The 52374-nt window shown below is 45.8% G+C and overlaps 2 protein-coding genes across 3 annotated transcripts; one reads left to right on the forward strand and one right to left on the reverse strand.

The window, feature by feature from the left end:
* Positions 1-5702: 5702 nt before the first annotated feature.
* COTL1 (coactosin like F-actin binding protein 1) lies at positions 5703-27456 on the reverse strand. Its single transcript, XM_059824968.1, has 4 exons — positions 27338-27456; positions 26982-27064; positions 16784-16941; positions 5703-7069 (listed from the first exon to the last, which is right to left on the reverse strand). Exons 1-4 carry the CDS (start codon positions 27412-27414, stop codon positions 6959-6961), a joined length of 429 nt encoding a protein of 142 aa, XP_059680951.1. The 5' UTR covers positions 27415-27456; the 3' UTR covers positions 5703-6958.
* A 4643-nt stretch (positions 27457-32099) lies between these two features.
* Positions 32100-45708, forward strand: KLHL36 (kelch like family member 36). 2 transcript variants are annotated; one of them, XM_009821349.2, is made up of 4 exons: positions 32100-32174; positions 36079-37152; positions 37989-38146; positions 44615-45708. In XM_009821349.2, the coding sequence occupies exons 1-4, from the start codon at positions 32115-32117 to the stop codon at positions 45168-45170; spliced, it is 1848 nt and encodes a 615-aa protein (XP_009819651.1). In that variant the 5' UTR covers positions 32100-32114; the 3' UTR covers positions 45171-45708. The 2 variants fall into 2 exon arrangements, with proteins under 2 accessions (XP_009819651.1, XP_059680767.1); XM_059824784.1 differs by lacking the exon at positions 37989-38146 and having other exon boundaries at positions 32105-32174; positions 36079-37121.
* Positions 45709-52374: the final 6666 nt, after the last annotated feature.

The raw sequence follows: 52374 nt of genomic DNA on the forward strand, positions 1-52374 counted from the left end.
TAAGTGTGTTAGAAGGAAGATATAGGTAGATGGAGGATGCTTCCTGGAAAACAGCTTGAAAGAGAAAGGAAGTTCTTACTTCTGACTTTAAGAGGTTTTTGTGATTCTGAAACATTTTTCATTAACCCTGTAATTCCACCTGAACTGAAGGTGTTTGGGGAAAAAAGAAGTCAAAACATTTTCAGACAGAATATGGTATCTGATGACAGCCAACACAAGCTGCTTGTCTAGGTAGTACAGTGAATACTGATATATTGATACGAATACTGAAACGCTTTCATTGCAAAATAGACGAGAGTCATTTTTCATCTAGAAATGAGTATAGTGCTTCTCTCTATTCTTACTAGTTATTTTCAAGTGCTTTTAATAGCCTACAGATAACAGAATACTTTGTCATTTCATAACATGAATATTATTTTACAATAAAGAGTTATGATTATTGTCCTGAAAAAACACTAGTAATTTTTGCATAAAACTTTTGGGGGGGTTGCAGGATTTCTGCTCTCAAGAATTGTGACAGCTTTTATTTTTATTTTGGTTCGGAACTCGGCAAAATTGAAACATTGAAATTTTAAGTTAAATACACCTTTTGTACCCTTTGGTATGATAACACACCCTTCATTGTTACATTCTAGATGGAAGAGAGCTGAGAATTCAGGCTTTGTCACAGCACATTTTAAGTCTTTTGTGAGCCCTGTATTCTGTAGTGAGATTTTATATACGTTTCCTCACATGAAACTTTTCCTGGTGCGTAGTAACCTAGAAAACAACGTGAGAAGGCAGCATTCACACCTTCGCATAGGGGTGATCTCACCACAGCTCCTTTGCTCTCAGAGTCTCTGACTCTGCTGAGCACACCTGAGACCTGTTTGATTTCTGATTTTGGTAAAAGACTTCCTCCCATGAAAACCGATGTCAGAATTAACTTCAGTGGGACAAGACTCAACTCTCATTATTTTTAAATCATGTCACTAATATACTTACTGGAGTCTTGCCCTGGGTGTAATAAAACCTAGTTTAAATTGCCGAAGGTTTCAGCTGCCGCCTTGGACAGCTGCATTGCTGTAATTTGCCAATAGGATGTATTACATCCTGATTACAGTTTCTGTTGAGCGATAGGCCAAAATTACAAGGCAGAAATGTGGCTAATCATGATAAAGGAGATAAGTCTATTCATCTACTGCCCGCATTTAATATTTGCAGAACAGATGCTGTTTGTGCCCCTTCAGCAGCATTTACACGGAAATGCGCTTTCATTCTGAAGATGTCTTAAGGTTAATGAAAAACCTAATTGGACATTTTGATGGGGGGGGGAGAAAGGTGAAATATCTTGGAAGGTTTCTCATTGTTTCCCAGCCCTGATAAACTTACACAAATCAATCAGTCATTGTAAGATGAGCAAAGTGAGCTAGTCCAGGCCAGAAACAGATGTCTGCGAAAGCTGAAGAGACCATGTTTTTAGCGTATGGATTGCCAGCATAGGTGCAAATCACACTAGGAAAGGCTGTACCACTCCAGCGATTAAGGCCTGAGTGGGCTGTGAAAGGTCTTTTATTGCACTCGTTCCCACCAAGCAACACGCAGTTCATCATGCTGCAGTTAAACCATCTCTTTCAGTGTTTTGCCTCATCGGGCCATAAAGCCAAGCCTTAAATGAGGACTGCATTAACACATTGTCCCCATAATACACAAGAAGGGTCCCAAAAGTGTGACATTTGGAGGAGGAGGAGGTCTCACTTCATAGCTCATATTCCACTTCCACAAGCCCATAGTTCCCGTCTGGGGAAATCTGTGAGAGATCCCCCAGTTCCCTGCTTTCAGCCCCCACCCAAGCACCACCACGGCTGTAAGAGATGCAGTGCCAGGAGTAAGCGGAAGCGCGTCTGCCGGGGACGAGGCAAGAAAATGAGCTGCTGTTGTCACGCCTGGAACAGAGCTTATAGCTCGTGTATTGACGGCATTTAAACAATGGCCCTTTTTGTGCTGTGTCGTGGAGCACTGAACTGAGCTAGACTCCTACTGTAATGGACAAAATATCTTGCATCTCCCCTTCACCCCTCTCTGCACCTACTCTGGTGCCTTGCTGCTAAATAACTGCAACAATTCAAGCTGGAGAGATTAGATCACCCCAGGGGTCCGTACAGCAGAGCCTACTTAACACCAGCCAGTAATCTGGCATTATGCACTCTTTGGGACAGCAGTCTATAAAAACACACGCAGAGCACGCCGGCAGTTTCCATGGGCTGGTCCGTGCGGCCAGGGTTGCCTGGTTCAGCTATTTTCTGTTCTGCAAAGGCCCACCTCCTCCTTGGAGTGAGAATTTGCCGTTCACGTGTTGCAGCCTGCTATGACTCAGAGCAGCCTTGCCTATCTCCCATGCTCAAACCACGACTTCGCCTCTGGGTACCGAGCCTTTTTTTTCCCTGATGGCTACCGTGGCCTCCTAAATATCTCTTGGGGCGTCACGCACTCACCCCATCCCTTACCACCATCTGACTGCACTGCATAAAAGCCCCCCAACCTGGGCTGCTAAAATGAAGTCATCTGCTGTGTCTGACTCTCTGTATTAATCAAGAAGATTTTGGAGAGTATTTCGCTCAGCTCTGTTGCTCCCTCCCTGCTAAAAGCGGATGCTGCCTCTTATCTGCTCTACTCATAATGTGGAGGAATAGAAAATCCTCCAGTGATGCCAAATATAAAGCAGCCGTTGAACCGTTGCAGTCTGTTCCTTGCCAGACACAGCCCCCAGCGTGTTGTCACTGCCGCTCATGCTCTCCCTCGCTTTGTCGGAGGCAGAGCAGAGCCTCCCCGGCTCCAAGCCGCGACATACGGCAAAGCCCCCACTGAGCTGCAGCGCGAGGGACACCGCAGGCTCCTGTAACGCAGCCCACAAGCCTTTGTGCAGCAGCAGGTCTTTAAAACCTGATGAAAGGGCTGATAAGGAAAAAATGAGCTTTGAATACGAAGTGGACACAAAACAGGGCACATGACTTTATAAAAAAATACAGTAAAAATGAAAAAGAAAATCCGTATCTCATATGGTCATTAGCATAAATCCCAGGATGGCGCATTATCAGCATTGCTCTGATAAGGTGAGGAATGCATATATTAAGAGGCTGACTCCCCAGGCTGGGCTGTGGGGCCCTCTAACACATGGGCTGCTCTTTCTGCTTCAATTCCATGGTAGAAGGCCCTTTCCTAAACAAGCGTATTGTGCTCCAGGAACAACAGTACAGTCTGGTTTATATTAATCTTTCTGAAACACTCTGAGACCTCCTGATGAGAAGTATTACAGAAAAAAACAGGTATTCTTGATTCCTTCTTTGTCTCCACCACTCCGAGTGCAAAACACAGTCCATAATAGAGTCCCTAATATATCTGATCTGAGCATCAGCCACTTGCAGACATTCAGCTACACTAATGTGCTGCGAAGGATGATGCTGAGGAGGCCTGGAGTTTTAAAATAGAGACAATTTCCAATTTATGTTATTATTGTGATATGCCAAGCGTGAGATCCCAAATGCACCACAAATAATTGGTCTGATGCTTTTACTCTTCATGTCCCAGTCTTTCTTCTGCTCAATTTTTGTCAATTGTTTCTTGCATTCTTAATTATTAGCAAGGAAGGATAATGCATGCAAACACTGTGGGGCAAATACTTTTCCAACCAGGCAACAGGAGACCCCAGAGATAAGTTTTAGCCTGCAGAGCAGATGATGAGTTATACCAGGCGTGTATAGCCCCTGTGACTAGCTGAGCTGCTCCTATTACAAACATAAGGGTTTGACATAATACCAATAAAGTCACTCTCTTGAGGAAAACAAAGACCATTCAGTAATGCTGAAGTATAATCAACATTTTAAAAACAAAGCCATTTAATGTCTAATTCAGATTACTCTTACAGGAGTGATGAGTAGAGAGGGAGGGAAGCATTCTTGAAACACATTTTGCCCCAAACACTCTGAGGCAGCCACCTGGGATGTACATTCATCAGCTTGGGCTGGGGCTGGGGTCGGGGCTGGGTGTGTTTCCGAGACATTCTTTGTGACAAAGATAATCTTATATTTGACTGAGGGTTCAACAAGCATGGACTTGATTAACTTGGCTGTTGCAGTATTGTTAGAGGAACAGGACTGTACAAACAAGAACTCCCCGGTTTTTCAGAACTGACCCAACTGCGCTCCAGTGAGGCCAGAGACAGACCAGCAGCAAAGCTTTTGTGCATTTCATCCTGGTTTTTCCCCACAAAGTTCTTCAGAGCAGTAGCAAGATGGTATCTCTAGGTAGCCTGCCTGAGAAGATGAAATTGAGGCTGGAAACAAAACAAAACCCCACTAATTCTCTGTTATGAGTATCATTCCTTAGGCTAGTTTTTTTCCATAAGGATTTATCCTGATGTCTTACCACAAATGAGTAATTCCTTCTCTTCCTCATTTTTCTCATGTGTATCTAATGTTGCTTATGCAACTGCTGTACTAGTGACTGCAAGCTTGATATTCCTGTGGTCAAAATGGGACCTCATGTGCCAGTACACCATAGAGACGATTCAAAGAGGGAATATGGGATCCTGTATGTTCTGCGAATTGGACCGACTAAGGGCAAATGGGATGGTTATCTTGTATGAGTACTTTGGAGTCCCACTTCAAACCAATGCAGAAGTCAGGAGAAAACCCAAGGGAGGGACAAGCCCTGTGTCTCCCCTCCCAGCCCATCCAGCCGCCACTGGTGAGTCAGCCCCGAATGCAGGGCCCCGAGATGGCCCCAACGGCGGCTGTCAAAGAGGGCACAGAACAGACATGCCTGGAGAAGTTACCTGGAGGAGACAAATATTTAGAAAAGATTTATAAAGTCTTTAGAAAAATACACTGTGGGAAGCATATGCTGACTGAGGATAGCAAAGCAACCGCAGAGGCCAGGGTAATGCCTTCGCTTCCTCCATCCCTGGAGCCAGCTCGCCAAAGGCAGCACAAGTTCTCCGCTTTGTCTTGCTGAGATGCCTTTGAGCGGCTGAGAAAGCTGTTTTGCCTCTGTGCTGGGCTCCTTCTTGAGCAGTGCATCAAACCCCACGCCACAGCTGGTGCTGACGAATTTCTTGCGATACTGCTGGCAGGCTTCAAGACCAGTCAAAGAAAAGTTTATCGTGGTCACTGAACCAGTAAGGCAAAGCCTCGGAGCATCACAAGCTCTCTTTCCCATTAGTTATGCCTGTCCCTACTGTCACTCCTGTAAAAAAATAGCAATTTCCCTTCTTTCAGGGCAAGTTTTAGTAAGTTCAGTCCAGAATTGTAACACCCCATGTAACCCCGTGCAGGAAGCTGCAAAACTTCACTCTGAAAAGTGTCGTTCTTGCTCCCAAATCTGTTCCTGACCTCTCTACATTTATTTTACGTGGGTGTGAAATTCTCTTTGACCTAATTACAATTCCCACTTGGTATTTTGGCGCTGGAAATTTAGATGTAGAGCTGCTGAACAAAAAGTGTGTCAGACGCACTGTGGTCACCTCTGCCTTTCAGAGCGGAGATGAGCAGACAAGGGCTGCAGGCACCGAGATCATTTTACATTTAAGCCAGTGTTTAATTCTCCTAATAGCCCCAAGATTGCAAAAGCTCAAAGCCTTACACCCAGGATTAAGAGACCTCCTAAATATAGGCTTGTTGTTGCAGGGAAGGTAAAAGAACAACAGAGTCGCTGAGAACTGTTCTTGAAAAACATTTATTTCTGTAATGGGTTCATAGCGCTGACTCCCAAGCCCCAGTACAACACAGTTCCCCCCTACACATAATTCCGGGGACAATTACCTTTGATGAAAAAAAAAAGCCATACAAAGAAGCCCCCCAAACAAACAGTTTGGTACCAAACAAACTGCCCAGGTTATCTCTGGGCTTCTGCTGTTGACTGTTTCATCCCGACTGGGACAGAGCTGCCCTGCTCCATCCCTCGGTCACAGCTGCAGGATGGTTCACTGCCCGAAGGCCCCAAATAACTGAAGATGTTGCATTTAACTGCAAAAAAAACCCAGGGGGGACATGGGCAGAGAAGGCTGCTAGGATTCAGCGGCTGCTATTTTTGCAGACATCATTTAAAAAGGAAATCTATGCATTTCAGTTTCACCTCCTGAGCCCCAGCATTAGGAAAGTCAAATACAAACCCAGAGACCAATGTACACAAAATCATGAACAAGTGTCCAGACATTTTTAAGCCCCTCAGTTTACTGTGCCATGATACCTCCAAGAAACAACAAAACCCCCACATTCAGATCATGTTGGATCTTATTTTTAAGAGGAAGGGATAGAGATGCAGCACTAGCATAGCAACTGTCAAGCAATGTTTAAGGCAAATTTATTCCCATTTATTAAGAGTGAAAGAATTTTTTTGTTTGTTCACTTTGTTGTTTAAGCTGTTAGACAACATCTCAGGTGGACATTTAAGCTTAGACAATTTAATCAAAGTTTGAGTGAAGTCAAGTCAAGTTGATCTGAGCCTAGAACAGCAAAAAATATTATTCCCAAGGACATCAGTCAGAACAAATTTTTAAAAAGTTAAAATAATCGATGTTCAGAATTCCCACAAAACTTTCTCCCTTCAGAGACCAGGTTGAGCCCAACTAAAACACACAGACATGCAGGCATACAAAGAAGGACACAATGGCAAGCCTCTACAAACACAATGCTGAATAGGACCAAAGCAGAGCCAAACCTAAATTCCACAGATACGAGAACATGGACAGAGTTATGAGTAAAAAAATGGGGAAAAAAGAAAAACAGAACCCCAGAGAGGGATGTTTCATGAGATGGAATGGAAAATAAAAGTCTGCTGTACGCAAAGAAAGGGAGTTCTTAGGTGCACACACAGAAAGCTGGGGATTTCAGTTGCCTCATCTCTCAGTTGTGTCTGTTAGTTTGTTGTGCCTTTCCCCTCCCTTTGAGATCCAGGTGATGGTGCCAGGAGGTTCATGCGTTTACTCAGTCTGTGCATCATAATTAGCCCCCCCTGCTTTCTTCAGCTCATTCTTGATGTAATCCTCATCCAGCTCTTTGTGGTCACTGATCACAAATTCTTTGGCAAAGTTCTGCAAGAGATAAAGAAAAAGCCTGTTAAAAAAGGGGATACTTGTCTAAGTACCTGAATAAAGATGGGTTATCCAGCTTCCATGGCTGTATGAGCTGCATACCCTTATCTACTGTGGTAGGGATGATAAACAGAAAGCTGTGAATGAGACAGAAGACTAGTGATGGCAAAACCCAAGACTTGACCTGGAAAAATTTTATGTGTCTACTTCTACAGTCATCAGCTGCAAGACCCAGTCCTGCCCTATGCAACGACTCTTCCTAGCGATAAATGCACAGGCTAGGTTAGGTCAAGTTTCCTAAGTAGTATGCAAACTAAAAAGCTCAAAACTGTTGACCACCTAACTGCCACTGACCTTCAGTGTAATCTTGGGCAAGTCACTAATTGTATCTGTGCCCTTTTTAGGACCCCTTCTCCTAAAAAAAGGAGAACAGTGCTACACCACAGTACACTACAGTATCATACCCCACCAGCTGATAGGAGGATGCTTTGATTAAAGATTGAGCAATATGCAGATGGTACCAGGAGCAAATAAGTCTACTTCAGTAGATTTACTGACTCCTCCTCTCAACTATCTAATACACATCATGGCCAAAACCAAGATACTGTACCAGGCAGGCTGCTGGTGGTATTAATAGGCTCCACTATGCTCTGTGGTCTAATGATCCAAAGTGACCTTTAAGGACACGCTTTATTAATACATTTGCATACTGCAGGGCAGCTAGCTAGCTGTTTGAATGATCTTTGCAACTTATGGGAGCTGGGCAAGCCCTAGGCAGCATCCTGTGACGTGAGGTTGGGGACAGAGAAAACCTTTCTCAGAACAGATCGCTGTGAATGGGATCCCATGGTGCCTTTAGGGCACTGGTCACGGCAGTGTCACTACAGTCAGGGAGTTGTTCCTTTGTGGGGGCTGTCCCTCCTGCCTCATAGCAAGGGTGGCATGCATGTGTGTGCACAGACATTTCAGCAAACATGCACGTTTGCTTCTTGCTTTAGCATTTTCCTTCCCTTCCTAACCATAACTGAAAACACTGCATGTGTCTTTCCCTTCCCTCCAGCCCACAGAGGCTTTAGACAGCATGAAAAACACAAGCATCCATTGCACTCTGCAGGGCCAGGGACAAACTGACCACAAAAAAAATGAATTAAAATCCCAACAGCCCTGTTGCAATGTCTCAGGAAAGCGGCAATGCCTGGCTCCTTGGGCAGCGAGCGCCCTGAAAGGTGATGGAGGCTGCCTGGGAGAGTGAGGCAATGCTTTGAGAGAGAAGTCGTCATCTTGTCCGGGTCTCCCTGGCGCTGGAACAGCCCCGGCACAACTGTGCAGGGGGGGTTTCTAATTGGTTTCAGACTCTAAGCCATGGGAGAGCTCTTTATTTGGCAGCATCTCAAGGGTCTCAGTTTGGGATCAGAGTCGGGTAAAGGAGGGGGTGGAGAAGGATTCAGCTGGAAAGAGCCTCAGCACCTCTTTCATGCGGTGGAAGAAATGGAAGGAAGAGCAAAACAGTTCCCTCCCCCACGCCAGTCTCCCAGGCTGCGGCTGATCCTGTTTCCCGCTGTAGGAAATCCTCACTACCGAAGAGTTGCTTGGGGCGGGGGGGGGGGAGCTTATAGCAGCTACGAGAAGCCTTCTCTGCTCTGCTTTACTTTATCAGCAGCTAGGCAAAGTCCTAAGAAATAACAACTGCTTCACAGCACCATTTTGCTCCACGCTTCAATGGTTGGCTTTTCTGGTGCGAGGACAGACATTACAGGCACTCATCCACGTCTTAGCAGAGTTCAGGGAAAATGGGAAAGAAATTGTTTATTTAGAGAAAAAAATCCTTTTTTTGAGATGGGAAATGAAGAGGCAAACTGCCCAAAACATCAGATTTGGTCACGCTCGCAAGTGTCCTACTTCCAGATCACCTGTGTGAGACCTCTGCAAAGCTCAGCTCTTGGTAAGACCAAACAAATGATTTTCAACTATTTGATGCTCACTGAGGTGTGCTACCTACATGATTTTTGAGCTGAGCCTTTTCAATTTCTTTTCTATGTGCTAACAAACAGATTTAACAAATTTTCCTCAACTCAGGAAGTAGATTATCCAGGATGACCCGACTTCAGTGCTAGTCTTTGCTCTGACTTTAGTGAAAACTGAGGCAGGCCCATAAAATAATTTTTGAGAGGGATTCCATGAAAAGTGTGTGTGTTTTATAAATGCGGGGAGGGTTTCTTTCAATGCCCACTCTGCAGAATCCAGCTGATTCTGAAATTAAAACTGCCAGTGCACTCATGCATGAACAGAGGGGAACTAAATTACATGTATCACAAAGTAATTACAATTACTCAAATGTCTTCTCAACTAGACAGTTACCCAGACGATTCCTGGGTGATGATCTGTGGGCACCAGCCACTATTTCACGTCAATGCCACCAAGACACCTTGCATGGTTTGAACAATCTCCCCCAGCAGTGGCCAGATGGGTTATGTTCCCAGCCATTCTTAAATATCCTCTTAGCTGACTGGGCCACCTCTTGTGCCAGATTTGTACCCTCAGAGTGCAATCTGGGTCACTGCTCTTAATAACTCTTTGCTTTATTCCTTTCTGCTGGCAGGTGCTGTAGGGGCTTCTTTGGTTCTTCGTAGTGGCTCTTACCCACCACGACGTCTCATCAAGCCTGGCCCCAAGGAGGGAAGGTGCTTCTGGTGAGTTTGCTGCCTGGAACTCCTGATTTCAATATCCTGCTTGAGCTTTCTTCAGCCATAGCCTCCCTCATCACTTTGAATTCACCGTTTGAGCTCTCTGGGGTTGAGCTTTTGCTCAGGGTGTAAACCATAAGGTGAAGGGAGGCATATAAGTATTTTAGAGACAGTTGAAACTGCCTCCTGTGTCATCAGGGCAGGAAGACAGAAGGGACTCCGGCTTTCAGAGCAGGAGACTGGGCACCCATGATCAACAGCAGCACTTTTCAGCCAAGGGCCATCTTATCCAGAGTTCACTCTTTTTTCCTCCCCACTGAAACTGCCAGAATGTAAAACTACCTCCAACTGATTTAATTGGGTCTGATGTTGGCTAGACCAGGCAATGGTCCTTATTTGGCATGACTGTCATCTGCAATTACAAATAACCGATCACAGCAAACGGGCTCCTGCAAAGCACCAGGAAAAATCCTAGCTTCAAGAGGCTAACAGCAATGCCAACAGGCATCTGACTTCAGCCAGATTTCTGCTCTGCCACCAGATTTTCTTTCTGCCTTTAAGAGACTGGGGTGGGGAAAGTCCCTGCTTTCTCTTCTCTCACACATACCGATATCTAGTGCCTTTCAAGAGAATTGCAGAAGTTACAGCCACTTAAGGCGCAGTCCGTCACTCCAATGCTTGGGTGCTCGCTTTGCTGACGTGCATCTTCATTTTACGTCCTCCACTTCCTTTTCTCTTCTCCTCCCCCTATCCCCAAGCTTTTTACAACCGCAGCAAGCCCTGCGAGTGAATTCTAGCCTTTGTATTCACCCTAGTCACCAGCAGCCTACTGATAACAAAAACAATGATGCCATTTATCTTTATCACTCTCACGACACAACAGTGACCACAGTCTCTTTGCCTCTCAAATCATTGAACAGCAAGGTAAAAAGAAAGGTTTACTCATGGTTCTTCAATACACTTATCTAGCACGTGCTTCACTTTGTGCCTGAGTAGCAGAGGGTCACAATCGTGCAGTCCAATCCCCTGTGTCGACCTTCATGCGACACTACAGACAGGGCTCCAACCATGCAGGTCAGGTTGCAAAAAGTGAGCCTGCATCTCTCCCTGGGAAGCATGACATTTGTATAGCAAGCACAGTCCAGCCTTTCTCTTCCAGACAACTTTATGGGGAAAAAAAAAAAAGGTGGAGTAGATTTTCTTCTTATTCCAGGCCCTGAATGTTTAGCATATGGGGCCATAAAATTTCCCTAAGCTGGCCAAGGGAAAAGCTGTCTGGTGCAGATACTGTACCAAAAAGGTCTGCAGAGGCCCTTAGAAAACCCAGCATGGGAAGGCCTGAAGCCAGAAGGAAAATCCTTGTATCGTCTACAGACACTTGGGTTCTTAGCAGCTAGGGATGGTGCCAGGTAGTTGAGCAGCTTTTTGCTGTTTTTATTTACACTGGGGCTTGCAGCAGCCTCCACTGATGTTCAGAATCCTCAGTTCTACTGTGCTTAATGTGACCACTCCCATCCACTGGTCATCTTATTTTCAGGGCAGGCGCAGTACAGAGGAGATGATATCTCCCATGTTTCTTCTCCAGCACGGTATGAGTCCTAGACTTGGGGCCATGGGGAAGAAAAGACAAGTCCTACGGCTGCAGCAGAGGTATATTCTAACAGGGCTTCTCTGAGTACAAGGAGAGCTATAAAGTGAGAAGTGCCTATAGCAATACGGTACCACTGCCCTCCACTCTACTCTGGCTGCACTAAACCCGGTTCTGCAATCAGCTGTCAGAATCCAAGCTATCAGCAAAAACCCGCTCTTCAAATTTACTCCTTGCCAATTTTCACATGGACCAGTTCCAGCCCCTGGGAGAAGCCAGCCCAAACCTCTGGCAAACACAACCCTCAGCAATGGGAACGACATTTCAGCTGATCTGCAAATTCTTCCTATCTGTGCTGCATCCCACTGGAAAAGTCACAGGGCTATGTGTCAGATGTGGGGTGGTGAGAAGCTGCTTATTCTGGCCTGAAGAAGTTACTTATAAAGTTACCACCTTCTCTAGACTAGGACTAGGAGTTCTTGTAAATCCGTATCCATTTGGTATGGTCATTACAGTAAACCAGAATAGGAAAAACAGTCAAAAAGAACAATTCTGTTTGCCTTCCCAGCAGGATCTCACTCGCCCCCCTGAGAAAGACTGTCTCAAAGCTACCGTGACACAGCCATTACCATATGAGTTTGATTTTCTGACTGCCTCTAACAAAGCTATTAAACCATCTTCTGTTTAGGTCACTGTGCTAACACGAGAAACTTAATACACATACATGGAGTTACATGTCTTGTATCTGTCCCGAGACCAGGGACAGTAGCCCCGTAAGTGGGTCATCCTTCATGAGGTACCAGAATCAGTTCAGTGAGGAACCCAGAGGAAAAGAGAAAGGTGAACAAAAAAAGATCTGGCCATGAGCTCCAAAGCGGGAACTGACTAAACTTGTTGACATCACTAATGCCAGGCAAATTCCTCACCAAAAATAATAATGAATAAAATGCCACGAATATTTGCTCACAGAAACAGAGCTGTTTTACCCTGAATACGATTTAGGCAGATAATAGAGCACATGACTTTGTGGGGGCAGGAGTGCTGAAGAAAACAGAGAAGAGTTAAAATTCATGGAAAATAAGACAAACTGGCAAAGGCTGGGCAGTCCCTTTGCTGAGACAGCCCGGCAGGGGAATTCAGTCCCGTCAGGAAAAAGACCTCCACGCTGCTGAATGAGGGGTTAAAATCTCCCGGCAGGAAATGCAGTTATGAAGGAAAACAAGTTCACAGAGAGGAAGCAACACTCAGAGGGAAACCAAGTCCTGTTTCCAGTACTTTGGCATTTACAGCAAAACCGGACCACTTTAGCACCGGTTGCCACTCCCAGCCCCACAACCGACCGTTGTGCCTGGGCTTGTCTTTACTCGAAGAAAAGCACCATAATATCATCCCTCTGCCTCTCCTCAAAGTGAACGGGGCCATTCACTGGAAGGCCTGATGCTCCTGTACTTAAGACCCACAGCTGCCAGGTTTCACCTTGCAGGAATTTTTATGGCTGAACTGAACCTCATGCTGGCAGCCGTTCCTAGCCATGACAAGCAGCTTACAATAGCCTTGATTTCTGGGCTTAAGCTGACCGACCTGTGTCTCCTGGGCCTCTGGAATAAAGGAGGTCCAAACAACAGCCCTCAGAGCACAGAGAGTCTCCTGGATGGGTTTGTACTAAGGCTGAATGAGCCACAGCTTGTGCATATGAAGGAGGTAAAAAGCAGAACCATCCTTACTGCCAGGGACATAAAACATGAGTTTAAGACCAGCTTTGGATGTTCTCCTTTTTAGCCAAGTAGAAAATATGCCCAAAGCCTTTCCGTTCAGCTGGTATCTACTGGCAGCTGGGTACAACCTTGGCATCGCAACGAGTGGCGCGCGGTGATCAGACTGCAGCTGTGCAGGGGACACGAACGCCGCGGGGTCTGCTGCGTGTGTGGCTCACTGTGAGCATCTGCCAGCTCACCCACGTGCACAAGGTAAGACACACTACTGCTGATGACAAAATAGACGCAGCTTTGTCGTTTAAGTCATCCTGGCCTACTGTTTCATAAAGTTCCCCAGCTGTTAAGTTTAGATCATTCTAGATCTCAGTTTAGACTGTACCCCAGAAATGAACTCCCAAACATCTTCAGCAACAGTCTGCAAAGCACGGGACGTTGTGTGCTACTACCCCCCACCCCTAGGTCTGTCCTTGGCCTAGACAGAAGCTCAGTGGAGAAAAGATGGGATGCTGCATCACCTTAGTGCATGTCTCCATTCACACAGGGAAGTCTACACACATTAGTACTTAGCTATACCCTTAAGAAGGTATAAATAAACACTTGCTCCCCATCCTGGCCTTACTTCCAACCTGCTCTCAGCTGAACTACTTGGACCAGGTCACAGGCTTGATCCAAGGTTTCCAGCTGAGGTAAAAAGGAAAGGATGGCAAATAAATGGCTGTGGGAAAAAAAGGTACTGAATGTTCCTTAAATGCAAAATGCATTTTTCGGCAATCCAAAATAAATATAATAAATGCAAAACCCATTTTCCAACAACATTAAAGAGGTAATAAGGATAGCCCCAAATAAACAAGAAGACCTGATTCTCAGCTAATACAGATCAAGACAACTATGGCTATTTGCACCAGATGAGATCCATCCCTGTAATTTTACAGTTATTACAGCTAAAAATCAATCGTCCTTTCTTCCTGAGAGATTTTCTGGCAATCTCCTCCGCTGACTATCAGCATTGCTTCCCAATAGATAGCACCTCCCTATAGATTTCACAGCACCTGCTCCCTGTTCCAAGGGAGGAATACAAAAGCAAGAGCGACCCAGTTCCTCTCCTTGCTTTATAATATTTCATCCTTTTGTTCACAAGCCCATAATCTACTCTTCAACAGTTAATATCCCTTACGTTTTCCTTATGGCAGGTGCTTCTAGGAGACCGTTAATAATCACCATGTGTGAACACTCTATTCTACAGATGCAACATGGTGGGTTTTGCTTGCTAGGCGGTATTCAAGCTGACGGCCTTTCAGCTTGAGTGTCTCCGCGGAAGAACAATGTTTATTGGCGTTTGTTCAGCTTTGAGCAGAGCTCAACCGTAGCTCATCAATGCATTGACAACATAGCAGAGAATATAAAGCAGGCCTCCCCTCACACTGGAGCTTTGGTCTTAAATAAAGAGCCACAGTTAGCTTTTGCAAATATTACAAGACAGTGAGAGCGTTTCAAGTTTTACTGAGGGCTTCTCAGACCGAAGAGCTGTTGTTCTGGAATCCCAACCAATCACTTCTATAGATCACAAAATCAAAGCTGTTATTTGCTGTACAAAAAACCTCCTTGTGCCACACTTCCTTGGCAGGAGAGCCATGGCGCACAGGGTAAGTGCACCTATGGGCCACACACGCAACTAAAACTGCAGAGAGCCAAACTGCATGAATAGCCTAGATTCTCTCCAAGCTTTGTAAAGAAAAAAATTCCCACTTTAGGGTACTACTTATTCCAAGTGATGAACCAACACTGAGTCAGATATGTAGTTTATCATTACAGCAAACAAGCAACTGTCTTTTTCTATGTATAACTCACATCTCAAATAATCTCTGTAAAAATCAGAAGCAGTGGGGTGACTGGGAATGTATTTGACGGTCAAGAGAGCTCGTAAGAGTGAAATAGCTCTGGGATAAATTCTTTCTACTAAATTTCAGTTGGACTTTCTTGTCCTCTTTTGTTTTGACAGATTATCTGCAAGGTTACATGCATAAAAGGAAAACAGTTCTGCTTTTATCCCACTCCACTCAGAGGGATTCAGTTGCACATGTATAACTATTCAAAGTAGTTGTCGAGATAATTTCTTATGCAAAGGAGATCACCATTGACATTACATTCAGAAATGCTTTGGAGTGGGTTACAGACATGGTTGCTCGATAAAAGTGTGTTGAGCGCAAGTTGTATCGTTTTCCTATTTTAGTATTCCATTTTAGGAATATGAAAGTTTTTAAGTAACAGCCAAGAATGGTTAATGTTCTACCAGGTTATTAACTCATACAGACTACTAATCAAAGATGAAACAAGTGAAATTGCAAATTATATGTCACAGACCTGAGGGACAGATCTTAGAACAGCGTTCAGGAATGCTATTCAACTGAACAGGAATAAATTGTCTAAACATATTTTTTAAAAAATCTTGGGCTTAGTGACTCTTATATGAATCATTCATTAGTACTGTATAATTTCATCTTCAGCTACAATTACACAGTTTCAGCTGCTTCACATGAAGAGAGATTTGCTTCCCTATCTCTCAGGTGTCATTATGGATGCTTCTCTTCAGAACGGACCCCTCTGCGTAGTTGTCATTTTGAAAGATTTAGCACCAATGCTTATCTTCTGGAAGGATATGAATATATTATATTCTTCATGCTTCTTATCTAAATATAATCTTCTGTATCACACAAACTACCAATGAATTGAGGAGGACTTCATTCTCATCCTTCATATTGTCCTATTGGGAGATTTCCTTCCACAGGCAAGAACACAATTACTGAGGGAGATTATTTCAATGGTCAGCCTGTTCTCCAAGCGCATAAGAAAGACTATTTCTCAGGCACTGGAGAGCTGGCCCTAGATTTAGTTGAAAGAGCTAATCCTGCTTTAAATAATTCTTCAGAGGAAGCATGCTAAACGTTAGCATCTTCTCTGTTAAAGTCAGCTTTTCGACAGCAGTTCTTTGCAGGCTTCCACAATTCACTTCTCTCGCGGCTGTTGCTTGTTTTCACTCGCTTGGACTGAGCTCGGAGCCCAACAGACTGAGCCCGGCTCAGAGTGCCCTGGGAGGCCTTGACAGAGTCAGTTGATAAGCTCCGCTGGGGCAGGCAAATTCAAGTGAAGCCCTTCCAAGGTGTGTACTAAACACATTTCTCTTTTTCCCTGATACGCCCAAAGCCAAACAGAAGACTATTCAAATCTAGTTAGCTATTAAGAGCTGTTAGTTAATTGGTACTGATAGCGACTTCAGACTTTAGTTGATTAGGTCCACAAATTCATTGTGCTGAGACAAAAGGCCTCAAGAGAAAAGTTTAAACAAGGGCGTGGGTTTTTCTGGTTAATTTTACCTGCTTAACTTAATACTGCCTGTTCTCTACCATTCAGTATTATGTTATTTCCATATCAAGGGAGGAGATGGGAAACATCTTAATGGTGACAAGGAGGGGAGTGCATATATTCCCTCTTCACGAAATAGTTAAGACAGCCTTAAGCTCAAAGGTGCTTCTTTATGCCTGAGTGCTCAAAGGGCAGATGTTAAGTCCTCCTAGTAGGAAGACAGGCAATAGGAAACCATCTTCTTTTTAAAGGATTAACTACCAAGTTGAAGGATGATCCAATCCTTCCCCCTCTCTTACCTCCTGCTGGTGTTTGTAGAGCTAAAAGTGATGAGAACTGGTGGTTAGAAGTAGAAGGAAGAGATTACCTGTACTACTTCTTTGACCAGAGTCTTGTCGGTCCCAGTTTTGGCTCTCTGCAGGCCACTGACATCCTCTCCAATCCAAGTGATGAGGGCAAACTTGACTCGCTTGCTCATGGCATCGCCAGTGGTGAATCGGACAAAGCCAAACAATCGAACATCATCTGGAGAGACAAACCAACGGTAAAGTGATTGAAAACAGAAACATCCCTGCCTTGCCATTTTGTGGGGTGAGACTATTGCTCTCAACTTAAATACCAAGTCAAGGCACCGATCCTGTGTTACAATAGCATCGTTCTGGATTATCAGGCCAATAGAGGGGCTCTGCTCGTATGCCTAAGGTGTACTTTGCCAGCATTAGGTCTGCCTCTTCCTGGGGTGCTCTGAGTTACTGGGAAGAATCTGGCTGTGCCCCACGCCACGGTAGTGTGCTGCTACTGAGTTTGGAAATGGCTAAAATACAGTCAACAGGCAGCTCAAGAGCACAGAGCTAACCCCAGTCACATTCAGCCAAATCATTCATCTGCAGGTCACTGGTCAAGAAGGGAAGAAAGTGATCTCCCATTGTCTCTTTCTTACAGGATAGCAGGATTAGGGTCACATCTTATAACATATACCCAGAAACTGGCCACTGTGCAAATCTGATCCTTTCCTCTCCTTCCCTTCAGCAACATTTCTGGCTCACTTGTGGTATGAGTTTACAAGAAGGAGGGGAGAAGAAGCAGCAAACGAAAACTCTGCAATTACTTCCCCAGATGTGCTTTTCTACTCCTTCCAAAGGCCTTGGATTTTAAAACTGTTCTGATCTTTGTTTCACAGCTGGTTTCTGCTATATCATGCCAGACTAGAGTTATTTAGTCTGGCCATATGTGTAAAAACCTTGTAAACTCCTTGTCTCAAAGAGTTCATTCCTTCATTGCAGGGTGACTCATCAACCAAGGCAGCTGCACTCCTTCATGATCACAGGCACTTAGAAAGCTTGTGATACCATCCACTCATACCCCCAGCCTTGGTGGCATGCACGATACTGGAGCCTTCAACCAGAATTGTGCAGAAAAGCAGAGTAGATGGACAGTTGTGCAATCGTGGAAAATACCTTATCATAGCTACTTCATCTGTTATAGGCCACTCAAGACCTTTTAAATTAAATGAGATGACTCAAAATAGAAGAACAAACTTGCTGTTTGAAAAGAATCATGTTAATCCTGGTTACACTTGTTGTGACCAGTTCAACATGTTTTATAGTTATTTGCTGTCTTGACTACTGCCAGGTGAAAACGCAGGCTCCAGGTGTAGTAATGTTTGCCAACATCCCCATCCTTGGATCCGTTACAGCATGCTCCATGAATGGTCAGGACAGCTCCAGGAGCTCTAGGGTAGGGGAGAAGCAGCTCTAAGTTGCTAATCCCCAGAAAATAAGCTGCTAAAAATCAATGCAAAAAAAGTGGGATGTTCTCTGAAAGCTGACAGATCTCAGAGCTTCTTTTAACACTTTGTTTTGCCAAAGTGTGAGCAAAGACAACTTCCCCTTGATCAAAGTAAGACTTTTTAAGTCTGAAAAAACCCCACCTATGCTCTCCCTATTTTGTTCTCGATGTACTTTTTTACCGCTGACAGAGGACTACTGGGGACAACTGGAGAATGGATGTAGGGGGGGGTGTGAGCCAGTACAGTGTTTAAAACAAACTCCTCTGAAGATTTCAAAATCGAAACAAAGAGAAAGAGAGATCTTATTCAAAAGAAAAATCCAGATGGATCTTTGGAAGGAGAGTAAGAGTCATGTGTATCGACAGTGCAGGCAAACAAAACTTCTCTCTCAGATACCGTATTCCTGGCAAGTACAAGAAACGCACAGAGAGACTCCTGTTTCTGACAGTAAATCCTCTTCCTAAGATTGATTAGAACCATAAATGAACCGACAGCCAGGAAATACCCAAGGTGAAGAGAGACAGTAAATCCCCTAACGTTACTATTAACGGTTCTATGAAAAAACCTTGCTTTCCCAGATCTGACAGTAAAGGAGGCCACGCTCTGCTAAGAATTGTACTGTGGTTCCTATGGGAACACAGCGCTGAAGGCACTTTAATGTCATCAAGTCCTGGCCCCTACTATACTGTAACCGTGTCACAGCCCTTCCCATGGACCCACCTTGAGTATGTAGGTTTTTCATCCCTGCCCCTTCTACCAAAGGCTGTTACAGACCTCAAAGACTGCTTTGGAATATGCCCCTTTATAATAAAGATAATGCAAAAATATAATGAATGTGAAGAATTCCAAGTTTTTCTGCAATGCTTTTTCATAGCAACGTAGAAAGGAGGTTGAAGGAATTTATCTGTCAGCATGAACTTTAATTTGACATGAACCCACAGATCACTGCCAACAGCAGGATTTGCTTCTCAGCAGAAGAGTTGGAGTGCTTTCTCGTCCTGTCCGAAAGCAGCCTGGTCGGTGGCACTGAAGAGAGCCAAACCCAGCCGTTCCACGTGGGCTTTTATCCGTTAGCTCACCTACTCCTCGGTAACTATGAGCAACTCTTACTTCATCATACTAAGTCCCAGTAAGTTTAATGAGCAATTGAGGTTAGATGTGGGGCTCTGAGTCACTATCTTGGGCAGAATTTACCTGGGGCAGGTTTACCTGTGGGGGCTTGAAAGGTTACACCCGAGCTGCGTGCTTTCCCCCCCTGCCTCCCCAGGGAGGTTGTATCCCCACGGTAGGCAGAACAGGCTCTTCAGCTGCCTGGTTTCAGTCCAGTGTATTTAATACAAACTACCAATACGTGATGCTTTAACTTGATGTGCCAGTCTGTGAATTGCAGAAGCTGAGGAGCATTTCAGCAGCTGCAGATACAGCCAAGAGGGAATGCGAATTGGAGCCCTTAGCAATTAACATGTCTCTTTTCCTAAAAGGGCAACAGGGACAGACGTGGAGATTTTTCGCACTAGTTCAGCCTGGGTATGTGCCCCTCCAACTGCAGGTCAAAATCCCTGAGCAGAAGTGGTTGAGTTTCACAATTAGTCTGAAGCATGTTCAGAGCGATAAAGGGATCAAAACATGAGTTCTTTTATACTGCCAGATTTCCTTTTTCACAGTTAATCGGTTCTACCCTACCAGATCACCTCACTGCGCTGGAAGTCACCAATGCTGTCAGTGCCAACTCCCCTAGAAATCTCAAGGCATTAATATCCCCTCCCCCCTTCACGCAAAACCATTTAGAGTGGTTTTAGGAATTGCTGGGTGTGGGGGGGAGTCTAACAAATCATAGAGAGACAGTAGATTTCCTCTGAAAGAGGAAATCCTGCCTAGCTCTATGCAACCACCTTCCTAGTCACTAAGCCATGAATTTCAGGGCAGAGAGAAGCAAATAATAGATCTGGGTAGAACGGAAATAGCAGCTTTATTTGAGAAGATCTCACAAGTTACAAACAGCAGAAATTAACAACATTAATTCCTACTAATATCACTACTCCTTTAACTACGGTTGTACAGCAAGACAATAGGGCTATACAAACAATGAAAAGTACAATGAATGCCTTAATGAGCATCACTTAGTATTTTTCTCCAAACCCCTTACTTATCAGTAGGCAGGATTTTCCAAATATACTGATTAAGCTGCCCTTGGTTGTCAACAAAGCTCGATGCCAAGCTGCAGAGATCTCCTTGATGGTATTCTCCTCTTTTACATCCACTCAAACCCTTTGGTTCAGCTGTACTGAAAAATTCCCCATTAGATTAAAATGCACTGACTCATCAGGAAAAGATAATAGCTGCAGGAAAGAAATACACTGTCAAGAGCTTCATGGGTCTTAGTCTTACGGCTCTGCGTGGCCAAGCCAGAGACATGCCAAGATAAGGCCACCGCTCCCAGCGTCACCTGCCCGCTACAGCAAGGCCGCGTACAGCAAGGCAGCTGACGGAATGATCTGCTTTTGTGTTCTGTCCAGCAATGAAATACTGATAGTGCATGGCAGGTTTCATGAAGGATTTATTTTGTTTGTTTCAACTGGATTCATTTTAGATTAATTTGTCAATTTTCCACCTCTTCAGTCACCCCTGTAGTCACACGCTAGAAGTGCAGACAGAAAGCCCTCCCTGCCTCTTACTACACTGTTTTTTCCCTCTTTACCCCTGTACTGAAGCCCATATAGCTCCGATGCAATGCTGCCATGCACCATGCAGACATGTTCGTTAAGTCATCGAAGACAAATACCAAATGTTTGACCTTGGGACCATAACCACAGGACATGCTGTAGCTGGGGCACCAAACCTTCTCCATGTAACCTGGGGTGGCTGACATGAGCGCAGGGTACTCGGGACACAAGGGCCAGGGGAGGATGACCCCACACTGACTTGTCTGGCTCCCTCCGGTCCAGCGAAGCCACCAGCAGCCTTTCATCAGAAGGAGTTGCTGCTACCCCAGTGACAGTGGTCTCCTTGTCCTGGGTATATACTGGAGGGCAGAGTGGGAGGAAACAGGGGATCCACCTAATCTTTGTTCCCCTTCCCTGAAGGAAGGAACGGTTGCGTTAGTCGGCCAGAAGTAAAGGCCAGGCAGGCCCCAAAACAAAGGGCGTGCAAAAGGTGTAACACTGCTCTTTACCTGCTCTTATGCCTAGCACAGGGTGGTAAAATGCAGACCCACAGCCATGCCACTTTAATTAATCATCACAAAACTAAACCGAATGCAAAGAGTTACTATTTCAGTGCCGAACTCGGCTTGATGAGTTACTCCCACAAAAATGAAAGAGAATATTCCCTAAAACAACCTCCTGTCCATTGCAAGGGACAGTCTAAGCCACAGCTCCAGCTGGCAGCCAGGAGATCGCTGTCAAACACACGCCGTTTCAGCGGACCCTCCCAAGCGCAGGACTCACAGCGAGCCGGGAGGGCACAGGGGCAGGGAAACACTGCAAAGGCTGTGAAATTCCCATAAGCCACCAATGGCCCCAGGTCTTCCTTTAAATAGATATTAAGGGAAAGCAGGCAAGACAAACATTGAAGAGGAAAAACAAAAGCAGTAGGAGCCTGATTTACAAAGCCCATTTTAGCAACTTAAGATGTAGCCAAATACAGATAAGCACCTATCTCATTATACGTCCTCGTGCATTTTTACAAATCTTTCCTACAACCTAAGGTGCCAATGTAATCTTGGTGATCTCTCAACTCTTAGCTCCTACATTTTCTATACAGGCTAGGCTTTATAGGACAATTGTCATAAGCCCAAAAGAGCTTTTGTCTCAGGAGCCGATTCTACTTCTATTTTCTTCCCAATATTTTATCTCAACCAGAAATTATTTTATAGGGTATTTATTTCAGACCAAAGATTTTCAGTTCTTCCTCAGGCTGAATGCACAGTGTGGTTTTGGTTTGATCTTTTCAGACACATGAATAACTATCCCATTTCATGCTGTCATTGCAATTATTTATCTGGACTGGGGCTTTCCAAATAAAAGGCTCATTATTTCTTTTGTCAGAGATGCACTGAAAAACAACTGTTCACATGTGGCATGGGGGGGAAACAGAGCCTTCCGAGCTCTCCGTTACTTAATGGCAGAATGCACACTTTAAAAAAATTAAAGACAGAGACAATGCAATGCTCTGCTGCTTCGTAACACAGAAACTGAGGCAAGCTGTCCGGTGCAGTCAGGGATTACTGACACACACAAAAGTTTAAGCGGATGTTTTTGACCGGACTTTTAGTTCAGTATCTCAGCTGTATGTCATTCTACTCTTCTCAGCAACAGCATCACCAGCCTAGTTATGAGACTTTGAAATTAAAAACAGCAACAAAAAAACCTGAGAGCCTTCACATCCTTCCGTACAATAACCTTCAACTCTTATCTGTGTTTCTGGCTTCAAATCCAACTGCTCAGCTGTTTTTTTCACAGTGTACTGATGGCACGTACTACTAAACACCAAATTAATGCTGCGTCTGGATCCATGCCATCTGCAGAGGCAAGAGCTGTAACTGTGAAGTAAAATGGATCAAAAGCCTTGAATTAAGTCCTTGTTTAATGCAGAGGTAATCTGTGCTGTTAAGCCCAACCAAAACAGTCCTTAGCCAGAAGACACAGGGGATGTCTACGCTGCATGTTTAATGACCCTGACACAATTAATGTCTTCAACTTTGGTCTCCAGACTCTCTGGGTCAGACAAAGGCCAATACAGTCACGTACACTGGTCACTATGCAGGACTGCAAGAGGAAGTGCCACCAGCAGCCACCTCCTCATCATATAAGGACTTTATTGTGCCAGTGGTTTGAACCAACCTCCTTGACTTTACTTTGGGATAGGCTGGAGGAGAGGTGTTCACACATCTGGGGATGGTCTTTGGAGGGCAAAGACTACTGCCTGAGATGGAAGCAGCATCGACTACCTGCCAGCCAAAGTGTTTGAGTCATCTCGTGGCCGAACACAGACCTTGACAGCAACAGCATGACAGCAACTGATATACCAAAGTCCAGGGTTCAAGCTGTGTTTGCAGCATAATCCTGGGACCCTGAACAAAAGGGCACTGAAGAAGTGTATCTTACCATGTTTTCTTCCTTTAAGAGTGGCAATTGCTATCCCCAAACAGTGGGATGGGAAAAGGATGATAGTTGGATCATGCCGTTCCTTAAACTTTTCTGCTACTACTCAAAGCTTAGGAAAGAGCTTAGGGAGAAAAAGCCTCCACCCCAGGATATGTAACCTCTAGGTCTGACGTGCAATGCGCATCTGAGAGTAGAGCAGTGAAAGCAATGAAACCCGCCCAAGGTAGACCGGGTGCAGCAGCAGCTCCTGGCTCAGGGCGCAAGCACTGCCCCAGGAGCTCAGCATCTCGGTCTCTTGCGTGTTCCTTCAACGGCAGCCCACAGAGCGTTGCTGGAGGTTTGCAGAGAGCTGCCTTCTAACATGGCCTTTCTGAACTGCTACTTCCATTAAAAGAAGCTATTTAAGTTCCTTGCTTTTCCCTTTGTCCTCAACCGCTCTCGTTCCCCGAGGAGGTTTGCAGAATCAGTAATGAGTTGGGCCATGGTCTGCATGAAAAGGGTTAGGTATGGGGGGAAGAAAAAGCAAAAATAGAACCTTGCTACCAACAGCCTCCTCCAGCCCTTCCTAACCTCTGTCGTTGCACGAGGCAGGATATCCACCAGAGGCAAATGTCTTCCAAACTGGTACAAAAGACCTTCTTGGTCTCAGAACCACATGAATTAGCACACGCTGATACCGCCTGCTCTGTAATTTAATGCCCTGGAGGGAAGCAGTATGTACCGCATGCCGAAGGTGCTTTTAATAAGAATGGTTGTTAAAGAAAGCAGGGGACACAGATGTTTGCCACTCCGAACAGCACGAAAATAGATGGTGCAGCAAGTAGAACAGAGCAAGCTCTGACGGAGGGGCTTGGTAACACTTTGCACACTGAGATTTTCAATTCCAGCTCCCGCTCTCACCTTCAACCACCAAATTATGCTCAGCTTCTACCAGAGGCAGCTGCAGTACTTTGTGGCTTTCAGGGCAGTGTTTTTTACAAAACAGGAATTCAAAACAAGGAAGGAAGTTTATTCTGACACCAGGTTTTTTTCATCTTTTAATCACATTTTCCGAAGCTGTTTGCAGTGATAGTAGCTTTTCTCCCCTCCAGCAAAATGTAGAAGGAGATGGGGTGTGGACCAGGAGGGAAGAGACGTAGCAATAGGAAGGAATAATATTTAGCAGCTCTTCCTACCCTTTTCTACTGACTTTGTTTCAGTAGAAATATTCCAACCGGCTCTACTTCATAGTAACATTTGACACCTTTCTTCCAGACGGGAAAGAAAGCTCTAACTTCACTGCTGGCAGGAGCCTTGTTTTCTGACTACATCTAATGGGCCAGGCGAAGGGCTGCTGCACAGATGGAGGCACCGAAACTTGCAACTCTTGCTTCCCCAACTGCTGCACCGTAATTCGTGGGTGGAGGAAGATCCTTTCTCGCACTTGGCCAAGAACCCAGTACCTGAATTTGCCTAGTTCTTCAAACCCCCAGCAACTGTGCTCCAGGGGTAGGTTTGAGGATAGCCTCTTGCCCCTGGTCTGCCAAGGAGGGAGACAAGGAAGAGGGAGAGGAAGCAATGGAGCAGCTATAAGGGATTTAGCTCCACATTAAAGGCTAACAATAGGCCATAGTCTACCCCACAGATGCTCTTTATTTAACTCTTCCCTTACCGTGCTTATGCCTAAAATATGCAAAATTTCCTTTTTGCTGTAAAACTGCTTCAGTATTGGGGCCAACTTGGCACTTTGCTGGTATAAAAGAAGGTTTCCTTAAACTCTGTCTGTTTTAATACCCTGTTTATAAATCAGGGTTTGGCACATGCCAACGATGGCAAGAAAACAAAACTGGCCATATTCCAAAGTGCAGTATGTGCCTCCATTAGTTGCTGTATGCATCCTACCCAGCCCAACCGATGCCTGCTCTCTGCCAAAGCCCCTCTGCCTGCTTAGCCGCTGGATAAAAGTATTCCCTTTGTTACAGAAGGGAAGCTAGGAACTGTTCCGAGAGGGTACCGCTCCAGACAAAACATTAAAAATCAGTTCAGCCAAAGTAAGAGATGGACTCCATCAAAACAAGGAGAGAAAATAAATGAGGAAGGTTCCTCTGCAAGCCTCAGATGACTGGAGATGCTGGAGGTGCTCAGTTATCTTGGCCACAAGAGGAGACAGAGAACATGGCACTCGGATACTGAAACTGTTCACCTCCCAAGAAACCTACTAACCCTTTAGATAACATTGGCATGAACTTCAGAAGTGCTGAGCCCTGGGTTTCCCCATATGCCAGGAAATGACCTTTTTCCTTATGTTGCCTATTAAGAAGAGTTGGGTGGGAAGACGTTCCTGTGGTACAGAGTATCGGCTCTTCTGACATCAACTACAAAGGAGCCTTTTTGGTTTTGAGAATTTTCCCTGCACAGGTCTCAAGAACAGCTGGAAACAAGTAGCTGTGTTACTCCTAGTAAGACCCCACTGCAAATGCCGTAGCAGAGCAGTCTAAACCGTCTTGATTTAGTGGCTGCTTTCCAAATGTATTCTAAAATGTATTTTTCTCCTATGATATTTATTGACTGATCAGATCAGCCCTGCCCTCATTTAAGTTACTGGAAGTTCTCCCCTCCAACTCAGTAAACCACAGCCAAGCCCTAGGACTTGACAGACCAATGTGGACAGCAGTGGTGTTTCGATAGCTGTGGGACTCTGACTACAGTCCCTCCGGGACTCGCCCCACCTTGAGACGGCAGAGACTGCTGAACACACAATTCCTTCGCAGTACAGATACATAATTCTAAAAATGCAGGTTAACCACAATTGTAGAGTAACTAGATGAGCGAGGAACACTTTGTTATAGCTCAGTATTAGTTACAAATGCTTCGTATCTCATGTGACTTGGTGACATTGTTAAATAGAAGCCGAGATAGGAGGAAAAGCTATACAATTCCCCCCTAGAAGTTATTTTGAGAAAAAATCAAAGCCCGCTTTTGTAAAACACATCAAAACTTAAGATCAGATGAAGTTAAATATTCCTCAATTTATTTTCCTTTTCCCCACGCTTTGTTTCTCCTGTTAATGTTCTACAACTGACAGTTAAACAATCAACTGCCATGTTTAAACCTAGAGCCGCAACTGTTGCGGTTGTGCAACGCCACATATACGATTGTTTTCAGTGCTGTATTGTTCGAGCCGATCTTCGGCGTAACCACTCTCTTCTCGGGTTTCATGTTCTTAAAAAATCCGAGCAAGCCTTCTAACTGCAGTTACTTTAGCGCTATGAACACAATTTACAGAAGAATTTTATTGCAAAATGGTCTGTATGACTGCATCTTTTTAGCCACGAAAATTGAGTCTTTTTTGCTCTTCAGCAATGCTTTGAAACTATGCTGCTAAACAAGGAGACCGTTGCTAATCAAGCGTTTTATCTTGTTTATTACGAAGAAGCAATGAAAAATTGTGTAAAGGGGGGAAAAAGCCCAAAGCACCTTAAGTCTAAGGCTGAGACAAAGGACGGGCTGGACTATGGACTTCAGGGAGTTGCACTCTGTGGCGGCCGGAGACCCGATCATGCAGGACGGGGCAGGCACGGGGAAGCGGCAGCACTAATTCCAGTTTACCCAAGTTTTCTCCCATCCTTTCCCCCCTCGCACCGGGCAGCAAGAAACACGGTAGGTGCCAAAGCAATCAAGACGGAGCTTACCTGTGCACTTCCTTTTAAAGGTTTCATAGTCTACCCCTTGGTCTCCAGGGACGATTGTAGAGCCATTGTATTTAAAAGTCACCCTTTGGGAAGGGGAAAAGAGAAGGGGAATAAAACATTTAAAAGTCACCCTTTGAGATGGGGGAAAGGGAAGGCGAACAATGTGTTTAGCAGTCAGCCTTTGGGAAAGGAAAAGAGGAGATGGGGAAGAATACACTGTAAAAACCCATCTTTGGAGGGGGGGGAGAGGAGAAGGGGAATGAGGTCTATAAAAGTCACCCCTTCGGGAGGAGGGAGAGGAGAAGGGGAATCACAGAGCACCGCTGCCCGTCCGGGAGACGCCGGGGGCCACCTACCAGTTCACCTCGGTGGCGTCGTCCCTGACGAGGTTGTACGCCTCCCTGCACGCCTCCTTGTCGATTTTGGTGGCCATGGGGGCGGCCGCGGCGGGGAGGGGAGGGGGGGAAAGCGCGGAGCGGCGCGGAGCTGGGGAGGGGGGGGGGTCCGCCGCCGCTGTGCCGCTGCTGCTGCCGCACCGCACCGCGCAGCGCCGCGCAGTGCCGAGCCCGCTGCCGCCCGCGGCCCGCGGCCCGCCTCCGCCCCGCCGCCGCTGCCAATGGCTCCGCGGCGTGCGCTGCGCCTGCCCCCGCCCGCCCCCCGGCCCCGGCGCGGGGGTTTCGGGGTGATGCAATAGCCCGGGGACGGGGGACGGGGGGGGGGGGGCACCTGTCTGGAGGATGCAAAGCCGGGGCGCTGCCCGGGCAGGGGGGCGAGGGGCTCGTCCCGGCGCGGAGGGCCCGCCGCAGTGATGCGCTGTCGGGCCGCGGGGATTTTTCCAGCCCCGCGATGTTCTTCCAGCGCCTGACGGGCGGGAGGAGGAAGGAGGGAGAAGCGACGCGCAAGATGGAGCAGCCGCTGCCTGCGCGGCGGGGCCGGCGGCCGGGAGCCGGGCCGGGCGCACGGGAGGGAGCCGGGCCGGAGGACTGAGAGCAGGTAGGCGAGGGGAAGGCGGGGGGCCGGCTCCGGCGGGGGCCCGGAGGCCGGGGTGCGGGCTGTGCCAGCCGCCGCGGGCGGGCAGCGCTGCCGGGGCAGGGGCGGGAGCCGGGTGAAGCGGCCCCACTGCTTGGGAGGCTGCCGGCGGGGAGCGCCGCCCCGCAGGGCCGCGGGCGGGAGCTGGGGGCCGCTCCCCGCTCCCTCCAGCCGTGCGGGCTGGCCCAGACCTCGGACGGGGTCTGCGAGGGTGACTTTGAGTCGTGACAGCTCGCTGGTGCGCCGGGCGTGTGCGAGTGGGAGTGGGTTCCCCCCGTTTCAGAGGGAGCGGTCTCCCTCTGCCGGGCTGCGCTGCAGCACTGCGGGGTAAACCCGCGGGATCCAGCCCAAGCCGATGCGCTCATGCGAGATGCTGGGGTTCAGGCAAAAGGAGAAGGGTTGTCTGTAAGATTGCGCTTCAGTCCTGTGTCCGCAGGAACAGAGACAGCTCCTTTGCTTTCCAGAACTCAGCTCGAAATAAACGTCACCAGATGTTGTTGTGCCCAAGGACCGGAGTTTTACAAACCAGTCCTTGTTAGCGGGTTTCTACCCTAAACCTGGAGGGCTGGGTATTGCAGATTTAATAAAAACTACATTCCATGATAAAAAGTATCACATTTTGTTTCTTTTAAAGTTTGCAGTGCAACGTTCATTATTTATTTCACGTCAATACGTTGTAAATGTGGTCTGAACAGTGAGAAACCTCATTAGCACACACAGTTACTCCGTGTTTCCAGACACCGCGAGGACCAAGATCGCCCGAGCATGTGCTAATTGTAAGACACATCATTTACCGCCATACAATATGAAGCCCTAATCCTGCACGCAGCTTCTTCCAGAGAGAGCCCTGAATGACGCGAGGTTCCCCGTAGCACCAGGGCCCAAAAGATGAGCGTATTGCTGCAGTGCATCTCTGTGAGGCAGGTGAGGTCATAGGGAAGAGAGAAATAGTTCTGAAGTCACTGCAAGCGTAGGACACGGCATCTGGGTGAATCACACTCAGCATCTGTAGACTGCAGGCTCTAGATGATAATATCATCACACATTAATAGTTCTGAATTTCTATTGATTTTCTTTTGCAACTGTCTTTAGGAACACTTTTTCTTTCTTAAAAGCCTTTATGCTGGCCATTATCTGCTCATGAACCTGGTTTTTTTTTTTTGTAGTCTGCATTTATCATCCTTTGGCACTACCTTGCTGCTGTTCATAACTGTACCAGCTGCTGGTTGTCCTTGGCTCTTCAAGCTTGTTCCTCAGCTCCTGATGTTTCCCAGGGCAGAGGTGGGTGACTGAAATGTCATTTCCCTTAGAAGGAGAAAACCTCTACCGTGTCTCGGTCTCTGTGACCCAGTGGCTGGAGTGTTTGAATTATATTCATTGGGAACTTCCTGCCTCACACTTTTCAGTGCCAGATTCAAACCTCAGAAATGCATGCCTGCCTTGTGGGACCAAACCTCTTCTCTTTGCTTCTCTTCTTTCTCTTTGACACATTTTCACGGATTTCTTCTTTTAATGCATGGAGGAATAAAAGTTGTGCTCAGTTTCATCAGGCTGTGACCGGAGAGGGGAAAATACCTACTTTTCGGGCTTCGATGAGCTCTGATTTGCTTTTCATACGGGAATTTTGAGACCTCCATCTCCCACACATGGGTCTTTTCATCCTGTGCAGGAAGATGTCACTGGCCTGGCAGGAGCATCTATCCATCTCACAGAGGAAGCACAGACAAGGGAGAAAGTGAAAGGACTTAAAAGAGGACTTACGGACTTCCTCAAAAAAATGTCTCCAGCAAGCATGAAGTTGTGGATATCTGGACTGCCCTTCAGCTGCCTAGACGGTACTAACGAAGTTCAAGAAGGGCCTCAGAGCGGGTAGAGGGAGCTGAGCAAACAGGAGGGCTCTACAGAGCCGTGGTCCCACAGGAGGCTTAGCTGTTCTCCTCAAATACACTGCTAGCGCCTTGCTCCTGTGGCTCTTTGCCCCCCCACCTTTTTGCTTCCTTTCTGATCTTTCTATGTGGCTCTCCCCAGTCCTGCTTCTCCATCTGTGTCTTTTCTGTGCAGGAGGAGAGAAAACGATGGAGAGAATAATACCCTTTTTCAGGAAGAGGCTGCTGTGAATTTACGGATCACAGTTAGCATTAGGGTGTCACTAAGGTAGTTTTTTGACCCAGACAGTCCAGGAACTGAGGGTCTTTATTGTGGGTTCCCACCGTCACAAGGGCTAGCAAAAATGATTCTCATCTTCAGACTTGATAATCAATTAGGTTAGTATAAACCCATCATCATTCCGCTTTTCTGGGGCGGCTGAAGACCAGACGCAGCCAGTTGGATGCTACTGCCCCAGTGCCGGAGCAGCTACCCGCCGTGGAGGGCCGGACAACGGCTGGGGTAGGCGACGGTGCTGACATCCCAGGCAGCCCTGGCACGCTCCCCTCGTTTAAAATGCCACTGCTCCACGCTGTGCACATCGTCTTCTGCCAGCAGCAACTGCCCCGTCCCCCCGTGTCCAAGCCGGACTGCCCTCGGTGAGAGCAGGCAGGGCCTGGATGCGCGCACAATCTTGTCGTCTTCTGCAGTCCTGACGATAGCCCCTGGAAGGTGCCGGGGAGCGCTGGACTGACAAAGGGATTTTGTCACTTGTAGCGTTTTAGCGAAGACCTCCGCACTGAAATGGGACTCGGTGGGGTCTGCGTACAGTCTTTGCATCTTTCTTCATCCCTGAAGGAGGTGGACTGTCAGCCCTGCCCTTCACCAAGGTGGTTTTTAGTAACTGTTAAGCCTCCCGGGCCCCAATCGATGAGGAAAAGCCCTCCAGCAGCACGCGTTGCTGAAGAGGTGCCTGCTGCAGACTAGGCATCTTTGAGGTCGGGTAGTGCCATGCCCAGGGAAGCAAGACGAGACGGTGACCGGGCTTCTCGCCGGACCTGGGCGCACCCCCCCCCCCCCCGCACAGTTCATCTGTCACCGCTTTACACAGTAACACCGCCACGTACCCCGCGCTCGCCCTAACGAGCGCCCCTGACGCGGAGGTGCCGATGGCCTTGGCCGGCCCGCCATGGGCGCCGGCCGGGCTTTGCGCTCAGGCCGAGCGCTCCTCGCCCTGCCAGCACCGCCCCCGGCCCGGGCTGCGGCGGGGAAAGGCCCCGAGCGCTGCGGGGGAGGGGGGTCCCCGCCGCCCGGCCCGGGCCCGCCCGCCATTTGCTCTCGGCGGGGTCACCGCAGCCGCCGCGGCCCGGCCCCGCGGCACCTCCCCCGGCCCCGCCCGGCCCCGCGGCCTGCCCGGCGCTGGGCCCTCCCCTGGGCCCTCCCCGCTCCGCCAGCCGGCATTTCCTGGGCCGGCCATGGCCGCGGCGGGCCCCGAGGCGAGGCTGCCCGCGGCCCGCAGGGACGCCGCGCCGTGCTAGCTCCGTGCTCGCTCCGTGCTCGCTCCGTGCTCGCTCCGTGCTCGCTCCGTGCTCGCTCCGGGGGGGTCGTGGCGGCTGCAGCGGCCGGAGCGTGCGGGCGGCTGCGAGGCCCCTTCCCGCGGGCGCCGCTGCCGCCTCCCCGGCTCCTGGTATTTGTGACTGCTTTGCTTTTTTCCCCGCGGTTTGTGTTTTCTTCCCGGAGACGCGCGGCCGCTGCGGCTCCCGAGGACGGGCCGGCTGCCGGCGGGGAGCGCGGCGGGCGGAGGATGAGCTGCGGCGGCGGGTCCCCGCGGGGCAGCCCCGGCGCTCGGGTCACCCCTGCCCCGGGAGGGGTTGGGGTCCAAAGCGTGGCCTTGCTGGCAGTGGAAAGGAAATGGTTTTACCTCTGGCAGCTGTAGCGGGGACTAGCAGTAAGTAAGTAACTTCCCATCGATAGTACACGCGCTGGTCTTTGGTTCTACCCAGCATAGACCAACTTGTTGACACAACCGAGGATTAGGAACAGGAGAAAACAGCACCAGGGAGCGGGAAAAAAAAAAAAAAAAAACTCAAAACATTTTCAAGCTGCAGATTAGCATGTGCAGGTCTTCTTAATTGCGTTATTTATTCAGCACTGTGGGTTTTAGGGCTCTGAAAGGATTGGTGTGCTGCTAACGTCGTCTTTTGCTTTTGTTCTAGGAGTGCCGCGGATCAGCCTGCCATGGAGGGAACCAGGCAAACCAGGATCTGTCGTCCGCACAAGATAAGTGAATCCTCAAAGGTTTGTACGTTTTGTGTTGCCTACCGAAAAAAGCGAGTTACAGAAATAACAAGAAGGGGGGAGAAGGCTCTCCTTTGGGTGGACTGTTTTGGAGGATTGTGATTATTCTGAGCTTTTACAAAGAGGTATGAAAATGGTGGTCTACCTGCTCAGATAGTTTCCATAGGAAAAGTTGCTACCTAGTGATTTAAAAAAAAAAAAAAAAGCAGCAGCAGCAAATGGGCATCTGCTCATCATGACTCATAACTTAAAAAAGAAACCCACGTCATCGCAGCACAGTATTTTCTCTACACCAAAAATTCAGTCATTAAACGCGATGTGTTTATTTTGGGAATTTTTCGTACTGATCCATCTCATAAAGTCCAAGCTAGTTACAGAAGCAAAGCTGGGCTTACTTTTTAGGTTTAGTCCTTCTTTTGTACGAGACGGGAGTCTTGATCCTGCAAACAGTAGCTCTTCCAGTGAAATCAAGATACTTCCTTAGGTTTGTGAGGGTAATTTTCTTTGTCTAGAATCTCTGTCTGCACATATACATTGATTTTAATTGGGAATCCATGGAAGTCCGTCTTAGGTAGCTCTTTATGCAGGTCATCAGGATGATGTCCTAAGATTTCTAAGACACTAATATCAGCTGTAATTATTTTGTTCACTTTGTTTCATACCAGTGAAAACTGCTTTTCGGTTCTAGTGCGAGCACTGGGTTATGGATGCTGCAGAGCAAGTACCTTGTACTGCCGACAGAAGCTAGAAGAGAAAAACTTTTCAGTGCCTGTATCCGTCTTATTAAAGTTGAATGAGACAGATCTCATTTTGGTTTGCATCACTGATGAGTAGCGGTACTGCATTAGCAATCTGGAAGAAATTAGATCTTTGAATCTGAAAGAAGTTAAAATACTGCTCTAATACAATTGATAAAAGATAAATAGGACTAATTTTTAAATGCATCCCTACCAATATAATCTCCCCCTGAGTGCTGATCCTGTCTACCATTTAAATGGTTTCGTCTGAATGTAATAATAATTCATCACATTAAAAATTAATTAACTTGACAGCATTGTTTTATTTTCTTGCTTAGACAGCAGCTGTCACTATCTGTTAAACTTAGAATTACTAGATAATGCTAAAGCTGTTCTACAGAATATAAAAAGCTTGAGAAAGATGTTCGTGTTTAGTATAAAATTAGTCTTGGTTTTGAAATGCGCAGCTATCAGCTTCTGGTATTTGCCCACTGAACGACTGAACTTGCTAAGTGGCTGAAATACGTTAATATATTCTGAGTCCATCCAGTGCCATACGTAATGATTTTATGCTTGGTTTCTGAAGGAGCAGCGGTTCTACATGGCAACAAGGATTTTAGGAGTACGAGTTGTCAGGCGTGTTTGCGGTCAGGATTATGCTGCTGACTCGACAGCCGGCTAAGTGAATAGGGATCTCTGGCAAATCTTATATTCCGGTGTAATCTTGTTATGCCCGATGGTGGTATTAGGGAATATTAGAGAGAAATGATCAGCCAATTTACAGAGACGAGAGGGAGTATGTTTTTGGTTTAATCCAATAAGTGTCCCCCATGAGTCAGGTTCAGGAGAGGGTGCTGTAAGATGTTAGTTATTGTCTCTTCATCCACTGTCCTTTATCGTAGCTGCCACAAATGCGTGGTTTGTCCTTTGCCATATTTACTCTTCTTCCCACCTCCTCCATCCCCTGGTCTCTGCTTGGGCTCCTGCACGATATCAGCATTTCTCGACCTCAGAAAAGTGAAGATGAAAAACTGCACAGTCCTTAAACCCCGTATTTTTTTCTGTTACAGATCTCTGGCAGTTTTATTCCGCAGTGGAAGTTACTTTGTTGTCTATGCTGTAGATCCCTTTTTAAGTCCAGAGATATGATGAGGCAATGAGTATAAGGCAAATTAAAGAGTTTTGGCCCAGAAAACTTACGGTTATTGAAGCCTCTTCACTTAGATTCACTTAGATTAACTCTGTACGCTTGCATGTACAAAGTTACTCCAACAGAAGGCTTTTTGGCAGCTTAGTCTCCATTGTTTGGAAAAGAGCATAAGCAAAACTGAAGAGAAACCGCTGGGATGTCACGCTAAGAGCAGCACATTTGGTTATTAATTTGGGTCTCATCTTTGGCGGACTGCCCGTCGCTATACCACCGACTGCTGAAGGCAGACGTGGGAGGTCAGGCTCCCAGCGTCGGTATTAGCTGAGGGTGATTAGCTGCCATCGCGTCTGGACGGTGGTGAGCCACGTGCGTTAATCCTGGTTTTCTCATCGCCTAAAAGTACAGCTACCAAATTATGTACACGGAGCGCATTTCTAGAGTGATGGTTGCGTGCAGGGGAAAAAAACTTGGCTCTAGGACTTGAACCTTTCCCAGCCAGGTGGGTAGAGAGGTTGTCTCACCATGGTTTAAGCAACCCATTAATGGCTTAGCCAGACAGCACTAATCATATGCTTTCTGTCTGGGAAACCGGGAAAGCCACGGATAGTTAGGATTTCTAGGAGAAGCAACAGTTCGGGGGAGGAAAGGTTGAATCCCTGAGAGGCTTGAAGAGACCTCAGGTCATCTGTGTGACTGTTTTCGGTGTAGATATGGACTGAGGCACCTTTTCAGGGTGTCACTTTTGGGAATGCAGCCTGAGGGTGTAGAACTGGGCAAGACCCAGAGTCCTACAGCCAGAGCTGTTCAGAGCTCGCTTAGGTACGATCCACAGATGTGCTTCCTTTCCACCTCCTTTCATTTCTCTTACATGTTCTTACAGGCTCTGCAACTCTGCCTGTTTCAGATTTGGTAATTAAAGTTATGTATTTGCATTTACCTTAACCTGGCTTTTATTAAGAGAGATCACAAGGTAACTGACTGTACCATCAAGCATTCCATTCCTTCAGGATGGTCCTAAAAGCTGCATCGCTTGACATACTGGGGTGACCAGCCCCTTCAATACGTGTTCTGCAGGACATTCAAGGGGTAACAAAACATTTCCTTTTTGGTTCTTCTTAAGACCGGTAACACAAGTCTCTGAGAAAGGGGTGAACGCTGGTTGCCTCAAAAGCTCTGTGGCACGGACGGAGCTGGTGGGAAGAATGTCTGGACCAGCGGGATCCCAGAAGGGCGCTTAACGGATGTGTTCTGAGGGCATTTTCCCCTTTCTTTAAAAGAAAAATATTTAGCCGCATTCATTAAAACAAAAACTACCTCGGCTTCTGGAAACAAGAAGAAGTCTTATGGGAATAAGTTATCCACATGTGTGGCTTTGCACATAAATAAACAGCTATTATTTTTGAATGCAGTGTGTGTGCCTGGAATAATATGGAAAGAAAGAGAAGGATTTTACCCTGACGAGCTTAGTAATGCAGAGTTCTGAAAAGATTTAAGAGGGGGTAGCTGTCAAGGAAGCACTAACCCAAACAATACATGGGCTGAATGAGAATTTGGCATATTGCTACATGTGTCTCCCACTCCAAATATTTAGTGAGTAGCTTAGTTGAGAAGAACTCTGTAAGGAGTCATTTGGGGGACAAGTAAGAAAGGAAATGTCAGCAAGATGTCTCGAAGACAATGAGTGGCAGAGTTTCAGAAAATCGTGCCTGTATAAATCATCAGGGAGGAGGTTTGGATGCAGCATTGTGGAGGAGGTAGGAGTCAATTATTAAAAAAAAAAAAAGGGGAGGAGGAAGCAGTAAAAGTCTGCATAGGCCTTTCAAAGTGAAGGTGAGGGGCTTGGGCTCGTGCTGTGTTGCTTGCCAACTGCTTCAAATCAGAATCTATTATAAACGTGCAACACCGGTAAGCTTTCCCTCTCTCCTGTATGACTGCATCTAATGGGAAAACAGTTTGTGCACACTGAAATTTACCTTGGTGAAGGAAACGTCTGCCTGACACTGTTTGTTCACTCCAGGTCTACAGGTGGGATGACCACTCTAGTCTAGTTCTTCAGAGCCTGAACGAGCAGAGGCACCGAGGCCTCTTCTGTGACATTGTCCTCGTGGTGGATGAGCAGAGAGTCCCTGCCCATCGGAACCTCCTCGCTGTTTGCAGTGACTACTTCAACTCTATGTTCACCATTGGTATGCGAGAAGCCCACCAAAAAGAGGTTGAACTTTTTGGAGCCTCTTATATTGGTCTCAAGGCTGTGGTGGATTTCCTTTATGGCAGTGAGCTGTCTTTAGATGGAGGCAATATCGACTACGTGCTCGAAACAGCTCACCTGCTGCAGATCTGGAAGGTGGTCGACTTCTGTTGCGAGTATCTGGAGAACGAAGTCAGCGAGGAGAACTATTTGTACCTGCAAGAGCTAGCCTCTATTTACAACCTGAAGCGCCTTGACTCCTACATTGATTCTTTCATCTTGCAGAACTTCGGCACGCTGTCTTTCACCCCGGACTTCCTGCAGAACATTTCCTTGCAGAAGTTGTGCCAATACCTGGACAGCAGCAACGTGCAGCAGGAGTGTGAGCACGACTTGCTGCAGGCTGCTTTGCAGTGGCTTACCCAGTACCCGGAAAGGGAGAACGAGGCTTACCAGGTTCTGGATAACATTCATTTTCCCTTGATACCTAAAAGTGATCTCCTCCATCGAGTCAAGCCTGCTGTCTGCTCTCTTCTTCCCAAAGAAGCAAACTGTGAGGGGTTTATAGAGGAGGCGGTGAACTACCATAACAACGTCACGGCTCAGCCAGTGCTGCAAAACAAACGGACAGCCCTGCGGACCTGCGAGGAGAGGCTCCTCTTCGTGGGTGGGGAGGTTTCCGAACGGTGCCTGGAACTGAGTGACGATACCTGCTTCTTGGACATCAGAAAGGGGCAGTGGGTAGCAGAAACCCCTCTCCCAGCCAGACGAAGTCACCACTGCGTTGCCGTCTTGGGAGGCTTCATCTTCATAGCCGGAGGCAGCTTTTCAAGAGACAATGGAGGGGATGCAGCTTCAAATCTCCTATATAGGTATGATCCCCGCTGTAACCAGTGGATAAAGGTGAGACTTAAGCTGTATTATTTCTCTGTTTAAAGTCCTTAATGTCTAGAGTGTTTTCTTCATTTTGGTGGAAGGACAGGGCTCGTTAGAATAGCCAACACAGCAACACTTGCAAATGGAAAGTCAAGTTATTTAGGTTGAAAAAGCAGCTGTTTGAAGCCTTTATGGGAATGCTTAAGTTAGACATGCAGCAAAAGAGTTTGGGGCAGATTTTCAACTTCACTTGGGATTTGGGCATCTCATCTGTGAAATTCCTGGTCAGCATCCACCTGCAACTCTTTAGATTACTTTTGGGAATAATGCTAGAATGGACTTAGAGGTGATTGCTTAGTTCATCTTTCTCAAGCAGTAGCACATAATAACTAAATCAAAAATGGGTCTGATATGAAAAGAGAATGTCTCTGACACTTGTCAAATGTCTCAGTGCTAAATGTCTCTTAGAACAAGCTGTTCATTTCCAGTCCTGCTGTAAAACCCTGCGGCCAGTGCAGGTTCCTATATGAACCAATCATCCTCTGTGCTTCAGTCGTGGTTTTGAGTGATTCCAATACGTGTTTCTTGCAGCGTTTTGGAAGGAGGCCCATGTAACACAAACATTTATAGAGTAACCGGTCTCTTAGATGCTTCCTGTTGTCCCCTTTTCTGAAAATGAATGCTATGTAACATGCCACTGCAGAAAAACAGAAGTATTTTATGAATATAATGGTCAAAACCAGTAGCTCTCCTTCCCAAATAAATGGGAAGAAGCAACTATCCTGTCCTCAGACATGAATATACCTGAAGTCAGCTTGCTTACCAGATGTTTGAAGATGTCAGCATGTTATTTTTTTTGACAGGTTGCCTCCATGAGACAGCGCCGTGTAGATTTCTACCTGGGAGCTATTACCGACATGCTGGTAGCTGTTGGTGGCAGGAATGAAAATGGAGCCCTTTCTTCAGTTGAGACCTACAGTCCTCAGAAGGATTCATGGTCCTATATAGCAGGCTTGCCCAGGTAACGGAGATGTTTGGAAAGTTATCCCGTGTTTGAAGAACGGTAGTAAAGGGAGCTTGTGTGACTTCAACTGGTGAACGGGTATCCCTGGAAGGGAGGCAAGGGGATTCATAACCAACAAGGTATCGGCAAGTAACAAAGCGTATCAGCATTTGGTATTTGAGCGACCATCTCTTCCAGGCAGCGTGCCCCATGTCAGCTTGACTGGTTTTAATTTTTGTCCTGAGGTACGTCTGAAGGACGGGAGGGAGAGCTCTTGTAATTTCGCTCTACTACTCTTCAAATATTTTTCCTGAGGTCACTTGGAGCTGAATCTTTTCAGAGGCACTGTTTAGAACTTGATCAAAGGCTTTTATCATTTATTTGGCCTTACTTTGTCACCTTGGCATGACTGTTTTCCTTGTAAGGTGTTTCTGTCTGTTTGGTTGCTTAGGTTGACTGTTGCAGGTAAACCACGTTTACCTGTATTGCACATAGATAAACCCGGCAAGCGTGACCGCTCTTTCTCTCAGTCTGAGTTAAAACTTGGCTGCTCTACTTTTGAGAATCTTTAGTACTGCAGCTCTTCTTGTAACAGCAGCACAGGGCATTGCTAGTATTTTGAATCAGCGTTTGAGCGGTGACTTCGTAAGAATGGTACGATAGCATTTCATTTGCAAACAGCTATTCAGATTTAGTAATATGTCACACTCATGAAAATTACAGGAGTGTTGGCTATACAGCTGGTATTTTCATCACGTCTGAACCCTGCAACTTCAGCAGCAGTGCTTGCTTTCTTAGCGGCATCGCGAAGCAGAGACTTGCAATTTGATTTGAAAGTTCAGGCTTTTTTCCCTGGTTGCCTCAGCTGCAGAGCTGCAGAGCCGGAGGCAGCCGGCGAAGGCACAGAAGCCTGTTGCCCAGTTCTATTTTGGGCAGGTGCTGCAATGCGAGTCTGATCCAGGCTAACAGCTGGGCTCGAGTGCTCTTCAGGAGCAGGATGCTTTTTCTCGTTTTATTTCTGCTCACACGGGCAGATCTAGCAGTTGAGGCTAAACATCACAATCTTTCCTGGGAAGCTGTGTATGAGAGTGTCTTCAGTTCCTAAGCCCTTCTGTTAATTGGGGTGGGCTGTGAGATCCCAGTAACATCTCATAGAAATTGTGGCACAGCTTTTCCTTTTTTCTTTTTAAAAAGCATTTTTCAAAGAAACGTAGATGTGACCTGCCTTGTATATTGTTAGAAAAACACTCACCTTAGAACTGGTATGGATATTTTTTTCCCCAGAATCACTAAGGTTGGAAAAGACCTGTAAGATCATCAAGTCCTGGGGAAGCTTGCAGACTGTAAGCTGCCAGAAGAGGGGCAGGTTTTCTGCATGTTCCTGCTGCTGCCTGTGTGTTGGCTTTGGGAATTTTGCAGCTGCAGCATTTAAAAGTGAACTTTGACGTGGGGGGTGTTAGTTTCTTATTAGACTGCCTAGCTGATCTGCTTGGACTAGGCAAAAATCCCCCTTATGGGATAGACCCCACTTACACTGACTTAGCCGGTTGCTAAGCTGCGGGGTTAGGCTGTAGTATAGCGACTATTTTAAGTTATTGCTGCATCCCAAAAGAAGAGTTCTGCATCCTCTCTTATTGCCCGCTCTGGCCGCGTCCCATGAAACTGTCCCTTGTGCCAGCTCAGGTGTTTGTGCAGCTGCGTCGTGAACCAGATGGTTTCCCACTTTTCCATGTAGCTGCTTTCTTGCATGTTAGCATGTCTTTGTTAGATCTTAACGGACACTTAGTACCTTCAGATCTTCTGCTTTTTCAGCCCTCTTTCTCCTTTTGGACAACTCTTGCGTTGGGCAGTATATTGTTTGCAACAACCTTTTTTCTGCACAGAAGGGATAAAGCAAAAAGAACTTTATGTGGATTGAAAACGGCAGAAATCAGCGCAGAGGTGGACAACAGAAAGAAACCTTTCCGAATGCAGGGGCAAGCGAACGCTGCTGGAGCTCAGAGAGAGGAGCGGCTCTGGCAGGTGTGGGTGGCTGCTGGAAGGGATCTGGGCCGTCCTTTCCTGATGTACTTCAGATGGATTTGCCGACAGCGGAGGAAGGATGAGAGAGAATCTTGTGATCTATTCAAGACTAGAAGAAAGCGTGCTAGTTACCGTTTCTTCTGTGTACTCCTGTCTTCCCTTCAACACGTTCTTGATCTGATCTCTTTTTCCTCCCCACCACATGCTTTTGTTCCTCAAAGTGATTTTAGTTACTGTTTTTACCCCAATAACATCTTCCCCAGCCCTGTTCTAGCAGCAGGTCTTTTCTCCTTATGTAGAGGAAGTCAGAAGCTCCAATCCTCTGCTTCCTGATTGCCTGATGAGGCAACATGTCCCAACATAGCTGCCTTGTTCCCTGCATTTTCCTGTCGTCTTCCTTCTGAAGAGAACAGGGGCAGGTTTTTTGTCCTCTTGGGTGCATGGCCACCAGAAGCAGGCTCCCTGGCCACAGCTCGGGTGGCGTTTCTGACTGCTCGAAGCCAGCAGCTGCCTGCAAGACTGTTCCCTGGAGGGATGGGCACACGTTGAGGTCTGCTGGGGTGTAGGCTTGCGTAGTTCAATTTGAGCTGTGTGGGGTTGGAGTCTCAGAGGTTATATTTGTTACAGCTTCTGCTCTGAACATGCAGAAAATGGTTTTATTTTTTTTCCTTCCCAAGGGTTATAGCTTGCCACGTGCGTGGAGATTTTTGGGGGAAAGGCAATGGTTGCGTCCTTGAATACACACGCCTCCTGTCCGCTGCCAAATCCTGTGTCCATGTTGCTGTACACAGGCACAGTCATGCTCCTCTAAGGAAGAGCTTTGCAAGCTCTTTTTTATCTCTTCTTTCCCCTGCCCCCTTCCCACCCCAACGTGGTCAAAACAACATGTCGTTTTCCCCAACGGCTTTCTTGGAAGGAGCTGAGCTGTTTTGACTGAAATAATGCTGTCTTACTGAAGAAGAAAACACAGCCTCTTGAGGCAGATGCTTAACTTGAAAAACTTCAGCCGAGCTATCTAAAGGGTGGACCTGGTCCAAGTTTGCTACAAGTGAATTTTGCCTGACTCTCATTAGGGTCCTTGGTTGTGGGATACCTTTCCCAGTCTTCAGAGAGGTCCTGTATTTTTTTCCCCATTTTCCCAGGCTCTTTGGGAGCAGTTGCTGCCGTAGTTTCTAGCCCGGAAGGGAGCAGCGGTGGCTGACAAGCTTGGCAGAGCAGAAGTTGGTGCAATGTGTTCTCATCTTGAATAGACCGTGAAAAAGTCTGCTGAAGACATCAGTGAAATTAATTGAGTGGCCCTAGGTTAAAGTTTGGCAGAACAACTGACAGCAGTTGTATGAGGAAATGTGTTGGAACAGGTTAACGAATGATGGTATCTCCTCTGCCAGTTCTGTCATGAATAATCTCGCAGGGCTGCCACAGGTGGACACTGAGATTCAGAGCAACCGCAGCTCTCCTGGACTTCAGTTGGAGTAGGGGATTCCCAAAGCTTTATCGAGTTAGGCCAAGTGTTCTTCTCTTTACGAAAATAAATGGTTGATTTTCTAGCATTTACTGAATGGTGTTGCTGTGTCAGAAACTGTAATTTTTGCAGCATTGTATCTAGGTAAGTTACTCAAAATCAGCAGCTGGCTCTAGCAGATGTTCTGAATTGAAACTTCTTTCTCCTTAACGCTGCTATCTTTTTCTGGCCACTCGTGTAGATAACGCTGCCAAAACGCTTAATGCTTTCTGTTAGAGGATGGCTGGACCCACTGTATTGAAGTGTCCTGTTCTGTTTAAACCACAGGGCTTGCAGAAAGGATTCTTATTGATTGCTTTCAATTTGTACATTATATTTCATGCAGTTTTCTATTAATGTGAAGCAGGGTATGTGCAATTTTGGATGAGCTTTTCAGAAGTCAGGCAAAGCGAAACACCGCTAGCGTATTTCAACAGTTAAACTCCCTGTATTGGAAAATAACAAAGTGATAGTCGATTTGATGCTTCAAATATGATTGCCTCTTTCAAATTACTCTTGCAGCTATTGCTGTTCACTAGACATAACCCATTGATTGAGGCAAAAAGAAAAGCATCAGTGCTTTTTCTGTAGCTGTCTATGCTAGACTCCATGCATGTACTTGAGAGAAAATCTCTATTGCTCGCTTACCTGTACAGAATTCCACTTTCCAGGTAGTGTAGGAAAACATTTAACCTACTTCTCCAAAGGTCGCTCAAATTTTTCTTAACTTACGGTCATTTTTTTTTTTTCAAATGCTGAATGTAATGTGACTGCTATCAGCAGGACAATAACCCTGGGCTTCGTGTTGGATTCAGTGTCATTGCACTCTTCTCCTTCTGACTCCTCAAAACTATCTGTTATCTGACACTACCTCCACAGTGGAGTGCACTGCATGTCCTCCAGGTAGCTGGCTGCTTAGATGTGGGTTTAAAATCTAGTGCAGTTTGAGAAGGGAAATTAATTTGAGTTGTCCATCCTACTTCCCAGATAGGTAGTCTACTTTTTAAGACCCATTCCTGTGTATATAGAGAAGCAAAGACTCTACCAACCAGACTGTGTGCCACTGGAGACAATGCTTACGTTGTCCGTAAGAGACCACAAACAAGTTAGAGCAGCATCGAGGTACACTACACCAGCCGTAGCATTTCTGGCAGGTGCGGAAGCTGGAGTGCATGTGCTCGGGGTATTTCATGTCAAACAGAAGCACCGAGCATGAGTTACGTGCTTGCGTGGTTAGGCAGATTGTGAGCTGTGGAATTTTTGAGTTGCCTTTTTGGATGAAGTCTCATAACTATGCCTTAGTCTTTTCTCTTTTTTCTTTCTTTCTTTTTCCTGAGTGGCCAAGAAGCAGTACAGTTCTGAAGTCATCCCTGCAAGGTCTCCAGGGATGGGCCTTCAGCCCCTGTAGTTACAAGGTCTGTCCCGGCCACTCAGCATTCTTAGGCCAAGTGTGTCAAGGATTTTTCTGTTTCTTGTAGCAGGAGCCTGTTAAAATATCTGATTCAGACACTGGTCAGGGATCAGAAGCTTCGGTAGGCATCTAGAATAATAAACATCTTTTAGCTTTTCTCAGAAGTGTTGTGCTTTCAGGGTAAATGTGGGTTTTCTTTTCTATTCCACCTTTTCCCTTGGCACAAAAGCGCTTGGCACTTAGGCATGTGGAAGAAGTTATGATACCGTTTGTGTAGCTGAGAGAAACTATTACCATGCGAAATAAAAAGAGCTCAAGGTTCTATCCACGTTGAGTTTCGAGCGTGTTCAGGCATGGTTCAAAAGCATTCCAGGCTAAAGTAACGCTAACCTAGGTTTGTCTGCCATAGAGGTTGAGTTGTCTTGAGTCCTTGACTACAAAGGATGGTAGTAGAGGCTCGTGAGTACAGCATTGATGAGTATACTGCTCTGCAGTCCTATGGGTATTACATTGTTTGGGCTCCTACCAGTGCGTGAGCCAGTTTCCTGAGGCTGGTGCTGCAGTTACAGCTTTTGACACCCTCCCCGTGCCCAAGAAAAGAAAAAGGCATGTGCAGGAAGGGTGTGTTCAAAGAAGCCGAGGCTGTCCCTTGCCTTAGCATTCCGCTTCTAAGAGCTCAAAAGGGTTTGATCAGAAATAACCTAATGTGAAGTTAAGAACAGCCTCCAGGATTAGGTTTGTAGTGGCTTTATTATAGCTGATCAAAGGGGTTTTCTCTCTGCCCTGTGGCAACAGCATGCATGATGTTGGTTTCTACCACCTCATTTTGTCTTATTTCAAACGTGGACTCTGATCTATGATTGACTGAGGTCTGTTGCCTTGTCTTGGGGTGACCAAAGAAGTTGTCACCTGTATAGCAGGTAGAGTGGTAGAGCGGATGGATAGCTCATGGAAAGGACACTAGGTGTACCATGCAAATAAACTGGGCTGTGAACACTAGTGGGTAAGAAACGTGATTCATGATCCTGAAGCTGTGGAAGGGGAAGGCAGTGGTAGTTTTTGTGTTGGTTTTTCTTGGTTAATCGCTACTGGTAAGTCTGAGAGGTATCTTGATTATTTCCTCTTTCTGTCATAGAAACCCTTGCTGAGAGGTGGATTTTTTCCTCTCTGGCCCTCTCAGACTGATCCAACCCAAGCACTGGAGCAGGAAAATGGGAGTGAAGGCCATGCCAACTAGAGCAGGATGGGTTACTTCTGTTGTATGACACACTGTAGAGGATGCCTTAAAAAGTGATTGTCATACCTTAGCGCTCTGTAGTGACCAGGTATGAAAAGGATGCCTTAAAAAGTGATTGTTGTACCTTAGCACTCTGCAGCGCAGGGTGAAGCAGTAAGAATAAGAATAGTTACTGGGTAACTAACAGGATTAGGGATTCTTCTGTCTTTAGTTACTGTTTATTTTCTTCTTTAGTACCAGTCCTTGTTGAATGCTTGTGTATCTTGATAAAATCCGTAAGTACTAAGTCGGATCATTTTTGTTTGTCTGTCCTAGGTTTACCTACGGCCACGCTGGCACAGTCTACAAGGAATTCGTGTACATTTCAGGAGGCCACGATTACCAAATTGGCCCCTATAGAAAAAACCTGCTGTGTTACGATTACCGCACGGATGTTTGGGAGGAGAAGAGGCCAATGATCACTGCCCGTGGGTGGCACAGCATGTGCACCTTACAGGACAATATCTACTCCATTGGTGGCAGTGATGACAACATAGAAACCATGGCTCGTTTTGACATCCTGAGCGTGGAGTCGTACAGCCCTCAATGTAACCAGTGGACCAGAGTTGCTCCTCTGTTGCAAGCAAACAGTGAGTCAGGGGTGGCAGTTTGGGAAGGCAAGATTTATATCCTCGGAGGCTACAGCTGGGAAGAAACGGTCTTCTCCAAAACAGTCCAGGTTTATGATAAGGAGAAAAATAAGTGGTACAAAGGAACTGACTTACCCAAAGCAATTGCTGGTGTGTCTGCATGTGTCTGCGCATTGAAACCCAAAACAGAGGACAAAAAGAAAAAGACGAAAACAAAAAAACATCAAGATCGAGGAAGATGACTACTTCTGGATAACCACCCTTTGATGGTGGACTCCGAAAGAACCTTGTATTTAATCAAATCATTTCTATCTAACCTTGAGTCTTTCTTTTTCTTTTTAAATGGGGGGGAAAAAGGCATCTTCTGAAGCCTCAGAAAATGTACAGTTGAATGTGTTTTTTCGATTAAGCTCATGTTTAAGGTAAAAACAACAAAAGAAACCAGAAAAAAACCCACCAACCCTCCTACTACGTAAGGGGTGATATGGCAAGAGAGGTGATGCTGCTCGCCTGAATACTAAGGCTTAGTCTTTTACTTCTGTGGTTCATGGCATTTCCACATACATTGTATTATATCAACTTTTTTAAAATACGGTTGAATCTGTGGCTGAGATGATAATGTCAAGGGGGAGGAGGCAGAGTAGTAAGTGTCTGGTTTAAGTTACAGAGCAGTTCAAAGGAGTTCAGAAGCAACTGCTAAGAAAAAATTAAATGGATCTTCGATGTTGTAAATCTTCGATTTTTGTAATGTTAAATTTCATTTACAATACATTCTTGAGTTGTTAGTATCAGATTTCTGGAACACATGAGTGTTCAAAGAGAATATTGCTTTTGGTGAATGCAGGTCAGATCTGCTTGAAGAGCAAATAACTCCACTGTACTCTTAAGATTAAGAAGACCTTACTGTGTGGCTAAAGAATAGATGGGGTTGACTTGGGCTTGGATTGATAGCATTGTGAACTTTGCAAGCTGGGAAAGGTGCTTGACATGACTTTTCCATCCCTTGTTGTGGCACTTCTTGTATCTGAACACAACAGGAAGTTTTTCTTGGGCTTTAAAACATGCCCCAGAATGAGGGGAAAAAAAAACTTACTGAAGAACTTGAAAGAAGATTTGAGGATCTGGATGGAAACGGTACGATTTGCCTCGGGTGTCAAAGCAGATGGAACTGATAGAGCTCACTGCGAGTTTGGGGTTTGCTGAGTAGGGTAACAGTGGGGAGAAAGGGCAGGAGGATCCTTCAGGTGAACTTGAAGCAAGAAGATGTCCCTCCCCAGCCCTGCCAGGCTGTGAAAGCTGGGATCCACTTCATTTAGCTCAAGCCTCACAGTGGTCACAGCTAGTAGCTGGAGTGAGCAGGGGCCCATACTAGACTTGCCTGCTGTCAAAAAGCTTATTAACCAAGGGTGAGCAATTGGGGTTTGGTAATCCTGAAGAACAGCAACTTGGTTTTTTTACCTGAGCTAATAGCTCACACTTTCCCCCCCCGCCCTTTTTTTTTTCCAAGTTCAAAATGTCTTTCTATGAGAGTAGCCTTCTCTGATGGGTTTGGTGGGGACTCAAAGCCATGGCTCATCAGGCATGCAACCAAACACCTTCCCCAGCAAGACAGGTTCAAAAGGAAGGAGCCCAAAACATACTCAGGACCGTGTTTGGGATCCAGACAGTGGGACTGAATTGAAAATTGTCTGTTAGATCCTCTGTGTCACCCCATCCTCTGCATACCAAGTAAAGAGATTTCCGACCCAAGTGTTAGTCTGCCCTCTACAAACACAGCTGATTCTGCCGCAGATATTAAAATTCCCCGACTGTCTGGCCAGCTTTCAGGCATTCACCCTGGGGCATTTTACAAATGCTCCTCTGATTTGCAAGAAGCCAATCACCAGCAATCTGATACAAGCACTTCAGTTATTGTAATAATGCCAGGCCACAGATTAATATTCCTCCTTCCTAAAAGAAGACATTTTTAGAAAGTTTTTAAAACCAACTTTTATACTTTTTTATAACACATTTTGCTAACGCAGTTTCTTGTTTGCCGTGTATTATATCATTTACTATAGACGCTACTGCTCTGTGATTGTGAGCCCGTTGTTGCCGCCAGGAACGCATCGTTTGATGGATCTTCTAGCCCTTGTGTAGTTGGTGGGGATGCGATGCAGCTGTCAGAGCAGCATTTACATTCTCAGCATTGTCGGGCAGTCGGCTGTAACTGCGACTGTTGTACGGCCTCTTCCTGATAGCCCAGCTCGCCAGACGTGCTAATAAACACGCTTTATTTTCAGCTATTGGTGATCTGCTGAGTGGATTTCAAGGGCTTTGGTTTAAAGTTCTGGTGGGGAACTGTTGATTGTTGCTGTTATTTCTTCCTCAGTGCTTCTTTCACATCCCCCTTGGGCACCAGAACCGTGTATTTCAGATTTGCCTTTTTTCCATCTGGTGTAGATACAGTTGATATCCTGCCACCCTCTTTTTTTTTTTCTCCTTTTTTTTTTTTCCAACTATTTACCTCAATAATTGGAAAACACTAAGAAAACATTTTTGCACTTAATTTCATTTGAAGCTCTTGTAAATTGAAGAACTCTCAGATATATTACAAGAACATATTTGTATTGAAAGAGGTACCTCTGAATAAATTTCTGCAGCGCAAGGAAGTTACAGGTTTCTTCTTCAGTGCTAAGAAAGGATTTAAGAAAACTAGTTGGAATTAATTTTGTGAAACTCCTTGAGGTCTTTCTGGCATTTAAAAAAAATGCCTCAGGAGTTAGTCTTTCATTTGCATTAATGGATTTATTTTAAAGCCTTTGTACACTGCATGAGGTAATGGTTATTCCTTTTTATTCTAAAAATAAATTAAAAAAAAACATTTTGGTTATGACAAACTCATTTATGAGTTGTTTGGGTTTTTTTATATCTGAAATCCTTGCTATGTTGACTGACAACTACTTAACTTTTCGGGACATTTTCATGTGTAAGTATAGAACAAAAATTTCAAAGACTTGCTTTGTTTCTGTTAATGGGTTGCTTGTTACTATATCCCCCCTTTTAATGTGTTTATGTATTACATTAATGTCTAGAAACAATAAATCCGGTTTAGAATATTGTATTCATCACTGTCTGACTTGTGTATTGATTTAATTGAAGTTTTCCTTTTTGATAAATAGGAAAGAAGTAGCTTTGTAATTATTTTTAGGTAGCATTGATAATGGTGGAAGCATTTTAATAGGCAGAAGCTAAATGTAACATAAGAAGTAGAAATAGACCTTATTTGGCTAATCCACCTTCTCTGCATCACGTTCCAAACCCGACAGTCAGAAATGACTTTCCACATTTTTTGCAGCTGTGACAAAAGACCCAATCCAGTCTATAGAGTGGTTTCAAAGATAGTATTTAATGGGAAGTGGAGAAACACAGTTAGGACTTTGTAATATTAAATTTAATTGCACAGGCAAAGTATAACCTCAGTACTCAACAAAGTAAGCTTTATATTTCCCAGTCCATTTCTTGTCCCTTCAAAAAGAGAGGCTACAGGTGAGTATGGGACACCTCTCATGGCGTTAGAGGTCACTGGGGAATCGTACCTGTTGTTGCCGTAAGCATTTTTCTGTAATTGAAGGAACGAATGATTACCATTTGCACCTATGAGACCCACGGTGGTAAGCATTGCTCAAAGTACAGTCTGGCAGAGTGTCCCTTGATTTTTGGATGCTGTGTACCCCGACGTGGCTTACCATCACTCGGCAAATCTTGGTAGACAGCACACGATGCTTGAAAATAACGTAAGCTCCCAAGTGCTAGACTGCTTTGTGAAACTGGTGTGCTGGAAGTCTGCAAAAATGAAAGGCAGAATACATGTGACACGAGTGGATTTCTACTTTGATTTTCGAGGTCTGAACAGCCCTCTCGGCGAGTATTTAAGATTGGTAGAGAAACGGCGTATCCTCCTGGTCTGTGCTCTTAGGGAACCCGCCTGGCTCCTGCACCTGTGCGTGCCGCTGCCTTCATCTGTAAGCTTTGTAAAACATTTTCCTTCTTGTCAGGAAGCATAGCTCTTTCTTCCTGCCCTGGGGAAAAATAACTACTGCTCTACCTCATTTTTAAAAAGGCTCCTATTGCCAAATTCTGAGGAAAGCTCGTTTTACCTGACAAAACAGCTACCAAAAACCTCAGGTTTTCTCTTCTCACGCTTCCATGCCTGTATCTTGGCACCAGCACGTCAAGGAGCTGCTGCCTGTAACACTGACGTTAGATAAGATAAATCCCTCGAGATACCCTGAGGAAAAATTACACCATGGTGTGAAATGCAGTTGTTTTGAAGGCTTGAGAAAGAAGCTGGCAATATTTTTGTTCTCAGGTTGAAATCTTAAATTGAGAAAAATGTGCCTGAGTGTTGTCTTTCTCCCTAAAAGATCAGACTGCTTTCTTCCGAATACTGCTGATTTTCTATGAGCTGTTTAGGATTCAGTGTTCTTAAGCGACAGCAAAAAAGTGTCTCATGTCTAGAGAATTTAAAGACATAATTTAACCTTTAGTAGTCTTTCTGAGAAGCAATTTAACTTGCAGAAAAAAGTTCAGATTCTAATTGTGATTCTTACCTTGCTGATATGTCTTAACAAAGCTCTGACCAGTAAGAAGTTTCTATGAAGAAAAAAAAAGCTAGCGTGACAAGCATTATGTATTATTTTGTTTCAGTTTCCCGTCATATTTCAGTTCTCTTCCCATGAATGTAATAACGAGTGAGAAGCTAATTATGCCTTTATGAACTTAGGGCTTTGAGTAGTCTTACGGACCAGGTCAGGGCAGATGCATCCCCATCCAGATGGAGATGTTCTGTCACCGCACAGTGCGAGTCAGAGCATAGACGAACTCCAGCTACTTACAGTTTCCTTCTCTTTTCGTAACTCCACTACTAGAGGAGAGACACGCAGCCCAGCAGCGGGTTTGTTGATACCACGTGCATTTTTTTAGCATTACACGGGCTCTTTCTGGAACTCAGAATAGCTTTGGGAAAAAACGCACCTTTGTTTTTATCATGATGGGTTCGGTGACAATGTGAAAGGAAGGTGAGATACAGACTTGCAGGTTCTTTTGAGACTGCAGCCCTAAAACAGATGACTGCATGAGAAGAGAGAAGGCTCGTATTTAAGATAAGGATGAATAAATCACAAATTATTCAGCCAAAAGGTCTGCGTAGATATATTGAAACAGAACGTACTGAGTCAAGCATCCACACGATCTACTGGAGGCTTGTCCAGACTTCAAATTTGTTTCAGGTTAACTTGAAGTAGTCCATGCTTAAGTTCCTTAAATTGACAAATTAAATGTATTTGTTGTAAATTTTCAGTGAATTTAGGAACACGGAGTTTGAAGTCAGGTTTGCATTAATGCATTTTTGGAATGAAACACCTTCTGTTGGTGTCCTGTGCTGCTCTGCTCATTGCTTCTACCTGCGTAACCATTCCTGAGCTGCTGCTGTCCCAACTCCCCTTTGTAAAAACCGGCATGCCTGCTGCTGGCCTGTGCAATCCACGCCACGGGAAGCTCAAAACTTATTCTGCAAGCTTGTGTCAGTACTCAGGACGCTCTGAAGTACGAGGCTTTGGGAAAAACTCAGCAGTGACTGTCCAGCACGCGCAGCTGCCCATAGAAAAGGTTCGACAAGACGCATCTACGCGAGTTCTACAAAGGGAGGAGAAGCATTTTATCGGGGTTGTAAAAACGTTTTATTATAACCATAAGCAGCAAAAGGGACCTCCTTCAGCAGTGACTTCTGCTCCTTCTTCACAGGCACCGCATCACACAACAGCTTTTGCGCCCCCATGACCACTGTGAAAATGGCTCGATTTACCTCTGGCAAAGTTCATGGCATCTCTGTAGACCTGATGCTGGAGGAGCACTGTCACAGCTGATTTGATAGACTATGCTGATGACATCGCTGTGGACATTGACCTGGAGTAGGCTGGTTTTCTGTTTTCGGAAACTTAAAACACAAGGATCCAACTGACCCAGACTCAGCCCCTCCCTGAAATCCAACCAGGGAAGATGGCTGCTGCTTCTCAACACTTTATGGTAGGCAATGGTGCCGGTGGAGGGAAAAGAGCTCCCTCCCCAACACTGTCTTTATGCCATTATGGGCACGAGGCTGGTACCACCATGGTCCCTTAAACTCCTGGTGCTTTAAATAATGTTTCTGACACAGCAGCCACCTCAGCTTTCTGTGTCTTGATCCCCCCAAAACACAGTATAGTGCTGACTGTTTTTTTTTTTCTTCCCCATTGAATCTCATTACCAGAATGGCTGGAAAAGTAGCAAAGCCCTTACTGTACCCAGAAACTATTGGGATAAAAGTTCTGTATCTCTGAAGAAAAAGTGTTTGGAGCTCCTAAAGCTCCTAGCACTAGGAGGAAGCTTCACACGGACAGCAGTAAACCTCCCGCAGTGATCAACCAGTTCTTGCAACACTACAGGAAGATACTCCCTTCTGCCCCTGAAAGAACGGATGTGTGGGTCCCAGTGGTTGCTTCAGAAAAGTCATACATGTAAATTCTTCACCTCCTGGGCACCATCATGAGCACAGGTCTTATGAGCTAGTGAAGTCATGAGGAGTATGGTATGGAAGGGTGAGCCGTTCCCAAGCACTTTGCATTTACAGTAGGAGAAAAACAATTACAGCAGTTACTGGGAGGCAGCTAACTTGGGAGTAATTTATTCAGCTCACTAGCTAATGTCAGACAATCCTTTCTTATTTCCAGAGCCATGGGTTTCATTTGTTGTCGATAAGTTCACAAAATAATTAAGTCAGTACTATGTTGTTAGGACACATTCCTCTGTGAATCTGAAGAACATGGATACACAGAAAGAAAAATACAGCACCACCTTTTTACAGTCGGAAAAGCAACATGTTGTTTGGGAGCTATAATTCATGGCCGCTGGCATAAAGAATAGAAGAAAATAAAACTGATTTGTGCAACGCAGTAAGCAGTAATGCAATAACAGACCACTAAAAATGGCAAAAATGAATGGTAAGACAGAACTGAGGTGGAAACTTTGCAGCAGTAAGTTTCTTCAAAGCATGCTATTACAATAAAACTTAATGTACATTATTACAAAATATTGTGGTAAAATGTTAACAGACTTTACAATGAAACTGTATTAAGACAGGTTAAAACTGAAGGTGTTTTAGATGTTGCTGAACTGTAAGACAGTGACATTCTTTCTGCCCACGTCAGTTTTGACCATCAGCTACAGCTTTTAACAGCACTGGTGTTTGAATTAACTGGTTTTCAGGTGGGAGGCACTGTGCTCATTTGTATTTTCAGCCATTTCCAGCAAAAACAGTCAGTTTACTTAGGCAGTATTGTGGGCAGAAGGGAATTTTGCCTTCAACCAGACGAGCTATGCAAGGGTTTTCACTCCATTATTTACCTTGTAAATTAGATTCCCGAGGGG

The sequence above is a fragment of the Gavia stellata genome, chromosome 15 (assembly GCF_030936135.1).
Source record: "Gavia stellata isolate bGavSte3 chromosome 15, bGavSte3.hap2, whole genome shotgun sequence".
NCBI classification, from domain to species: domain Eukaryota; kingdom Metazoa; phylum Chordata; class Aves; order Gaviiformes; family Gaviidae; genus Gavia; species Gavia stellata.

Coding starts and splice junctions, on each gene's coding strand:
- COTL1 (XM_059824968.1), bottom strand. CDS start 27,414: ATGGCCACCAAAATCGACAAGGAGGCGTGCAGGGAGGCGTACAACCTC. Junction 27,065..27,337: donor GACGCCACCGAGGTGAACTG/GTAGGTGGCCCC, acceptor CCCTTCCCAAAG/GGTGACTTTTAAATACAATG. Junction 16,942..26,981: donor CTTTAAAAGGAAGTGCACAG/GTAAGCTCCGTC, acceptor TTGTCTCTCCAG/ATGATGTTCGATTGTTTGGC.
- KLHL36 (XM_009821349.2), top strand. CDS start 32,115: ATGGAGGGAACCAGGCAAACCAGGATCTGTCGTCCGCACAAGATAAGT. Junction 37,153..37,988: donor GCTGTAACCAGTGGATAAAG/GTGAGACTTAAG, acceptor TTTTTTTGACAG/GTTGCCTCCATGAGACAGCG. Junction 38,147..44,614: donor TATATAGCAGGCTTGCCCAG/GTAACGGAGATG, acceptor TGTCTGTCCTAG/GTTTACCTACGGCCACGCTG.